The 72,089-nt window shown below is 41.1% G+C and overlaps 1 protein-coding gene and 3 pseudogenes across 1 annotated transcript; 2 read left to right on the forward strand and 2 right to left on the reverse strand.

The window, feature by feature from the left end:
- The first annotated feature begins 757 nt into the window (after positions 1-757).
- Positions 758-35,700, forward strand: ubl3a (ubiquitin-like 3a). Its single transcript, XM_085364548.1, has 5 exons — positions 758-1,490; positions 26,820-26,928; positions 29,754-29,840; positions 32,142-32,219; positions 33,874-35,700. Exons 1-5 carry the CDS (start codon positions 1,464-1,466, stop codon positions 33,924-33,926), a joined length of 354 nt encoding a protein of 117 aa, XP_085220674.1. The 5' UTR covers positions 758-1,463; the 3' UTR covers positions 33,927-35,700.
- A 10,858-nt stretch (positions 35,701-46,558) lies between these two features.
- LOC146624308 (zinc finger BED domain-containing protein 4-like) lies at positions 46,559-47,618 on the forward strand (annotated as a pseudogene).
- A 9,517-nt stretch (positions 47,619-57,135) lies between these two features.
- LOC146624309 (olfactory receptor 1500-like) lies at positions 57,136-65,914 on the reverse strand (annotated as a pseudogene).
- Positions 65,915-71,904: 5,990 nt separating this feature from the next.
- Positions 71,905-72,089, reverse strand: part of LOC146624310 (uncharacterized) — a 4,080-nt pseudogene continuing 3,895 nt past the window's right edge.

Here is a 72,089-nt window from a genome sequence, read left to right on the forward strand (position 1 = left end):
AAACTGTTTTTTCCCACAGTCCAAAGACATGCATGGGTCAGGTAAATTGGCCACAGGTGAGTGTGACTGTGTCTTTGCGTTGGCCCAGCAATAGACTGGTCAAAGAAATCAGATGAATAGAATAACTACGAATGATAACATGAGGCCACTTGTGCCCTACAAGTAAGATAATTTTTCATTTGGGATTTTCAGGTCACGGTGCACTGTCACAGCTCATTAAGGATAATGAAATATTTGATGAATGTTTAATAGGCTGTTGTATAGATGTTCTTCAATAAAATAGCTGTGCAGCTTACATGAGTAGTTTTCCTGAGTAATCAGACAAATTACCAGTGAACAACTAAAACAATAGTATAATATACTATAATAATAGAAAATAGGATTAGTAGTGATGGATAGATAAGATACTTTTATTTATTTTTTTATTATTGTTCATGAATTAATGTGTTTTATATTTATTAATATTATTACTTACTTTAGTGGGAGGAGACAACCACATAATGTTTGAGAATCATAATTTAAGTGGGAAGTTCTATGATATGAAAAAAAAATGAAATGATAGCTAGATAAATAGATAGATAGACAGATAGAAACCCCAGCATGCTAGACTAATGTCATGATTTGTACATTATTTTTTTCCCCAATTTTTTCAAAGAAAAACTTTCACACAAAAAGCCTTTAAGCGGTTACATTCTTTTATTTTGAAAACCCACACCGGAAGTTCTGAATCGTTGGCTAGCTTTACTCTGACTCGAGGCAGCGGAATGACAGCTGAACGGGTCCTAAAGGTGCAGCAGTGCAGTCTGAAACGCTAACAGCGGTCATACCCGCGTTTTAAAGAGCAGGACCGGCTCATATCACCGTTTCGCCTTTTCACGCCGACCGGCGGACGTGTCCGAGTTTATCAGAGGACGGCAGACGTTAACCTTGCGGATGTTTTTTTGTTCTTTTTCCACCCCGAGAGAACAAGGTCCGCGTCCGGATGTGCCAGCAGTATTGGTTTTTTCGCATGTCGCAGGCACCTCTGTTTTTTCTGAATCGGGATATTGTTGATGTTTGAGGGTCAAAGGAGGCCCTCGGGTCGACAGTTTGCCCCTCTAATCTTAAGTATATTTCCCCAAATCAGTGATTTGTGAGGGAGAGACATTAACGAAATGATTGTGCAATAGAGAGGAAGAGGCATTTTCACACGTCTCGGCTACCTCAGTGTTGTGACTGTGGGAAAAAAAAAGAAAGACAGACAGAGATAGAAAGAGCGAGTCGCCGGGAATAAAAAAAAAAAAAATTCCTGCTTTTAAAACACCACAAGGACGCGTTTGTCAGAGCTGCGGGGAGCTTTTTTTACAAGTGCGAGAAAAAGGAAGAAAAAAAAGAGAAGGAATATTGGCATCTGCCCTGCGAGGGAGATTGTGAGTGTGTGTATGTGCGTTTGAACACCTCCGAGTACCGGGAGAAGCTTCACGATGACGGGCAGCACCCCAGCAGACATGGTAAGAGAAATGCCTGTCAGCTCCTCCGCTGTTTTAACATTCACACCCATTCATTTCCTCAGGCTTTGGACTTGAAAGCAGACGCGTCTGAGTGTGTCCTGCCCACGACCGCTACTTCTGCTTTTATTAATTCAGCTGTATGTGTGACCCTTTATGGCTGATCAAATTTGGGTCTCCAGAGGTTCTCTGGAAATAAAATGTGGAAGTTTAACTTTTTTCTTTTCTTCTTGCTGACTGTTTAAAAGTACATGTTGTAAAAAGTTTTAGGCTGCCATTGACTAAGTGTGAAGCTCCTTTAGCAAGCTCTGGAAGCTTTATACTCCATTTACAATCCATCATCAAGTGTACCTTCATTTTTATGCATCATATTATCTTGCTGTGGTGAGGCAGTTGCATCCAGAGAGAACTTAAAAAGTTAGGAAATGTGAAGAAAGAAGTTGATTGTGGAGGTTAACAGGCAGTTTTGATCATGACACAAAGCTTAACATTAACCTGGGTCCAGCTTTTGGAAGAAATCAGAACCTCAGACCTGAATTGAACATATTTAGATTGCAAACTGCTGGACCGATCATTTGCTCCACTTGAGCTCTGGTCGGCACCCTTTCGTAAATCCTGAGGCTAAAGAAAAGTTGAGTTAATTGCACATCAAATCAAATCAAATTCAAATTTTATTTGTCACGTACACAGTCATACACAGTACGATATGTAGTGAAATGCTTGGACAACTGCTCGCGACCTAAAGAAAACAAAAAAAGGAAAAGGCTATGAATAAGATAGGAAATAAATATGAAAAATTAAAAAGGGTAAATTTAACTAGGAAGGAATAAAATATAAATTAAGGTTAAAAATGAAATAACTGTACAACACAAATTAGAATGAAGGGTAAATTTAACTGGGAAGAATAAGGTAAAATATATAAATTAAAGTTGAAAATAAAATAACTGTACAACAAAATACACAATACACAATATAGAACTATATAAGAATGTATGAAGAAATCTAAATATAAATAAATATATACACAATAACAGCAGCTGTACAAGTATTAACTGGAAATGAAGAATATAGTGACCAGTGTTGTGCAAAAACAAAGTCCAGAAAGTCCAGTGTGTGTGTAAGAACCATATGTGTGGGTCAGTACTGTGTGGTGGTGTGATTGAGAGACCGTATCGCCTGCGGGAAGAAGCTCCTCCTCAGTCTCTCTGTGTTGGTCTTCAGGGAGCGGAATCGCTTTCCTGACCTCAACAGAGAGAACAGTCTGTTGTTGGGATGGCTGAGGTCCTTCACCATCTTCCTGGCCTTAGTCCAGCACCGCCTGCTGTAGATTGAGTGCAGGTCAGGGAGCTCGGAGCGGATGGTGCGCTCAGCTGACCGCACAACCCTCTGTAGAGCTCGTCTGTCCTGCATGGTGCTGTTCCCGAACCAGGTTAAGATGTTTCCCGCCAGGATGCTCTCTATGGTGCACGAGTAAAAGTTCCTGAGCACCTTGGAGGGCAGTTGGAAGTCTCTCAAGCGTCTGAGGTGGTAGAGACGCTGACGGGCCTTTTTCACCACGGTGTTGATGTGACAGGACCATGACAGGTCCTGCGTGATGTGAACTCCGAGGTATTTGAAGCTGTCCACTCTCTCCACTGGGCACTCGTTGATGACGGGGGTCTGGTAGTTCCTCTCCTGCTTAGTGCTGAAGTCCACTATCAGCTCCTTTGTCTTACTGACGTTTAGAAGGAGGTTGTTCCTCTGGCACCAGTTCTCCAGATTCCTAATCTCCTTCACGTAGGCCGTCTCGTTGTTATGCATTACTCAAGAAAGTTACAAGGGTTTAGAAATTCATCTTCACGCTGCAGAGGGAGCCGTGGAAGACAATGGCATCCTGGAAAACGTTAGATGAAGTTTAAAAAGATCAGTACATTTTAAAACACACACAAACGCATGAAAAAAGAAGGCAGTGCATGCACAAACATTTGTAAAACATGAGCAGAAACTGCAATAACCAGCAGCACGATCCTGTGGGAACACATACTTTTAATTATGTTGCTGTGATTTATCGTATTGCGATTACTCTGCATTTCCCAGTTTGATGATACTTCCCGCTCAGATCTGTTCCTCATGCCTTTATCAGATTGGAGCCATCGCAGAAAGCCTGAAAGCACCCTGGAGTTTATAAAATCAGCGTCATACAGCGACATGTCACACCTACTGATGTAGACCTTAAAACAAAGGCAGTAAAAAGTGGTCATCAGCAGGCAACTCTTTCAGTCACTATGACATCTTAACTTGTTTTACACTAGCTTACTGGCTGTCATGTGTATTATGAGCTCTCCTCATAAGGATTTACGTCAGCTTCCTGTCTCCCCACTGTCAAAAATTAAAAGCATCACAAAGTGCATTTAGCTGGGTTTGGGTCTTTGACGTAATGCTTCCCTTCCCGTGGGCATGACAGTTTTATGGCTGTTATCTTTGCTGCCAGCGTGTGGTGGCACTAAGAATACTTACAGGTCTATGTATAGAAAGGATAAACCGTGTAATATGGCCCCTCCGGGAGATCAGCTATCCCAGCTGTGGCCCTGCTCCGGCCTGTCCAAGTTCAGCTGATCCCCTTAGCTGCAGGTCCATAATGTTGTCGGGATATTTGGATAATGCTCTGAGGAAGTAAATGAGACGTCCACTGTGTATATGTGTGTTAGAGCATCTCAAAGTGTAGCTAATGGCGAGATATTCTCACAGATTACAGACATAATTATGAGCCGGATCTTTCATCTTTTGACCTGTGAAGTACTGGAAGCTGAATACTAAAATATTATGTCACCTTGGCTGTGGGTGTGGATATTATTATTTTAATTTTTTTATGGTAGCACAAGAGCATCGTTCAGCCAGTGAACTTTGGTTTTGAGCCACAAGCCTCCTGCTAAATTGTCTTCAAGCAACTCAGTGAATCCCTGCCAGCTGGTTTATGGCTCTGCCTGATTTGTTCTCTGAGAATTTCCCCCGTTGGGGAAGTATCACATTATTATTACATCATTTATCGGCAGTGCTGGCCATAAAGTTCATTTCTTAAGAGGTAGAGTAATAATATTCTTTTCACTTCTCCAAAGTAGTAATCCTTTCCCCCTTTTTTAAATCGTTTTTTTTTATGCCTGCTCCAGGCTTACGCTATTAAAATGCCTGCAGAAGAAACATAAAGGTCAGATTCGCCACATGAGTAAGACACTTCAGGTTTTCTAATCTTCCCTTTTGTGGTGTGGCTCAGTCGATACATCAAACTGACCCCTTGGGTTCCCCACGGAAATTTGGGGGGAAAATCTCAGCTCTCAGCACTTAGCTGATCCTGTGTGGCTGAAATCAGCAGCAGATGCACATTCTCCCCAAGCCCCCCACCTCAATGTTCACTCAGCCTGAGGAAGAAGCAAGTGTATACACACAGCCTCATAAAGGCTGTATAGAGTGGGAGTGAGAGTAGGAGGAGAGGAGATTGCTGGTGCCAAACACTGAGGGTGAATGAATCTGACAGAAAGAATAGGAGAAGCAATAGTCATGCCTCTCGAGAATGGAGGATGGGATTTTTTTTCCATCTTCGAATGGGAGAAGAAGAAGAAGAAGAGGAGGAGGAGCAGGAGCAGGAGGAGGGGAGGATGGGTAGATAGAAAGACTGCGAAGCATGGGAAGAGGGGCAAATTGCCTCGCTCCGGGCAGATCTTAGAAGTGCTGACAGGGTTGAAATAGTCCCCATGGCAACAGTGAGACGCTTGAATCTGAGTCTGGGTGTGTGTCTGCGTGAAAGTATGTAGAAGGATAGGTCTTTGTGCACTGCAGGTATGTGTTGTGGCAACAAGACGAGACGAGAGACGGAGAGAGTAGCGGGAAGAGGAGAAGATAGCAGCGCCCTTTTTCAGATAAGCCCAGCTGAATGAATACACCACAGATGAGAGTGAAAGGCCCACAGAGCAGAGTGAATTTCAGCCATCGCTGCTTTCGATATGTCCCAGCTTAACAGGCAAGACGGGGAGCTTCAGCTTACATAGACTTGTAACAGACCATGAAACAGCAGCATTTGTATGCTAATGCTTGTTTTAAACCATTAACAACAGCAAGTTTTGGTTTAACCTGTTTGCAGACCTCTTAATCATATCGACACATCTCAGATTTTTGTCAGTGATACAGAGGAGTTTTGGTGACTGGGTCAGTAAAGGGTGCTTCCACAAGTCAGCGAATTAGCCATTTAGCTAGCTGCTATTTTAAAGCAAAAATGCAGCTTTTTGAAATCATCCACTTGGTCCTTAAGAACTTGCGGACATTTTCCAGCTATTTTATCAAATAAGCAGTCATTTAGGAATTAGCTGTTTGATCGACACAGTTTTGTATCAACTGCTCCTGCAAATTTTAAATGAATTTAACTGTTTGGTCCTTCTTCCCGGTTGGACGAGGTTACTACTACAGGAACACATGCGATCCTGCTATGAGATGATATGAAGAAATAAAGACTGTGATCACACATACTCACTCACACACAACGAGTGTAGTATTCAGACACCCCGTCATTTGTGGACTGGCGAGAACATGTTAATTTGTGTTGGAGGAGGTGATCGCAGCTCTGACTCAAAACAAACCATGTAGTACAGTACAGTTCTAACTCTCGGGAGTTGGACTGAGGTGGCAGTAGGCTAAGCAGCATTTTCCGGTTCCTCCTGAGTCTTCCCCTGGGTTTCCTCCCAGCTGGGCGTTCCCAGAAAGCATTCTGAGGAAGCCGCCCTCCCGGGAGGCATTCTTATTAAATGCCAAACCACCCAAACTGGCTCGTTTTGGCGTGGAGGACCTAGCTTCATTACAACTTAATCATTGAAACAAACAAACAAAAAAAACAACAACATCAGTGTGAGCTCCTAGTCAATAATTACTTTTATTAAGTCAATGAAGTCTTCTGTCTTTTGCCTGGAAATGCTGCTGATGTGGTTTGATGGAGACATTGAAGTTGGTACAGCAGTGTGTGGATGTCATTGAGCAAATCTCAACTTAAAACAGACTTTGACTATATTTAAAGCAAAAGAAATGCTGTATATCAGATTTGTTTAGTGGTATTAGGACTGGATAAATCTACTCTGTGTGTGGTTTCGAAAACAGCGCAGTGACTTGTTTGGGTACACACACACACACACACACACGCACGCACACACACAAAAGAAGTCAAAGGTCAGGGTCAGAGGCCACTGTGTGTCGGTGGCAGATGAGGAATGAAAGAAACAATGGGTGGGGAATCCTTGCTGCAGAAAACAACACTACCGGTTCTGATGTTCTGATTCCAGCTAGAGCTTAGCTCAGCACGTATGCCACAGTGACAGATCCGCAGGCGTTGTCAGCTTCAGGCTGGAGATGCTAACAAGGCTTTGATTGACACTTTCAGAGGGAGCGAGAACATGACTGAAGCCTGACAGCGCCAGTTGGAGAAAGCATGTCGTTGGATATGTGTGTGCTACCAATGCCATGTACTGCCGGTCTTGAGTCACAGATCAGGATTACGTCATCTTGCCCCCGTGCAGCAGTTGACATATTGACTCTGGCATCGTCACATGCAGGCCTCGCAGAGCCATGGAAAGTTCTAATGGTAGTTCTGAAGGTGCAGGAGCTGTGTGCCTGATTCCTATTAATTTCAAGCCAGTCAGGAGATTCGAATAGATACAGCAGCTAAAATATATATATAAATATTTTAACAAACATAAATGAACCAAATACATTTAGCCGATATTTTGATTGATGGGATTGGAAAAGAAAAAGAGTTGTCAAGTTTTTTATGATCTGTTTGTGGACTGTGTGGCTGTATTTATAGTTAATTTGTGAGGGGATGCTTTGTCGCTGCAAAATGGACTGTATCGCTCTTCAAAGCTGTATTTACAGTTAATGATATTAGAAAAGCTCTTGTCAATGTATATCCCCAGCAGTCCTCTGTATAGAGGTAATTTTATTGCATTGATGCATGTCAACAACACCAACAGGAAGTCCAACTGAGAAGCTGTCATCTATCGATTGGTTATGTAACTGTTTTTTGCTTACGTTTGTCTGCATGTTCTTCATTGTGGCCTGTGTCTGGGCATGTGCATCCTGTGAATGTGCTGCAAATATGTAGTGCTACGTACTTGTTAGTTCTCCCTGATCTCTTTCTCCCAGCTTGTCTGTTTCCTTTGACGTGTTGTTCTATTAAGCAGTGTTGTCCTTGTTAATGTAAAAAATAGGAATTTTTAGAACCTCATGAACATAACCTTTTAAGAAGCTGCAAGTTTTCTTCTATACATGTATGGTATCGTGCTTGGAGAGTTAGTGTAGTGCTGTAAGTGAACACCGTGTTTACATTCAGCTCAACCATAGACTGTACGTAAATGATGCACTGATGGACTTGCATGCAGTATGCAGTATAAAAGATGGATGTGGCATCGATAACATGATCACTGACTTCTAACTCTGCATTTTGAAATCTAACCTTTAGTGCTTTGGGGGACGCCTTGTTCTTTTTTGTTTTTTTTGGGGGGGGGGTTGACGCCGGACGTTGTCTTATGGGTGGAGTGATAAAGGTGACAAGCTTTGGTTAGCAAGCTGCATTGATAAACTGTAACTGTCCAGTGCAGATATGCACATATCAGCTAATTAGTGGTAAGGGACAGACTAATAAATACTGAATATCAGTCACCAAAATTAAAGCACAAACGTATAGGCTGGTCTGTAGTAGAAAACAAGGAAGAAAATTAGACGGATAATACTTTAAAAATGCTCCAACAGCACACACACAGAGTGAACAGGTCCAGTTTAGTTACTGGAAGGATGTGGATGAAGCCTAGCAGACACTAATCCGGTGCCATTATTGGGATACCTGTCAAAACAATTTAGCCATGCCCTGAATTTATCCAGGGAGTTGACTTGTCCATAGACTGTCCATAAAGGTTCAAACTGTTTTTGGACCAGGCCATAACCATGCTTTCTAATGCTGTTAAGTTATTCATTTTGGGGATTGGGTGTCTTTTGGAGCCAGCCTCAAGTGACACCTAGAGGACCTGCAGTTGTTGGACATTGCCCACCCATCCTTTTCCATGCCATCCTTTATAAACTGTTATTCTCCCTGTGGGAAAATAATTGACAAACTGAACATAAAAAAGGACTGGCCTTTGGAAAGAATGCAGACTTTTCTGACCTGGAAGCTGGGGGCCATCTTTTATATACAGTTGATGATTAACCTGCTTTTTTGTTTCTTTTTTCTTGGCTGCTCCAAACCAAAGTAAAACATTATGGTTGAAGAATGAGTAACATATGGAGCAGCTGTGGAGGAATAAAAAAAACTCCACTTATAAAAAAGCAATCTCATTGATATTTAAGTTCCCCAAAGCAAAAACAGTAAACATCAATAATGATGATCAATTTGTTTTCTGCAGAATTTAGGTTTCCCTTCAGCCTCTGTGCTGTTACAGGTGCTTTTAAACATTAACTCCACAATCAAATACTGTGGAGTATAAATAAAGTGTTACTTCCTCGTTTGGATCCTTATAATAAAGTTAAAGTTTTTTTTTCCTATTTTTGAATTCAGGATTGGCACAGATTTTATTAAAAGAGGGAATAGTTGTTTAAGTCACCCCAAGGAATTACAAGGAAAAAGACAGATTGTGCTTGTGTTGGGATAAGCACGTATTACGTTAGAAAACCCTCCCCTTTTCAGCAGTTGGTGTTGGCAGGTATGGCTTTGCACAGGCTGAGGAATGCGTTGAACTGCTTCATCATTTTGGGGGCGAGTGGGGGCTGGTAATTCAAGATGAAACTGGTCTACTCGTCTGATTCTGATCCTCTTAATAGTCTTAATAGTAGACAGGCAGCTGTTGCATGCAGTTACTAACTAACACTGAAACTAAAACAGAACATTTTTAAATGACAAAAGCTAAAGTGAATTTAAACGGCTATAACTACACTCAGTTGAAAATACAAAACTGTTTAAAATTCAGGTTGTAGTTGTAAATGTTTGTGTCCTTGGAGCAATAATAGTGATGTGACAACTGTGATTTCTTGGCATTGAGCTCTTCCAAAACAGAAATGTTCTTAGTAGTAGATGCTGGACACAAAACACCTCAGGACAAAAGTAACCCGAGGACACTCTTAGGCTTTTGTGCCAAATGGTTCAGTCCAAGCATGACTTAAATAAGGGGGTATGAATGTAAGTCGTACACAAGCGCTCGCACACTCAACAAATGAATCCCCGTGCGCTTGCAGCTGCTTTTAATGTCGATGTGCATGTTTATTTTTTGACAAATGTGAGCATGTGCATATTTGCATGAAGGAAGCAGCGAACGCACAACCTCTTCTTGCTGTTAAATGTGACGTATTTGCTGTTGGTGTTGCCGGTGGAGTAACACCCACACCAGCTCACCTTTGCTCCAGATCCCAGGACAAACTGGACTGGCTTCAAAAAGCCGCTGTTTGCATGTAATGATGCTGTTCCTGTGCTGCTGGCACTGTATCATTTAACGCCTTATGTCACTGGCTAGCCATACAAAAAGACACTGTGAGTCTATAATCACGCAAATGTCACCAATACATTCAATTATGTTTCCTGTAAATTGTAAATCTCCCAACTTGACGTAGCTAAAGGCCCATCCCATGATGGCGCAAATATATCTCTGGCAGAAAAACACCCAAATGCACAATCCCAACACTGTTCTTCATCTGTTTTAAATCGCCATAAACCCAGAAATATAATCAAAGACAGGACCACAATGTATTTTAAGTTAACGTCTAAGAAAACAGCAGCTTAACTGTAAAAGAGAGATAAGGAGAAGCTGAGCTGCCACCTAATACTAAAGGAATTAAATTCATGCTTCAGCCGGCTGAATTAAGAAGATGAAAAGAGGAAGAGACACACGAGTTGAGAAAGGGCCACAGAGTTAGACGTGAAAAGGAAGATGAGCAGTCTAACAAAAGCTCATTATAATGTCCTTTACATAGAAAGTCTTGTTTTCCAAAAGGAGACCGAGTGAAAACCTTTTGTTCATTTATATCGTTTTCTCAACCACCCGAGGCACTTGTGCAAAGGGGGTATGATAGCGTCATTAAATATGCTGCTCATTGTCATTTTTTTCCCCAACCGGCAATGTGAACTAATGTGAATCATTAATGCAAACTGGACGCTTTTGTATTTTTCCATCCCCCCCCCGCTGATGAAAATTCTGCACAAACATGTTCATTCTAAATGAGTAATGCATTTATTTCAGGTTTACACCAGGCATTAACTACATTTGCAGACTTTTGGGTCCTCTTATAATGTCATGCTTTATATTTAATGTCATTCAAACGACATTACACGATGAGGACTTTACTTAAAACTGTGACACTGTTGTTTTTTCGGTGTATAATTTAAGTAAATCTAAAAAAAGGCTTACAAATGCAGAAAAATACCTTGTGTTTCTTTAGAAGTATTATGTCGAGTATAAAAAAAGGAGCGTGTGTGCTGGTTGTGTGTAGGAGAAAAGGGGGATGGGGTGGGGGTGTTTAACTAGCTCAATAAAAGCGGTCTTTCAGCTACGCTGGAAACAATTTCCAGCTGAGGGGACATTTATATTAAAGCTTCGCTGTGCCAGGACAGGCTCTATGTATATGTGTGTGTCTGCGCTGTTCATGTTATGGAACAACACAATGACTGGATCAGAGACTGCCATGCTCTGCCACTTTATCAGTAATAACAGGTTACTAATAAACTCGTTAATCTGCTGTTTATCTTACCCTATACTCGCATGCATGTTATCGTATGGTAATTCTATGGAGAACATTGTATTGATCTTCCTTCTATTTGAGCCAGCGAAGGTCTCAATCTGTGCACTTGTCGTGTCGTTGTGCTGCCCTGATTGATGCTGCAAATTTCATTGCACTGGCTCGGCTTTGTGTGATGACAATAAATTGAATTGAATAGAACCGGGCATGAATCAAATAGCCCTCTTTCTCATACATTTCTGGACAGGCTGCCGTTTCTACATCAGTGCTTAAATCTGTCCTGATATTCAGACACCCTGTGCCAGAGCACTCAGACAGACAGCACGTACCGAGAGAATTAGAGGGTCAGCGTTGAAACTCTTTGGGCCCCAAACAGGGGAGGTGTGAGCCATGGAGCAGTCATCCAAAGGTTAAGCCTCATTGACTGGATGTTCCAAAAGGATCCGCTGACCTCAGGTCATCAAACACATGTCTTTGAAACTAGACTTGTACTCCGTTGTGGTTGTCAGTCATAGATTTTCCTCTCTGTGTTTTCAAAATGTAAAAAGTCTGACACAGCTTCTTGTTCTTTTTTTTAAATCAACCCAGCCTAGTGTCATTCAGAAGCAGCTTGGGGAGGGCAGTTTAGCCACATCATGATTATGAGGATGAAGATGATTTTATGTGGTATGACCAAGATCCAAGATATGAGTCACGATTCACCCAACAGATTTAGGTCTCATGATTAGCTGTGAGTTTAGATGTGGACTTCAGCATCATCATCTTTTACTGCAGCTGTAGTGGCTGTTTGGCAGTCACCTAGTTCACGGTGTCGTAGAGGTGCTGGTTAGAGTGGTCCTCCAGGTTGTAGGGTATCCCCTGTAGAGCAGACCCATCCCATCACCAGCTTCTGAAAAACACCGAGATCTGGCACAACAGTGACATGGTCAGTCTGCTGGTAGGTAGAGAACAGGGTTAGATAGTTACATATAGCACAGTTAATGATAAGGTAATGGCTTTCTCTGAAAAGGAGATGATATCATGTTTATTGTCTGCAATCATCAGATGATGAGCACCATGCCATGCTTTGACTTGTCTTAATTGTATCATAGCTAGAAGAGGCAACAGCTGATAATTGTTTCTGTAAGCGTTTCTGCTGCTGTGATTGTTTGATAATTGATTCATTTATTAAACAGTCACTTTGTTATGTTATTTGAAAATCCTAAGCTCAGAAGAGTTTCAGAACATGATATTTGTGTGATTATAAACACAGGAAAGAAAAAATTGAGCGGCTGTAGCTAGAAGAAAATATTTGGCCAGAATCAAATCCAACTTTATTTCCGTTTTGCCACTTTGAGAACGGTCACACCAGCATTCCGGCTTTTTTTTTTTTGCCTCAGCCGCTGAAAATCCCCTCCGTGCAACTTCAGTTTGCTGTGTGAGTCCTCGCACCGAGCCTACTAAGAAACTCCTGTGTGTTTGTGTACGGGATGTGTTCTTAATACTGAAGTAATGTCAAGCTTATGCCGAACAGGATGTAACAGAAAATTGGCAGGGTGTGTTTTTGGCTCGTTTTGGGTTGTAATGATGTCAAATTAAAGAGTAACATAATCAGAGTCTTTCTCCTGTCTTTCTGGTTTTAATATATTCACATAGACACAGGTGGTGGAAATGGGCAATGAGGAATCAAGAGGCAGAGGTCATAGAGTTAAAAAGGGAGAGTGCGTGTGTGTTTGTGTGCATGCATGCAGGTTGATATGGGGAATAGAGAGAGGGTATGTTTGGCCTTCATGGTGTCTTGCACAAATTTGTCATTGCATGTTAGATGCTATGGAGCGCTCGATGAAGATCTCTAATGATCCTGGCAGGGCTTTTGTGTGTGCACACTTGTGTGTCTGTGTGTGTTCTTATCTAAACTAGCTAGCAGCAATGAAGCATTAGACCTTGAACTGACGTGACTGAAGGCTTTTGAACTGTTTTTCTCAGTTTCTGGTAATAAGGAACAACCGTTTATGTCGGGGGGAAATGGCAGAACTTTGACTTACATAGAAGACATCAGATATCAACCATGATTTAGGCTAATTACACATCTCTGTGAAGTGGCTCCCGTGTGCCAGATATACAGTTACAGAACCAGTCAGTGGGCCCTAAATTAGTGTTTGAGGCTAGTGGCATTTGGAAGCTCAGATGCTTGTGTGTGTCTGTATATATAAAGCTGGCACATTTCAGCTAAGTTTAGCTGGCTTTCATTTAGCACAGACTCCTCAGTCAGCTGATGTTGGTACAGTGGAGTTTAAAGCTCAGACGAACCATTAAGGCTGAGAGGCACAGTAATCCTGTTTAATTTTTAATCTAAAGGTCACAACATTGTATAAAAAGCACCCTTGTTTGTGAAAGCGTGCTGTGCTTCGTTCTGAAATGGTTAACCAAACTTCTGCATCTTCAGCCACTTCTGTCATCTCAGGTGGTTATGTGTGACGCAGATTCCTTTATTGTGACACGTGTGTGCCATCATCTCAATTCTGCTTACATTACAGAAGCAGCACAACATCCCTTAACCTCACTCGGGCGTCTGTATCGTATTGGAACAATATGAAACCTCATGAATCCCCTCCCCCCTCTGTCGCTATCCTGTGCCTTCCTGTTGTTGCTTGTGTAACTGCTTGCCTCCACTGTCTCCCCACAGAGGCTTCCTTTTTCCTGTTGTGTACAAACGAGCATAATCGGAGGCTAAAAGCCTTAACCAGAACAATGAAAAAATAAATAAACAATGATGAAAACTGCCGGTGCATGTCTTATATTCTGCAGACACAAAGACGTGCTAAATTTATGTTTGTTTTGATCAGATAACTAATACATTTTTTATTATCACTTAATTGAAGTTGTAGGAGATTTCTGTTGAGGTTTTTGGAAGTTTGGAACGTTTAGGCTATTGTGTGGGTGATGCAAGTAAATGCATCATGTTAATGGGCGGGAAGGGGGGGGACTTTTAGTCTTTATTATGACAGGGCATTTGAGAGTGGCGAGGAAAGCTGGGAGACAGAGCCGGGGAAGAGACGCCTCTGCAATAGCCTTATGGCCTCTGGGCCCCCCTTCTCAACCCGGTGAGCTATTGTAACATCCGATGCAGTGTTATTTAACACAACAACACCACGGCCCTTCTCAAGAAATGAAACAAGACATAAATGTAGATATTTCCCCAAACAGCAAATGAGCATCATGGAGATAACATTCATCGCAGAGCCATTGATTTGTTGTAAGGCCATTTCATTAGATTGCATTATGTTATATAGGATTGTATGGTATGGTGAAATCTCTAATGTGCCTAATCTTGCACTCCTCTGTCTGTTGTCTCGCTTTATGAGGCTTAGTGCTAGTTGCATTGTTAATATTGTGATTGCCTAATAGTCTGTTTTTAATTGCAAACAGCCGGATGACCTCAAGTTCAATTTTGCTTTAGGCTCATTTTAATAATTCTTTGGTTTCTTACTGCATAATCTTGTGTCAGAATTTAATAACTTTCTTTAATTCTCATTCTCAAATAGGCTCAGATAATGTACTGTGTGTGTGTGTGTGTGTGTGTGTGTGTGTGTGTGTGTGTGTGTGTGTGTGTCATAGCCCTGGTTTCTGTCCAGTACCATCTGGTGAATTCCTGCACAGAGGGCATTTTAGCTTGCCAGCTATGTCTCTGTGTGTGCCTCCCTCTCTTCCCCTCCAACACACAGACCCACACACATACACAGACATACACACAGACACATCCACACAGACACACAGTTTCTCCTCTACACACACTCGGCATCACGTGAGTCGTGACTACAGGGCAGTGCTTGTTTCTGAAGGAGAAAAGAAAATGCAGTGTCGTGGATATAACTGCTGTCTCTGGGCCGTTTCTACTCTCGACTCTGTTGTCCCCCCCCTCACATGTTATATCAGTTGGTCTTTAACACTCCCGCTAAGCCTTTACTTTATTATTATTATTACTGCTGTTTTGTTTTTTGTAATTCTGTACCTTAAAATCTTTATACTTCTGTTCATGGTGTTTATTACAAACACTAACCTTGAATTTTTTTTTTCTGTCAGCATTAATTGGTGAACAAGTTGATCGTTTTTGTTGTTGTTGTTGCTTTTTTTTTTTGAGCCTCTTCAGCAACGGTTTCCAAGAAAAAGACAATAAGGCAGTACACTGTAACTTTTAGAGGAATTCACTTGACATTCAGAGGATAGGAAACTGTGCGTATACCTGTTAAGAGGGTTAAGGTTGTGGTTTCTTTGGGTAAGATAAGACTGAAGTTAGAGGTGGTTAGTTGTTCCAAAAGCCCACATTTCAAGAAAGAAATAAGTTGTGCAAATTGAATGCAGTTCATGTAGGAGAGAAAAAAGATGCATGTTTTTATAGATATAGATTTCCTAGAAATGCAATCCTTTATACAAGGAGAGTAACAGAGACAGTATTTAAAAAAACCCAATAAGAGCAAGATTTATGAAGAGAGGTTTCTGAGGTTTCGTGATGAAGCATGCATTGCACCTACCGTATAGCCTTTTTCTGGAGGAAAGTTATAAATAGCTCTCAGTTTCTTTTTGCTTTCATGCAGAAGCACTTCAGAAATAGGTGATGTGTATTAACCCAACACGCGGGAGCGAGTCGTACACGTGGGCAAACAAATGTCTTGGTGAACTCTTTATCAGTTCCGGACGCATCATTTTCAACTTCTTTCTCAGCCACGCAAAGCATAATTTCATCACAGCTTTGCGCAACCAGTGATATATATATTTTTATCACTTTATCAAACATTGTACCTTGTAATCTCTTTTTTTTTCTGTCACACTTTGCCTCAAATTTACCCACAAAGTGAGAAATGGATAGTCGAGAGGTTCACAGGTGGATCAGAGAAGAATCGATTGAAGCGTACAAGAGTAATTTGACATCTCTGCCCACATTTTTAAAACCGGAGCGTCGCCAGCTCCCACAGCAGTCATTTTGAATGCGCACACAAATGTTTGTATGTTCATGTGTGTGCATATGCTTTAGTGGTGGATACATGAAAGTCCTTTTTATCTCATTGTTCACCATCATGCTTCCTCTTCTTACTGCCTCTATTTCACCTTTGTTGATCCTGCTTTGGGCCTCTCTGTCTTTGCTGTGACACTGTCTCATTTCCTCAGTACTATAAGTGTCAGGGGTTCCTATGTATGCTGTGGCTTCTGACTTGTCATTGTCATCACTGCATCGGACCTGCATATTGGTAATGTTGTGGGATACAGGACTCTGCAAACCTCTTTTTCTCTCTTGTAGCTTTAAAATTTCTTCCAGTTGACAACTTGTTTGTGTTTTTTGTCTTTTTTTCCTACATTTCTTTCTAAAAGTATTTAGTGGAGTTTTGTTTTCCCTGTTGAGATGATGACAGTGGAGCCTCCCCTGGATGAAGGGTGAGGATAGGGCTGTTACAGAGCCCTAAACTGTTACAGATGCTCACAGACACTGGGAAGTGACACTGAAAATACTGTTCGGATATTTCTGTGAAACAGTCATCGTTTTTCTCTCATTAATGTTTCTGCGTACCGCCCTTCACAGTCTCCTCCGTTCTTCTGTTTATTAAATGCGTAAAAATTTTCCACGCAATTTTTTAACCCCGAGGTGTGTTGCGCACTTTTAATTAAAACACTTTTATTATTGTTTTTAAAAAAATCAACATGGTGTATTTCATTGTGGAAAGAGCATGAAGTGACCTTTGACCTGCATATAACAGCCATCCTGTACCCTCAGCCTCACTACAGTAGAAACCATGTTGTCTTTATAATCAGTTGATACAGCTGGTTATGAAGCTATAAACAGGGAAATTTTGAACCCTGGCTGATAAATCAGGTGCATGGTCCTGTCTGTCAGCTCTTACACCATCACCATAACATTTTCTGACTCTTATATCATTGTTGGATAAAGATCTCTTTGACCTCTCTGCTTCACATTCAGCATACAGTAGCCTGTTAGAGTGTGGGCTATCTGCAGGTAACTCACTGCCTTTCGGTTATAGCGTTGTGCACATTTGTCATGCTAATTCATTTGTTCCTGATGTGTTGAACAGCCATTTTTAAAGTGTGAAGTCCTTAACAGTCACACGGGACGCAGGAGAAAGCCGCAAGAAGTAAACCTTTGTGTGACAGCTCCGAACACACAGAGAAAGCATAGAAGGAATGTGTGAACAAAGGCACCTACCTGGTGCCTATAAGAGAGAGAGGAATGTAGCCGTGTGTGTGTGTGTGTGTGTGTGTGTGTGTGTGTGTGTGTGTGTGTGTGTGTGTGTGTGTGTGTGTGTGTGTGTGTGTGTGTGTGTGTGTGTGTGTGTGTGTGTGTGTGTCGAGCAAAGCAGGTTTTCAGAGAAGAAGGCTGGGAGGAGTATGATGACAGCATGAAAAGAAGGCCCTGCCTGTTTCTGGAGAGAAGAGAAGCAGCTGATGGATTAAAGGCTGTCAGGTACAGCACAGGAAACGGCTGATCTTGCTTGTGACAGGAAGGAGAGGGACAGAGAAAAAAAAGAAAGAGGAGCAGAGCAGATTCTGGCTATGATGAGGACGTCGTCATGTCAAAGGATGGGTCTTTTTGAATGACACTACAAAGGGACAAGGGCTTGGAGAGAGATGCGAGGCATGATGGGGCAACTGTGTAATCAGACATGTGACTGGTAGTAGTGGGAGCTGCCGAAAAAGCGAGTTTTCATCTCTCTTGGATTGGATTACCCTTGGATTCAAAACCTGGAGGTGTAGTGAAGCTCCATAGATGCAAATCCAAACCACAAGGTCAGCGCTAAAGTCAGGGAAGAAAGGCCTTCAGTGTTATACAATGATCATGGAATAACCTTTATGAATTTTTAGCCTTTGCAGATGATCTCTAAGCAGAGGGTGTCTTTACTTTGCCCAATCAAACTGCTGTAGAAAGTTTGAGGATGCTGCGAAGGAAAGAAAGCACACTATTACAATGCTATTAGTACTGTAATGCAGCCATTAGCTGCCTATACTACAGGAAGTTAGGAAGCAGCCTAAGAAAGGGCATCTGATAAAGGTCTGTGGTGCTTTTAAAATCGCTCTTACAGTAGATACTCTATTTAATGATTAATGTCCCCTAATAGAGTCCAACAGGAAATAGGGCGGTGTTTTATGGTCACTGAACAAGCTTCTGCCTATATTGAGGCAGGGAGATGTATGATTTTCTAAACACTTAATTATCAGCTTGTTATCATGTTCATTTATGTTAAGATTTGAGAACATATATGATGCTTTTTAAAAATGGCATAGCTGTTCATGGCTCCGGATGTCCTAAAATGCTTTCCTTAAGGGAATTCTTCACATTTAGTGCATGTATGTGTTTGGATTCATAAAGTAACTCTTTAGACTTTGACTGTTAAAGGTCAAGGTCTCTGTGAGACCTCACTTCAATCTCATTCTTTTTAACACAATGTATTTCAGGTATTTCTGTGCATCTGGCACACAGTTTGAGTCAAGGATGAAGAGATTTGATTGTGTTGTTCAGAGGTGAAGGATGATGAAATTTCTTGTCCATATGTTTGGATTCTATATGTTAATTATGGAAAGATGAGGGCAGCACTGGAAGGTCCTGGGTTTGAATCCAGTCAAATGGGTTTTTTCTGTGGGGAGTTTCCATGTTCTCCAGGTGTCTGTGTGGGCACACTCCCACAGTCCAAAACATGCACAGGGTTAAGTTACCTGGTAATTTTAAATTGTCCATAAGTGAAGCGAGTGAGTATGAATGGTTGTCTGTCTCCCTCTGCTAGTCCTGTGATAAGCTGGTGTCTTGTCACTGGGTACAGCCCTTCCCACATTGTCTTGAGGAAAACAAAATGGGTGGGATTATGACAAGATAGCTCCCTTTTCATACCCAAGACACCATAATTTTCAGTGGAAACACCTCTTTTATTACATTCAACAACGTAACTCGGAAACTGAGTTTATTTTTGAAACAAGCAAGGTTGGATACTGATTGGTCCACAATAATCTTTGGGGTACACCTTGAAGTTATGGTGAAAGTACAGATCAGGATTGGGGGTCACATGAGAAACCAGGGCTGTTGTGGAACCGTTCTTTTTTATTTTCCCACATTAAATTTTTCAAAAACACAGAAGACACAAAGCAAAACAAGAACAAGTCAAATGATTTTTTAAATATATTTTTAATATATTTTGCATCTATATCAGAAATCAGAAGAGTGGCTGACGGGACTTTACAGCACAGCTGCACAGCTAACAAAATCTACGACCCATAGTTCCTCTACTGAGATGAGGAACAGCTACATTAAACTGTCAAATGTAACACAGAGGTAAACTGCATCTTGACTGGTCTGTGGAGACATATAACAGGGGAGGGGAAATGCTAGTTGCTGTTTGAAAAACTGTGAGGATAAGAGTCTCTGAAAGGATAAATAACAGAGGATAAATCACAAGTCCCCTGTTCATCAAAAGATGAATTTATTTCACAGCAGCAGTGCTAAACATGTGTTCTTGCAAAATGTAGCTAAAGGAGCAATCGGGACACAAAAGGAAAAAATAACCAAAATTATTCTATTCTAACTAATAACAGCAAAATAAAACTCAGCACCGTCAGGGTCATTATGTAAAAATAAACACCTGTTGCCCTGTTGTTTCCTTCCTGTGGTTGTGCTACAGTGGGAAAAAATAAAAATAAAGCGAGGTCTGAAAATTCCATTTAAAACAGGAAATGCAAGCAAGGCTGAACACTGTCAAGGTTTCTTTCTCTGTTCTTACTGCATTCAGTATTCAAGACCACAAATATGCAAATTACCTAAACAAATGTGAGAAAAGAAACAGAGCAAGCTTCAAGAACCATAAAGCATGAGCTTCGAGTACACTAAAAGGGCGAAAGGTTTAGGACACTGATCTTAAACTGTGAATTCAGGTAGGTAGCACCTGTCCATGCAGCGTGCCTTTGCAAACATTTGTGAAAGAATGGGTCGTTCTAAAGCGCTCCCTGGTACTGTGATACTGTAACAGGATGCAGCTGCTGCAGCATGTTAGTTTGTGAAATTTCTTCTGTCCTAGATATTCAGATATTCGATCAGCTGTAAGTGGTGTTATTGCAAAGAGGAAGCCACAACAACTCGGCTTCAAAGTGGCAGACCACATAAAGTTACAAGGTCGCTGAGCATCTGTAAAAGTCACTGATGGGCTCCTGACTAACTGCAGAGCCCCAAACCTCCTCTGGCATTAACATCAGGACAGAAATTGCGCACCAGGAGCGCCTATTGGTATGGATATGGGCCGAGCAGCTCCTGCAGGTGTAATGTCCATATACTTTTGTCAATACAACGTGAGAAAAGAAACAGAGCAAGCTTCAAGAACCATAGAGAACCAACTCTCCTATGTATTAAATAGGTACAAACTTGACTGCGTTTTGTAGCTCGCGTGCATCCTGGTCAGTATTTTTGTCGTTCGAACACAGAAGAGGAGCACCACAAAACTAAGTGCATGTGCCACATTTAACTTCCAGCTTCGAGTCTGCAAGGACTTCAGTCAGATGGTGTTTTTATTATTTTGTACACTGATTACATGATCACAGAGAGGAGCTCACATATATCCAGAAAAACAGAACAAAATAGCACAGATGACTAACAAGGCCCCTGTTTACCACAAGTGTTGACATAGCAGCCATCATAGCATGGCTGTAGGCACAATCAGCAGTGTTGGAATAAATTTTGACCAGCCAGACTGCTTTGCTGGAGCTTTCTTGTTGCAAGAGCAAAGACGACAATTTCTCTTAACATTAAAAGTTTGGAGGAAGATTAGGTTTCCTCTCAGTCTGGCAACTGCTTGAAAGATTCTCCCTCGGCCCCTTTCTGCCAGTTTGTTTGCATCTTGTTGGCATGATGTAAACATGTAACGATAATGACTTCTTCTTGGCTTAATTTATTTTCAAAGTGTATATTCTTGTCAAATTATCTTTCTTTAACCTTAGCACCACTGTCTTTCGTCTGACCTCTCTCTGTTTCATGGAAACAATACCTATCTAGTGTTTGTTGGAAAGCCATGTCAAAACAAAGCATGACACACCAGCAATTGTAGATATGTGGTCTATAAAGATAGCAAAGTTAATAATAAACATTTCAACTGGGTAAAGGTCCTTCTGCTCTCTTTTCCTACAGTGAACATGCTGATATCCAAATTTATCATCTGCACAGTCATGTCTGTATGAATGTGCATGAGTGTTGCACTGTTTCTTAAAAATATTTCTTAAAAATTATGTTAATCCATATTTCTTCTCTGTCCCTGAGCCTAATTATTTCACCTTTTCACTTAAACACATCATCATTGCTTTGCCAGGGAAACATTTTGTTAAAATGCAGTCAGTTAGTCTATTAAATATCCAGTCACGATTACGCCACAGTTTTTATTGTTTTTATCGCATCACTAGCAAAGAAGTTCATTGACACTGGTTAATGCAAAACACAAAAGACGCCCACATCTCCTGTTGTTTCACATATTGTTTTTATTTTTAATAAAGCCACATTTGTTTATCGCAATTTATCCACCTCCCTTAGTGGGGAGAAGTCATTGCATGTCACCCATTCATTAAAAGATAAAGAAGTAAAGTTGGCCTGGCTATTGGTGCACCTAACAAGCTGGTTCACCAATCTGTTGCCTGGCACACCCTTTGATGAGAGATGAGATAGCCTTTATTTGTCAGTTGCAGGTCTTTTGCCCACAACCGAGGGCAGGATCCTTGAAATTCAGCATAATTTCAAGGATCCTGCTTGAAACTGCTAAACTTCAGTTTGCAACGTTTCAGGTCTGAAAACAAAGATTAGAGGTAGCACATTTTAGGGAGGAAAGAAAGATAAGCTTGCAAAAGCTAACGTTTAATGTGATTAGAGCATTACCCCCCCCGAACGCTGCTAGACGCACACATGCCCACAGAGACTCAAAGATTACAAATCTTTGCTTTTTTGTATCACACATTTATAAGTCAGCCACTGTTACGTAACGACTGCGTTTGTGTGTATGTGTGAACGTAACAGAGGGAACTCGTGCAAGCGATAAAATACCTCTGTGTAGAATATTGAATTATGTCAAACTCAAAATGAGGCTCTCTGACAAATCGAAAGAGTTTGCTTTCCCATGCGCTCGCTTACAGTTTGCACATGCGCGCAGATGAAGCTCGTGGCTTTTAATACACGCATTTAACCAGCACTTCCAATATGCACAGTGATTTTCTAAAAGCGCTATCCCTTTTCAGCGTGTTTTTAATTAAAGAAAATAAAGGCTCCTGCGCATAATTTATACGATAATGGAGACTAACATTGTGGTTCTTTTTTGTGTCTTTGGAAAATTACTGAGAGCTTGCAACGCTGTTTCTTTTTCACACGTCTTTAAGTCATTTTAAAAAAATGCAACAAATGTGTTACAGGTTACCAGAACATGGCCTATTCTGTAGCATTTAATATTTACAGCCAGAGAGCAGTGACAGAAAGAAAAGTGACCTCTCCGCAATTGTCTGTGAAATCACTGACGTAGAATTCATTAGTATTTAAAGTGCTGTGCAGCTACATTTCTCAGGTTTACAGCCGAATTTTCTCCAGATTTAACGGGCAAGTCAAAGCGAGCTGGCTGCTGGATCCAGCTGCCTCGCTTTAAACAGACCACAGCCGGGTTAATCACCCATGTCCTCTCTTAAATTCATTCATGCAGTTATGAATCCGCTCTGACAGCAGCAGCTAACCTTATTGCGCAGACTACATATAAAGCTGCTCTAATATATTCCCACAGGATGGCTTCCCACTCTGTAATTTGTTGACTGCTGCAGAGGGTCTAAAGAGCAGCAATACTCTTTAATGCACTTGTAAACATACACACAGACACATGCGTGCATATGCACACACAACAGTGCCTTGAGAAAGAGTTGAGAGCGGCGCTCAGGGAGGAATAATTATAGATGGCATTGAGTTTCCTGCTCTCCTCCGTGTGCAAACGGTGTTTAGCTAAGAGGGCTTGCTTGCTCACATGTTTACGGCATGGCATTTGTTGGCAGCCGGGTCACATTAGTGTTAGACTTTGTGAATGTCTGGTCTGCAGTGGAGCAGAGAGGCTCGACAGGCAAAAAGCTGTGTCACCAATTTTCCACATAAGTAACCTGTTTCTTTATTGTGTTATTTTCAGAAGCAGCCAGGAATAGGAGCAAGGATGCTTCCGCATTCTGTTACTGGAGCTTGCACACTTTCGCGTCTCCAACGGGAGGGCATGAAAGTGTTTGCAAGCTCTGCAAACACTTGCTAAATGACTTCTTCTTCTTCTCGCAGCTCTACAAGCTCTGCAAGCTAGTGAAATGTTCACAGTGCTAATTTCTGGCATTTCAGAGTGCGTCTGGCAGTGGGTTAGGATGTAGTATTTGTATGCATGAGTAACTAGCAGTCTGCCTGGAGATATGTGTTTGTACTGTGATTACGCATGAATTGTTTTCCTCCCCTTACCTGGAGCAATTGTATTTGTTAGAGAGAATAGACTGTAATTGAATATACTTCCCTGAGCTGGCTGTGCAACCTCATTACCTTGCCCTTTTACGGAAGAGAGAAAGGCGAAGTGAGCCTCTGGGAAAAGGGGGCAGGGAAGGGAAAAATGGCAAGGGAGAGCTGAGATCTCGACTCAGGTGAAATCAGAATTAGAACAGAGAGGGAAAAGGGGAGAAATTCATCTGTAGCAGCATAGCTCAATGTAAGGTCTTACACCACCATGAGCCACCAGAACACAAGGACTGGTACTTTTCATTGATGTCCCTGAAGTGCACACGAGTCTTTTGTAAAGATTTTTTCTTCTAATTTTATGCTCTGATGTTCCAGGTGGCTTGCACATTGTTCACAAGTCCTGCAGGAATTTCAGTTCTGTGGAAATCTGGCAGCTGCACTGGCCATAGCATGAGATTTTTGCATAATTTTGATACGCAAACCATTTCAAACATTCTCAGTTGGAGTGGAAACATCTGCATCTGTCATGCATTTATTTTTTCTAATAATTTGCATTTTCCAGGAAGTACACTGAGAGAAAGAGACTTGTAAGAATAGAGAAAGCAAAGAAAAAGAGACAGAGAAGAGAGGCAAAGGCAGAAATTCACCCTTGTGCTGACATATATAAGAAGAAAGGCTTAGTTTGCCTTGTTTAACCCAGGCTAGCTCAATTCTTCTTGTTATTCCGGCCTTGTACATTTCTCCACTGTACGCTGTACAGAGCCAGAGATTGATGGAGTCAGTGAAAGAGACAGAGTGAGTGAGGTGATGCAGAGACTGCAGCAAGCATGGGAAGATGGTTTGATGTGACACAGCAATGGAAAATGGGCAGGGGTTGGGGGTGGGAGGTTGAAGTGAAGCTATCCTGTAGGTGTTATCAGGTTAAGCCGCTCACCACTGGCTGTCGCCATGGTGACACCATGGTAACTACCAGGTGTTCTACTAGGAAGGAGCAAAACCTCTCGTATGCAAAGGGGATTCCTTTGAATCTCACTTTGTGCTCATTTCTGCTTCTTTTCTGCATTTGCCTGTAACGTTCAGGTGTTTGTGTTTATAACAATCAAACAGATGGAACAGTGTGCATGTTTACCTTCAGGCATCTGCTCAAAAGCTGATGCAAATTCATGCTTTTATGATCTGTGTCATCAAAGTTGTTAAAGGTATATTTTGTGAATCACAGCCGGAAGCAGCAGTGAATTATTTCTAGCGTTTCCCAGTCGTTAAAGGTGTGTTTGTGTGAGTCTGTTTGCCTGGATGCATGTGTTTGTACACAGTGCACCTGCAAATAGATGAAAAAAAACACACACACACAACTGAAGCTTGAAATTATCTTATCTCATTATTAAGTTGATTTAATCTCTTAGAGGCACATTTACCTGTGTTTGTGCTCATTATGTTTATTGTACGTGATGTTTTGTGTATGTCATATATATATATACACATGCTTCTGTATGGCTCGTCCATGCTTAAACCTATAAGCTGATTTGGTTACGTACTTAAAGAGATCTCAGTTTCAATCCTTTGGTGTTAGCTCTGTTACATCACTCCACCCGGCTCCGTGTGTGTGTGTGTGTGTGTGTGTGTGTGTGTGTGTGTGTGTGTGTGGCACTCAGCAGAGTGGGTTTGGTAGGACACGGGGTGTGGTGTAGAAGGCTAACAGATACTTGGCACATGGAAACACACTGACAACAATGACACACGTGCTCGTGCCATGCGCACACAGGGGCCCAGCCACACAAATACAGTAAGCAAAGGCAAGCACACACCACTGAGTTCTGCTCTTAAAGGCACACTGTACCACTGCTAAACACATATCAGGCCTCTCATCTGCATCCTAGTGCTCGGCAGTTTAATTGCTCTGCAAATTAACGGTTCTAAATGTACACCCCCACGTGTGTTCAGTTCACTTGTGTATATTTTCTCGCTGGGAGCTGGTGATCTAAGGTGAGAGAAACAAAATCATGTGGCTGGAAGCAAAACACGTGTGTCCCTCTCATTTATGTGGTTTTTTTTAGATGCACAATCACATTGGTGAATAATGACCTTGTCTCTACGCGGGGCAGAGATCACCACTGAGGGGTTTTTTTTTTTCTCTCTCTGTTAAACTGCAAGTATGTACTTTTTTCAGTACAGAAGAATTCAGTGGATGTATTTTTGTAATGTGTCAGCCGAATTATCCAGTACACATAATGAGAGTTTGTATTCAGTAATAGTGAAGTTAGGTAGTCAAGGTCAAGTTTATTCAGATAGTGCATTTCCAAACAGTCCATGCTGCTTGCAGTGCTTAACAATGTAAAATGCCACTAAAATAAATAAAATGCACCGCAATGATGCAGTAAAATATAGAGTAAAAACAAATAAATAAATAAAATAAGTCAATTAAAACAACTAAAACAACAACAACAATAACTAAGACTGTTAAAACCAAAATGTTTAGGTCAACATGTGCTGTGGTAGTGTTTAAGTTACTAAGGTGCTTCACAATCTGATTTATAAATAGTATCAATCTAAAGTTACTCAGTGATTGCACATTGGAGGGGTTAAATTCTACACACAAATCCAGGAAATTAACCTAAAAAATACATACATGACATGACTGTGGAAACGTAATTAAAAACACAGGTGACTAACTACATAAACTACAGTACAAAACAAACATGGATACAGCATTTCTAATTTCAGGTAAAGGTTTAAGAAAATCTTTAATTTTAGTTGCCTGAAAAATGTCTCGCTCAAACACCTACAGGGACAAAAAAATGAGGAATGGTAAGCGAGAGACAAACTTCCATTCAATTTCAGACTTGGGAACCAAAGACAAAGAAATACAGTTTGAGGGAATTGAGAAAGCTGAAGAGGAAGTTGGAGAGACTGATGGGAGTTCATCCAACGGAAGGATGTTCCTCAGGGTCTTCATATCCTTCTTCTGTTTCCTATTAAATTACTAACTTGAAACCGTGTGCTTCCTGACCCAGCTCTATAATCTGACATATGGGACAGCTGTTTGTTTGAATCTGCATTTTTCTCTGTCTTCATTTTTTGTTTCTCACATTCACTAATGCTGTTTTTTTGTTTTTTGTTTTTTGCTTTTACCTGTGTTGCAGATAAACCTGCGGCTGATTTTGGTCAGTGGAAAGACGAAAGAATTCCTCTTCTCTCCCAACGACTCTGCAGCAGATATCGCCAAACACGTTTATGACAACTGGCCAATGGGTGAGTAGCTCAATTATGTATTGCTATTCACATCAGATACATGTGCATCGATATGCAGAGGTATGAGTCTGCTATAAATGTATGTGCAATATAAATATGAAAGCAATAACAAGTTCCTACGTTATGAATAAAATCATTGTGGTCTAAGGCAGTCGCTTACAGTACAGTGAAAAGGTTTTCACTGTACTAAGCACACCCCAAGATTCAGTAGCTTGTAGAGCCACGTTTAGCAGCAATAACACAAATCATTTTTCTGCTTGACTGTAGTCCCATTCTTCTTTACAGCATTGCTTCAGTACGTTGAGCTTTAAAGGTATTCGTGCACATCTCTCTTTAAGGTTGTCAACATTTTAATTAGTTTGAGGTCTGGACTTTGACTAGGCCATTGCAGCACCTCGATTATTTCCTTTTTCAGCCATTCTGTTACAGATTGGCTGCTGTGCTTGGAATCATCGTCCTGTTGCATGGCCCAATTTCAGCTAAGGTGCAGCTTTCAGACAGATCTAACATTTGACTCTAGAATACTTTTGTATAGAGACGAGTGCATGGTTGACTCAGTGACTCAATGACCTGATACCTGGGTTCTGTGGCTACAGAATAAGCCTACCTCTTAAGCCCTCCACCACTGTGCTTGATAGAGGGTATGGGGTAGTTGTGCTGATATAGTGTTTTTGGTTTTCACCAAACACGGAGCATTCTATTGTAGACAAACATCTCCACTCATTTAGAGGCAGCTTTGCAAAGCTAGTCTGTGCTGCCCTGTTCTTTTTAGTGAGAAGAGGCTTTTTCCTGTTTACCCTTTCAAACAAAACCATACTTGTTCGGCCTTTTTAAACTGTACTATTGTGAACTTTGACATTTAAAATGCTATCTGAGGCCTGTAGAGTATGAGATTTAGCTCTCGGGTTCTGTACAGTTTTTTTTTTTTTTTTGCATGGTCTGACGTTGGGGTGAACCTTCTGGGACATCTCCTCCTGGGAAGATTGTGGCTTTGTGTTAATACACACCTCACCAACAAACTGCCAAGACTTTTGTTTTTATGGACGTGGCAATGCACTCATGATCCATACAGCAGTACAAGGGTACTCCTGGAAGCAGTCAGGGCACACTTGTTTTTTCTCTCTTTCCTCTTTAAGATATAGCTTTTCATATATTTGATTAATTCTTACAGACATCTACAAACTTATTTTTACAGTAACCACATTTTCAAAGCTGATTGACTTTTTTTAAAAGTGAAAAAGCAGGTTAAATATATATTCTTATAATAGTAATCTGTAGCAAAAGAAAAATATCATTGTTTACCTGTCCAGCCTGCAGTTGTACTTTTTCAGTTCACTTTTTTCAGTATTGGAAGTTTTTTTTTCATGTTTGACATTTAAAAACTAAAAAATAACACGTGGAAAATGTACCTGCTCGACACCAAACAGTCAGCAACGAGCTAGCGAAGACGGTGGATGATTGTGGAGCTGCTCTAGCTTGTAATGTGCAAACAAGATTAACGGACAGTTCAAGGTTTAGGTTAACAGCAAAATTAGCATTAGAGTTGACTTTCTTTCTTACCTCATTACAAAGGTGCTTATAACACAGTTGTATTATTTATTTGATTTACATGAGAAAGATCTGGGTTTTCACATCTGCTTTATACATGTCAGATTTTAGCATCAGCTTTGGTTTTACTTACAGTTCTATATTCTTTAACATTTTTGCATTTAATATGTGGTGTTTAATAAATATTATCATTATGCAGGCACAGCTACCGAATCTCTGTAAAAACTCTAATTAAACAATTTAACTGTAAACAAATATTTGTTAATTTGCTTAGAAACTACTTGATCAGACTTATTGCTGTCAGACCAACTGCTAATTGCTTACATGCAGGTCTATATAGCAGTGTGGGGAATGTGCATATCTTTGGTGTAGGGTAATTAGAATGAACTCCTTTCAGCCTGATTATCATTGCATACAGGAATGTGGGATCACAGTGCAGCCGCTTCCTTTCTGTAATACACCCACTTGCCTCGCTGCTGCTGTGCACCAGGGTTAGAATTCATTTGATACTGCCCACCTTACGTCACCTTCAAAACTCTAGCTTTTTCCCACGGTGCCGCTAATGTACTCCAGTTTAAGAGAACTCCACGATGCATGAAAAACTACAAATTACACAGTTGGACTCGAATTCTCCTCGACAACAGAAGTTTTCCGTTCAATCCCGTCAGTGTTGGGAGCACCCTGTGTTCCTCCCAGACAACCCATCTGAACCCTGAGAGACCCGGAGCAGGCTCTCAGTCAGCAACAACACCCTGCGCTTAGCTAGAGACAAACATCTGGTGGCCAGACTCTGTTGCTGCGCAACTCCGCACTCTCGTTTCTCTCTCATTTAATGCGTTCACTTTTGTCCTTAGCTCTTCCCGAGCCACACCTCGTCTTCTTCTTTTGCCTCGGCTCTTTCTCACGTTCTGTAGGGCATCCCGCAAAGCCCAAATATTATACATTCTGCCTTTAAGGATTTAAAATAAAGGCCCTAAATGTCTTAAAATATCTTCAGTGTGGTTGTCTGTGGTTCTTCTTTTTTTTTTTTCTTTACCAGGCAGCAACTGATTTCTTTTCACTACACTGTGTTCAGCATTTTCATCACGCCGACACGACAGCTTTTTATACACAGCTTTAGGATTCTTGTATATTGTGGCTTTTGAAGTACATTAAATTGTACTTGTGAAATGTCAAATTAATACTTCATGGAAAACGAGTAAAATAAGAGGTAAAAATGAACCAGCAGGGCTCCTTTCTCTTTAACTGTCTCCTCCTTTCTCTCTGCTTTCCTACAGACTGGGAGGAAGAGCAGGTCAGCAGTCCTAACATCCTGAGGCTCATCTACCAGGGACGTTTTCTACACGGCAACGTAACACTAGGAGGTGAGAAAACACTGAAGCTACACCACCCAGAGAAAATGGCTCATTCGCTCATAGACATGCACACAAAATCACAGCCGTGCGCTGCTGGAAAGTTCTTTGCTGTTCTCATCCTTTTCCTGAGTCACAGAACAGAGGTACCTCAGTGCTCTGGACAAGCTTGCTTTGACAGGGAAAGAGGGAGGAGAGAGGAAATAGAGGAAAAAGAGGGGAAAGAGGCTGGTCAGGAAAGAGGGAAGACTGGCGTTTAAAGGAGACCTCAAGTGGTACAAAGGAGAGAGAGAAAGGAAGCGAGAGTGAAAGGCAGAAAAGGACGTCTTCTGTTGTGGAAGGCCAGTTCACTCTCTCTGGCTTTTAGGCTTTTTATCTGCCTAACCCAATTTAGACTTGACTGGTGCTTTGTGGTTAACGGTGTTACAGCGCACCCTAACCCTTCTATCTGCCATCCATCTGATAATTCCCTTATCTTTTAGCATGTTTGCACATTAACACAGAATCCTTGTTGAGTACAGACACACACATTTTAAAGCACACACACAAGTTGCCAACTATTACATGTTAACAGCAGTGTGTAGTTTTAAAAGTTATAACTATATATGAACTTATGCGAAGCGGTGAGAGATCCTGCAAATTTTCCTTCTTATTTTGTGTATTCACGACATTTCTGGGCTCCAGCCTTTAGGCAGTGGTTGTTTAACCCCATGCCAATTACAGCTGTGTGTGTAGTCTGAGGACTTTGTAAAAACCTATTGAAATAGACTGTGCCCAGCTCCAACAACGAGGTAGCAAAACTCTTATTTAAACAGAAGCAGGGTTGCACTGAACAACCTGTTATGTTATGCACCTATGGCAGTCTGTTGTGAGCGCTACCTTTTCAACTTGCTACTGCTGACGAGCACTTCTGACACACCTACCAAAGGCGAGGGCATACCACAGCGTCTCATGGAAACATTTAGATGAACCTGGAGGCACCATTTCAGACTGAATGTGCTCCTTTTCCATCTCTCTCCTCTGGTGTCTGTGTCATGGATTTTAAAAAGAGCAGCAGGTCTGTGTGTTTGTGTGGCCAAGGGCGAGGCTGTGCTACACACACACGCATGCAGGGCCGAGTGGCGTCAGTAGACAGGATGAAGCGTGCATTTATGCTGCATTCATACAAAATCCGGTGGTGCCTCACCTTCCTGCAGGGTTGTTCCAAGGCGTGTGGGTGGGTTGTGTTTTTTTTGTTTTTTAGGTTCGTTAGAGTGCTGTGAGACAATAATAAAATAATATTTTACAATCTTATTGGCTGCTTTTTCCTTGCTGATGTTGCTGATTTACTTTCAAGCGCACTGATCGACCTCTGATTTTACTCCTTTTGGCTTCTTGACCCAGGCTGCAGGCACCAAGTTGGATTATATTATCTCTTTAAGGGGTATCCAGCAGCTCATCTATTGGTTTTGGTCTATTCGGTATTACAAAGTTGTTGTTTTTTTATTGATATTTCACCTGCCTTCCTCATAGCCATTGCTTTCCATTATTTTTCATACTAACATGAATGCCTACCAATAAAGGGACAGGCAAAAAACAAAACAAAAAAAAAACCAAAAAAAAAACAATAAAGCTCAACTGATATGTTGGCAGGGCAGATATATTGGCTTATAGTAGCTAATATATCAGTATTGGTAAATTAAAATTTAAAAACTAAAGAAGAAATGGGGAAAAACACCCTTCAAACATGTTACATAGCATGTCTACCAGAGGGTGCTCTGCAACCTCCACATTTGTGTTTTCTCACTTTTGTCTGCTAACTAATCCCGTTGAACTTGAATCCACTGTATACATGTGCATGTACATACTACACTCTACACGTGTGTCAGATATTTTGTGCATTTCTTTTTTAATTAATCCTTTTTAGTGTTAAGTATCGTTTAATTTGCACCTTTATTACTGGTAATTATGTTGCAATATTATCTGCAAATAACAATAAAACTTGGAACCGGGTCGTCTTATTCAAGAGCAAGAAACTAGCCGCTCCTTGAGCCGCTTGTGAACAGTGTTTTAAATGATTCAGTTACATATGGATTCAGATTGCCAACAATTTCAAGTGATTATTATTCTGCAATCCCACTTTAATCGCATAATTTGACAATTTAATTTTCTCTATGTGTAGCTCAGCATTATCCAATCTATAATTTACACTCAGTTTCAGAAAGCTGTTAAAAAGTCATGTTATACTTCTGCTGAGTGACACTGTGCAGGCAAATATAATGTAGCGCACTGAATAACCTTTTCATCCTCTCCCTCCTTCTCTCCCTCTCTCAGCTCTCAAACTGCCCTTGGGGAAGACCACAGTGATGCATTTAGTTGCCAGAGAGACTTTGCCTGAGCCAAATTCCCAAGGTAACCAGCTCCCCGTCTCCCCTTTTTCCTTTCAGGAGGCTTTTCACACGCTGAACAACGTTAAATGTTCCGCTCCCAGCCATTATTTATTTCTGCACATGGCTTCTGTTTTAGGAGCAGCCACTAGTGCAAATAATTGGCTCCTTGAAGTGTATCCCCAAGATACAACACACTGTGTAGAGTATAGCTAATATAAATCATGCCAGAAGATTTGCTTCATTTTTTTATGACTATGACAAGCGAATAGAGTTCAAATGGACATCAAGTTCTCATACTGGGTATCTGTGAGCCCATGTGAGGAAGAATGAATCTGAATGAACTTTTGTTATGTGGAGAAACAGTTACAAAGTTAGATTTGAAGTACTCTTTATGTGAATTGTACAAAAGACCTGAGTCGCCCCTCTTTTTTTAATTTCTGGTCTTGTATGTTTTTTTTATAGTGCTCTTGAGCAGCAGTTCTCTAGGCTTTTTAAAGTTTGGTTGCTTTTTCAGTCCAGTCCTTGTACCTGACCATTTTCAGAGAAATGTTTTTTATGTTTATCAAGCCTTAAAGAATGAGCCAGCGTTTCTTTAGTTGAATCTATGAAAAATCTCAAAGACAACACAGTCTGAGAGACATAAAATAGCATGTTTGCACCAACAAGTTGATTCCCAAAGAGCTGTTAGGCAGATGTTTTTAAGGAAGTGAAACAGGGAGAAAAGGCTGAGATATGCCAAACTGCACAAGATCTTGACTGAAAACCAATGGCAATGGAGTGATGAATACAAATGTGACATTTTGTAGTTCAAATTGGTATTAATATGTACGTTGGAGGTCAGGAGAGAGGTACAACAGTGACTATCTCCAAGCATCTGTAGAATTAGATGACTGTGGAGGCTGTGTCATGGTTTGGGGCTATATTTCAGACAGTGGTGTTGGAGATCTTAGAAAAGTGCCATCAGATTTTGATCCACTATGAAGTACCAACTGGAAAGCATCTGACTTACTACATTTAATACATTTTCAGCATGGCAATGATCCCAAACACACTGCCAAAGCAGGAAAAGCATTAAAACACAAAGTCAGGAGCACTATCACTCATGAATTGGCCTCCCCAACCTTATTAAAGCAGTGTTGGATCATCCTGCCTAAGAAAGTTAAGCCTGTGGTCATACCAAATCTCGATTTTCAAGATTTTTATGCTGCATTTCCACATTTCAGTAAATTGCAGCACCAATTTCCCATTTTAACAAAATGTAAAGAAATGAGAGATGGGTTAAGACTTTTACACAACACTGTAAGTGTAGATTTCAAGAGTCTACATTTAAAAAAAAAAAAAAAAATGAGGCAATGTTGCTTCAGGTACCACTAGGAAATGTAACAAACTCAAAGAGTTTGAGCAACAGATCCAGTCTCATGAAATCCCAAAATGCTGCTCAGCTGTAGGAGATGGAGATTTAGACCTTCTTTTGAACATTTATGAGCTACATATGTTATATGGTTGTAGTATATCAAAAGTATTTCCATGCAGTGTTGCTGTATCTGAACTTGGCCTACCAGTATGTTTCTAAATCTGTCCTTTTGAGGTGATGTCTGACTATTGAGCTGAGTAACTCTGTGACAGTGCTGTGTGGGTGTTTGCTTAATCATGACGTTTGTGTGCTGTGTGTCCAGGTCAGAGGAACAGAGAGAAGACCGGGGAGAGTAACTGCTGTGTCATTCTGTAAATACACACCTCCACCGCCACCCCCTTTCATCCTTTGCATCTGTTCTCGCCCTCCATGTCCTGGACCTAATGAGCTTGTACCTTGTCCTGTAGCCTGTCTACACTGCGAATACTCATAGAGACATTTAACGAAACAAACAAACTCGCACTTTCTCTGTTTTTCCCCTTCTCCCTCATACACATGCATAGAAGGACAGCAGGCTCAGGCTGATCCAGGACAGACTTGGAGAGCAGTAAATTGATTAAAGATAGAGTTGATTCCTTTGTTGTACTTGATTTGCTGTCATAACTGAAAATGAGAAGGAACTGGATTTGCATGTTTTTTTTCTTTCTTTCTTAATGAAATCCTTTTGAAGCCTTCTGCCATACACATGCATGCACACACACATTTGCAGTAAACACACACACACACCTTGTCGAGCCATCCTCAGGCGGTCTCTTACAAGTCACCTTTCTAACTGGCTCTTTACTCTGGCCGGTTGTCATTGTAATGCAGTGCCCAAATTTGTGCGTGTGGCCTTGTTTTCTCATACAGACCGCTGAGAATTTTAACCACTAACAGCTCATCAGCATACCAACAAACGCGCACGCTCCGACTTCCTGTCCTCACATCGAGCCGCGCGTGCTTGCGTGATACCCCTTAGTGCGGCAGACAAAGCGCAGACGTGCCTGATCAGAGAACTCAAAACATGACACGCACACACACACACATAATAACACACACGTTTGTGCCCTCTTTACTGCCCTCCTCTGCATGTGCCCTTAAAGGTCGCAAGAGAGAAACGATTCCCTTTTTTTATGTCGAGAGCGACACATCCCACTCCTTTGAGCCCGCTGTATTTTAGCCAAACGAAGCCTAACAAGCAAACAAATAGAAAACAACCATTTTTTTAAGGTCTTGTTTTTCGATATTTGTTTGTTCATGATTTTTTTTTTTTTGGTGACTGTGTTTTGACAGTCCACTCATATTATCGACCGACTAGTGTTGTGATTAATGAAACATCATGCCAATTTTCTTTCCGTGACACGCCGTCGCTGTCTCACTGTGCCCCCCCTCCCTTTATTTTTATAGCAGTATTGTGAAGGATCTCTCAGACAGTTGCTTTGTAAGCACGGACATTAACTCAGAAGGAAAAGGGTCCTTATTTGTCTTAATTTGCCTCTTAAATCTGCATTAATAAGTCCAGTTTGCACAACTAAAGCATGTGCTCCTTCATTAGATTAAAACAAATGTATAAAAAGCTTTGTTTTATTTTATATTTTTCCAGTGGAAGTAATGTTCCAAACTAAGGTAACATGTGTAGAATATATTTAATATGAATCTTATATAGAAAATGACGACTTTAGATCTTGGTGATATACATTATATTGGTGTTTAGTCTATGATTGTGTATACGGTTAGCTTCTAGCCAGTTCACAGTCACTCTCTGACAATGTCTTGTGCTTAACAGCAGCAAATCCTCCCTAATCATTTATGGACTGATGGATTTTTGTTTTCTTTCTTTTGTTCTTTCTCTTTTATTATTCATTTCTTTTTCATTTGTTTATAAAGTAATATAATCCTGTTTCTTTGTGGGGTTTTGTTGTTTTTGCTTTAAAGAATCGCTTTGTAACAGCACTAGGTCTTAAAAAAATATTGTTTATATTGATCAGGGTTCAAATCTGTACAGAGATACACGTTTTCAAACCAATTGTAAATAGCACTAATGCTCTCCCCTCCCCCCCTGCAAACTTCAAAATGGAATACATCTGTAAACTAAATAAAAGTTATTGAAGTGCGCTACCTCGTTGTCATGATTTATTGCACGTGAACTGTAATGTTTTAAGCGCCACTGACTAATCATTCTAACAGCATCTTAGCTCACAGTCTGTGGGACTTTAACCAGAGGGCTGAACAAGACACCGGACTCCAATCTTCATCTTAACAACTTCAGCAAATTATTCTAAAAAGAGTTTTTCTTGTTACAGTGACTCTGGTATGTTGAATTTCACCTTGAAACTATCACTCACAGGTTAGTGTTGTAAATAGAGGTGGGCTTAAATTTAGATTCTTCAACTTCTTGGAACAAGTAAAACACATTTAGTCTCTTTTGAGCATCAATATCACAATAATTTAACAAAACTGTAAAATTTGGGATGATGGTGCTGTTAACAGAGAAGCTGCAGAGTATCCAGGTCCTGTGGCTATAAACACAAGCCCAAATCATGACTGCTCCACCACCATGCTGAAAGTTCGTACGAGGTGTTTGTGCTGATATGCTGTTTGATTTTCATTGAAGAACATTGCTCCAAAAGTCTTTTGGTTTGTCCAGATGCAGCTTTGCAAACCTAAACCATCTTGCTGTGTTTTTTGTTTTTTGAGAGAAAAGCATTTCTACTGGCCAAAAAAAACAAGCCCCGTAGTATTTTTCTAATTGTACTGCCATGAAATTTAGTGTTTAACGTGCTAACTGAATCCTTTAGACACAGCTGAATGCTCCAGATCTGCAAACTGTCCAAACCTCTGTTTTTATAGGTGTGCTCACACTTGCTGATGATCAATTAAACAAGTCCATTTAATTAGAAGCAGCTGGCTGCTACTTATCCTTATGGAAGCAGTAGGAGTGTACTTCAGATGACTCCATAGAGCGCTATGAAAACTTTTTCACATGACTGTATGATGTAGAATAGTAGAAACCAGTAGCGGGAGCCTGAATGATTTTATCTGTTTTCTGAGTCATATCAAGATATCACTTTAGACCTCCTGAAGCTGAAAGCTCCTTATTTTCATGTCTCTGTAGAAAAGATGAATGTGTACCAAGATTACACATCATCACAATCTGGTGGTGGAATCAGACAGGCGGTACAAACTAACAAGGAAGCAACACTATCACAGTACACATTGGGGGAAAAAAAAGTAAGTGAGTATGTGGGAAACATCTTGCGGTATGCTGTGATGCACAGAATTTGCACGGCTTCATTAAATATACAAAAACACATCAGGTGGGAGGTTAATCCACCAATTTTAGCAGTGGTAGAGATGTTTTAAGTGTTTAAGGCTGTGCTACACAAATAAGAAAAAAACTCAATAGATTTTACTTAAATTTGTAAAAACACTCTTGTAATAACAAAGCTGATTATTCAAAATGATGCAAAAAGTCTAATAATATAATAGCAGTGCCGCTGACACTAGAATTTTATTGTTTTACTGAAAGTTGTTGTTTCAGTAAATGATCCAAAGACGTTTTCAACTGATGTGTAAGATTGCTGCATAAGTTATTGATGCACTCTATAAAGCAATATTTTCAAATTCAACATTATTGTCAAGTCTGCAATTTGTTCAGGACGCACGCACAGGATCGAAATGTTGTTTCCTCCTTTACTTGTTTTAGTTAAATGAACTTAAATGCTTAAATGAAGTATCAGCTATAAATATGAATAATAACATATTTATAGTTGATACACGCAGTAATGATGCGCAATTATTGCTGCGTTTAAAAATCTCAGGTGTTTAAAAATGTGAGGGGTACTGCAGTTTTTTGTGTACAAAATATTAAGTATTATTAAGTATTGCAGTACATCTTATGACACTTCAAAAATGAGTATGGGTACACTGAAAGAAAAACACTACAGATGCAACAACTAAGCATGTCTGTGTGCAGGAGTATGCTTCCTGTGAGGTGACAGTCAACAGTTTCTCACTGGATAAAAACCCCTGATTAATGTTTGTGTTGTTTCTCGTGTTCAACACGTCAAGTAAGTCAGAATGTTTACTCAAAGTTACCGATACAGTCGTACACAGCGAGAAAGAATAAACTCTGATTTGTAAAACAAAAAAAACAAAAACGTGATGGCATTGAGTCACTTGTTGAGTTTGCTCAACATCGAGTAGACCAAAGTGCAGCAGGAGGAGCAGCACAGAGAACAACCCAGCCTGCTGCCCTGGGAGAGTTTTGCAAACGTGTTAAACGTCATGTACTCGTCTACTAACGACACACTGAGCAAACAAAATATGTTACATGTGTTATTTGCTCAGTGGTTAAAGAAATAAAAGATATGTGTCTGAGAATATCACTAGGTGTAAAGCAGTGCAGTGTAAGAGAAGCATAAAGAGCTATTCAAACTGAAGATGCTGACTGTTTCTGTGTTACCAGTGGAGTCCTGTGTAGTTTTTGTCCCTCCTCTCCTCCCTGCAGCCATGCTGTGTCACAGTAACGCGGGCCACATTTAACATGAATACAGCTATTCTTTCTCGAAGAGACTGGGTACAGACAGAGCGGGCTGTGGTTACAGTAGTGAAAAGCACCACTCTCTGTGTGTTTGTGTGTGCGTGTGAGGCATTAACCATGCCAGCATCACTTCTGCTTTGCTTCCAAACAATACACCAACAGTATTTATACAAATCAGTGTTCCCAAGGAAATCTGAGTCTCCGTAAGAACTCCTTATAATTTGCAGTATGAGCTAAATATCTGTGATCTATACAAATCCACATTTAAGTGTTGAGCTTGGCTGTAAACATTAATAAAACATATCTCTCATGCTTACTTCAGACCACAACAACAGGGTTAAAACCCTGGTGCAGTGATATCTTCTCATGAAGCTTCTCTCAGCATTCCTTTATTGTGCTTACATCGATTATAAGGGAAAAAATAAAATTATGGAAAAAGATCTTTCAAACAGAGTTGCAAGGCAGGAGTTGCCTGAATTCAGCGGGTGAATTCTGTTTGCAGTAAAGATTGAGGATGATGCCATCTTCTGGCAGAATACTTCTATGACAGCTCATCGTTCCACACTATAAATGCACATGTCGTCTGATAGCTTTGAGTATTTATTTATTGTGTGTGTGTGTGTGTGTGTGTGTGTGTGTGTGTGTGTGTGTGTGTGTGTGTGTGTGTGTGTGTGTTTATATATATAAATAACTATAGGTTGGTGGATGAGTTTTAAGATCAGCTCTGATGAACATGCTGTACGGTACACTTTGGTAACTTCTTTTTTTTCTCACTACCATTTGCTTTAAATTTATACACTCACCTTATGTTGTTTAACAATAAAACTCAACTGCATCTATACCGTCTTTGGAGGGCCTCGAGTGCCAGAATGAATGAATTTAATACATAATTAAATAATTAATTAATTAAGTGGGTCACAAATTAAGTAAAATTGAATTAATTCATGAATTAAATATAGAAATAATTAATTAAATGTCAAATCATTTAAAACATTTAAGAAATTATTTATTTATTTACAATTGCAAGAAATAATGACATATTTGATTCATTATTTATATAATGAATGCATTAATTATTGACACATTTAATTAATAGATAATTTGTCACGGCTGGGGCAGCAGTCGTGTGGAATTATTTAAGGACCCAAAACGCAGGCACTTCAGAAGTGAGGAGGCTTTATTGAAGGAGGTGGAACTAATGCACAAGGCCAGGGAGGCAAGAAACAGAACAGAGTAACCTAAACTGGGAAAACTAAAAAGCAAACCTGAAATGATAACCGGACGGGGAGAGGGACGGCAAGGGACAGAGAGACGCAGGGAAACCACTCAGGGTGACGGAGGACATGAACGCAGACGAACCGGCAACAGGCAGGAGAACACACAGGGCTTAAATGCACACAGCAGTGATCAGAGGATGGGAGACAGGAGGGGAACACACCTGGAACAAACCACAGCTGACGAGACAGGGGAAACGTAAACTGAACACACCCACATGAGACAAGGACCTTCAGAATAAAACAGGAAACTAACAGACACAGAGGACCTGACAAGACCCTGAACTTAACAGACTTACAAGCAGACACCGTGGACAGACACAGGCAGGCATAAAACAAAACCCAAACACATAGCAAACCTAAACAAAAGACATAACAGAATAAACAAGAACATAGGATGATATAAAGAAACACAAAACACTGAGTCGTCAGACTAAGGACCATGACATAATTATTTATTTTATTCATTCATTTTGGCATTCAAAGCCCTCCATACCCATATATCACAAAGGTAAAATTCATGCAATAAAGAGAAAGCTATTTTCAGTTACTCCCTTCCCTCACAAGAGGTCGCCACAGTAACATTCATGTCATGCATTTTTCATGTTAATGTTTCAATGTGTTTCAATGGAAGTGAACAATCAATAATAATGTTGCTTTTGATGTTTGATTTGGTTATTGCTGGACATACTTCATAGACATGTTGCTCTTTTAGCTCAAATATTAATCTATTTATCTGACTCATTTGGAAACACTGGAAAAGAGATTGGTGGCTATACAATATTTAGGGTTATTATCAGGTAAGAAGAAATTTGGAAGAATAATGTAAAGCAGAAAGGAAAGTTGTCGACGACAGATGGCACTTCTGTGGCAGCTAAAGATCTTCTTTCTGCTCAGAGGGGAAAAGACTTTTATAGTTAAAAGTTCATGAATAATATAAAAGGCGTGAATGCAAAGAGCCTGTAATATTCTAATATACAAGCTGTAAATATCAAAGACCACCTTAGGTTAGGTGAAACTCAGCTCTCCAAAGGTCATGGTTACGATTGTGGTCAAAAGTTTACATCCACTCACCATGGAGCTGAATGTCATGGTAATTGTATATTTTTTATATTTTGTATATTTATATATTTTATTTATTGTTTACTCTATTTAATTTGTAAAATATGTGTACACACACACACACACACACACACACACACACACACACACACAACTCTGTTGCTTGTGAAGCTCGCACACAAGAATTTCACTCACATGTGCTGTACCAATGTACCTGCACATGTGATGTGACAATAAAAGTGATTTGATTTGATTTGATTTGTGGTGTTTTATTATTTCTTTGAACAGTTATTTTTCCAGGGTGGAATGATTAAAAATGATTTTGGATTTCCGCTAATCTACGCAGGCCTAAAAGTACACAAACAGACTGAAAATTATACATGCACCCTCACTAATATTTGATGTCCTTCAACAACTTTTGCATCGTCCTGTCTTGGTCAATATGAGCAGCTGGGAGTGTCCTGTGTGGATCCCTGCCTCCTCTACTTGTCTCGGGTCGAGCCTGCCATTCTCTCACCTGGGCAGCTCACCTGGACTTAATTTGTGGCAATCAGCGGAGGGTATTTATGGCCAGTTTCACCATTATTTCACTGCAAGTTCATCAACCCACCTAGGTTGGTAACAGGCTCACACTCTTAGCTCGAGAGCCAAGTTCTTATTTGCTTACCTTATCTCCTTTGCTCCTAGCTCCATTGGCTCGCTACGTCACGACAACACCACTAAAACTCACCTCTTGGATTCTCATCACAACCCTCATAGTATTTCAGTCACACTCCAGGAAGTAATTACCAATCACACTAACCTGCCTGCCCTCCTGCCACCACCACTCACGCAGATCCTTAAAAACTCAGGTCAGAACATCTAACGCTCCTCTGCCAGTCACTCAGACCTCCCCCTCCAAGCCTTAGCCTTCACCTGCTAAAGTGAGCCACTCCATCTCAGTATCCACTGTACCTCTGGCCCAATCCATGCACCCACTAACTCTTTCTCTTACTCTTCAGTGTGCCCCCTGAGCACCACTCCACCAGTCACCCATTATGTAACATACCTCAAGCCACCATGCTAGTATTCCCTTACTAGTATCATATTAGGTATCAAGCCAAGGTTCTAGGTTTTGTTTTGCCTTTTCAATCCAATGTCATTGTAAATAAAAGCTTCTTTTTAGTTAAATTGTTATGCTTCCGCACCTCAATCCTGCACTTGAGTCCAGTTCTTGTACAGGCCTCTGCCCCCCTCTCACACAACCTGTCACGGTTCTGGGTCCGTTGGACCCAGTATTTTGAGTTTATTATGTTTTGGTTTATTTTTGCATTATGGATTGTTTTCTGATGTTCTGGTGCTTTGTTTATTATTATCATTATAGATCTGTTTCTGTTATTCTTGGTGAGGGATCAGTTCTTAGGTTTTGGGTTCTCATGTGTATTACAGTTTCTGTTCAGTGTCATGTCTGCATCTGGTTTAGTAATTCTTGTTTCCTGTTTTATTGTGGAAGTCTTTGTCTTATGTTAGTGTGTGCAGCTTAGCTCCCCCGTCTCGTTAGCCCTGATCTCCCCCAGCTGTGTCTCCCTTCTGTTGCCCATTCCCTCATTACTACCCTGTGTATTTAAGCCCTGTGTTTTCCCATGCTCGGTGTTGCGTCGTACCCTCAGATCCTGCCTGTGTGTTCCAGTTAGTGTTTTCATGTTTTGGTTTCTGTTTTGTTGGTGGCAGCAATAAAGCTGTGGTTTTCAGTTATATTTCCGTCTGAGAGTCCTGCACTTGGATCCACATCTCCACCTGCCCGCACACAGAGCCCTGACACAACCAGACACTTTGGTAGCTTCTGGCATGATTCTAACTGGATATCTGACGACTTTTGTCACGGTCCTGAGTCTGTTGACTTAGTGATTTTGATTCTGAATACTATTATTTTATGTTTCAGATTAATTCTTAAGATTGTCTTGTTCTTAGGGTTTGGTTTCTGTTTTGTGTTCTGACCGCCTTCTGTTCTGTGTCTATGTTCCCTCCCTGTTGCCATGTCTGATGTCTCTGTGTTAAGTTTACGTGTCTTGAGTTTAGTCTGCATTGCTTTCTGTGTCTCGTTAGCTCTTGGGACACAGCTCTCTTTTTGTTCTTACTTTATGGCTTTAACAAATATCAAGATATATATATCGTATATCGCCACCCAGCTAAAGAATATCGAGATAAGAATTTTGGGTCATATTGCCCAGTCCTAGCTACAAGCATACTCTGATGGGCAACATTAAATGGCAAACCGTCATACCTACTTAAATTTGTGCTAGAATTACTCTGTGACAGCAGAAATGTGCATAAACTATTTACGGTAAGACGTTTTGCCAAAGTAGGGCGGCTCATTCAGTGAATTTTGATCAGAGCGTGGTGAAACTTGGTGTTTGGAGTCAGTAATAGCTCTGGAAGATAACCAGCCTTTTTAGCCGATTACATGAAGTTTGAAGAATTTTTTGTTCAGTTTTGTTTGTTTAGCGGTCTTGTGCGCATTTAAACGCTGCACGGTCATACTCTCGCACACTCCATATTACCCATTGTTGATCCACAAACATCTGTTACTGCTCACACATCATTGTCATCAGACACTTTCACAAACGAAATCACGGTTTAGTAACGCAGTAACGCAGCCTTCTTACAGGAGAGTAACAGTAATGTAATTGCTTTTTTGCAATAGTAATCCCTTACTTTACTTGTTACTTAGAAAAAGTAATTGGATTACAGTAACACGTTACTTTTAACATGTGATGAGGCCTAGAGGAAAATGGAGATGGAATAAGAAAAGTAACTAGAGAAGATGGAGTTAGACAATTCATATGTGGGCCCTGACCTTCTGAGATTTAGGTTATCATAGGTATTAATCCGAATACGTGAATTATCCTTCTGCATAAAAATAGAGTTTGGGTTAGCACTGGGCTTGTCAAGACACATACTAACACGTATAATACCTTAAGATTATGGACACAGTTGATATTATACTATAGATGTTATTATGATGGACACTGTGTTGATGTAAATCTTCGAGTTAAACATGTTTTTCATATATCAAAGTATCTGTATTAAGAGAAAATCAACGAAATAAAAAACTGGAAAACAAAACAAATGTTTAAAACATATCCTGGCATTTTTTCCCCCAATATTTTAACAGCCAGAGATAATTAGATCACATTTCTAGATCAAATAAATCCACTATTGTGGCTCTGAGGTTTGTTGCCAGTTGTTTCTATTTCCCTGTCTCCACCATCCTCTGTCGTCTTGTCAGTGTCCTGACAATCAATCTCCAAAATGCATCTAGAGCATAGGTGTCAAACTGTGGCCCGCGGGCCAAATTTGGCCCGCAGCCTACTTACACTCAACAAAAATATAAACGCAACACCTTTGTTACTGCTCCCATTCCCCATGGGATGGACGTAGAGACCTAAAATTCATTCCAGATACACAATATAACCATCCCTCCCAAACAGTGGTCACAAATCAGTCCAAATGTGTGGTAGTGGGCACATCTGCCATATTGAGATAATCCATCCCACCTCACAGGATGCTGATCTGACATCACGAGTAGTGCACAGGTGTACCTCAGACTGCCCACAACAAAAGGCCACCCTGGAATGTGCAGTTTTGTCTCACAGCAAAATGCCACAGATGCCACAAGCAATGAGGGAGCGTGCAATTGGCATGCTGACAGCAGGAATGTCAACCAGATCTGTCGCCCGTGCATTGAATGTTCATTTCTCAACCATAAGCCGTCTCCACAGGCGTTTCAGGGAATATGGCAGCACATCCAACCGGCCTCACAACCGCAGACCTCGTGTAACCACACCAGCCCAGGACCTCCACATCCAGCAGGTTCACCTCCAAGATCGTCTGAGACCAGCCACCCAGACAGCTGCTGGAACAATTGGTTTGCACAACCAAACAATTTCTGCACAAACTGTCAGAAACCGTCTCAGGGACGCTCAACTGCATGCCCGTCGTCCTCATCGGGGTCTTGACCTGACTCCAGCTCGTCGCCGTAACAGACTTGTGTGGGCAAATGCTCACATTCGATGGCGTCTGGCACGTTGGAGAGGTGTGCGCTTCACGGATGAATCATGGTTCACATTGTTCAGGGCAGATGGCAGCTGAGAATGTCTCAGTTCTTGCATGGCCAGCATACTCACCGGACATGTCACCCATTGAGCATGTTCGGGATGTGCTTGACCGGCGTATACGACAGCGTGTACCAGTTCCCACGAATATCCAACAACCTCACACAGCCATTGAAGTGGAGTGGACCAACATTCCACAGGCCACAATTGACAATCTGATAGACTCCATGCGACGATGTGTTGCACTGCATGAGGCAAATGGTGGTCACACCAGATACTGACCGGTTCTGGATCCCCAGACCCCCAATAGCGCAAAAAAACTGCACATTCCAGGGTGGCCTTTTGTTGTGGGCAGTCTGAGGTACACCTGTGCACTACTCATGATGTCAGATCAGCATCCTGATGTGGCACACCTGTGAGGTGGGATGGATTATCTCAATATGGCAGATGTGCCCACTACCACACATTTGGACTGATTTGTGACCACTGTTTGGGAGGGATGGTTATATTGTGTATCTGGAATGAATTTTAGGTCTCTACGTCCATCCCATGGGGAATGGGAGCAGTAACAAAGGTGTTGCGTTTATATTTTTGTTGAGTGTACATTTGGCCCGCGAAGCCATACCAAATTACTATCAGAGCTGGCCTACTGGTATTATACTAGAGATGGACCGATCCGATATTCAGTATCGGTATCGGTCCGATATTGACGTAAATTACTGGATCGGATATCAGAGAGAAATTTAAAATTTTTATCCGATCCAGTGAATATCACAAAAGCACCTCAAAAACTCGCTAACATGGTATAACCATGCATAACCTTAGCACGTCAGAGCAGTATGCGTCACGTGATCGAGCGGTTATCGTGTGGGAGAGCTCAGAGCCATCATGTCAGCAGTGTGGACTTATTTCAAACTAAAAGACGAAAAAAGCAAGACTGCCGAATGCAATTTATGCGATGCAAGTGTTTCGCGAGGTGGTAGCAGTGTGGGGAATTTTAACACCACAAACATGATTAAACACTTACAGAAACACCACGCAAAGGAGTACGCGGAATTTAGCCTGGCCTCCAAAGCTAAGCAGAAAAGTGTACCATATCAACAAACGCTTTTGGAAAATATTCAGAGACGTGAGAAATTCCCTCCGGAAAGCAATAGAGCGAAGCTGATAACGGAGAAAATAGTTGAATTTGTTGTGCTTGATGACCAGCCCCTTTCCGTTGTGGAAAATGATGGTTTTCGACGCTTAATTGAGCATTTAGAGCCTCGCTACATGCTGCCAAACCGGCATTTCATCTCGGAGGAAGCTATCCCAGGCAAGTACAAACAGGTGCGCAAGTTCATCTCCGAAAGTTTGGAAATAATTCCCACGTTAAGCATGACGACTGATATCTGGAGCTCGGACGTTTGTCCGTTGTCCCTGCTAAGCCTGACTGTACACTGGATAGACTCGAGTTTTACAATGCAAAAAGCAGTGTTGCAGGCCAAAGAGTTTCGTGGTTCACACACAGGAGAGTCCATCGCTGCAGCTATGGAGGAAATGTTAAATGTGTGGAAAATTCCGAAGAATAAAGTCCACGTTGTTTTGCGAGACAATGCCAGCAATATAAAAAAGGCAATGGACCGGCTAGGTGTTGCAAGTTTGGGATGCTTCGCGCACAGTTTGCAACTTGTGGTGAATGAGGGACTGCTTGCACAACGTGGTGTATGTGATGCTGTGACAGTGGGCAGAAAAATAGTGGGTCACTTCAAACACTCACCACAGGCATATTCGCGTTTGGAGGACATTCAAATGGAGCTGAACATGTCACCCAAACGTCTGATACAAGATGTGCGAACAAGATGGAATAGCACATATTATATGATCAAGACCCTCACAGAACAGAAGCGAGCCTTGTGTGCATATTCTGCAGAGTATGATCTGCCTGCCACACTTAGTGCACAGCAGTGGGGGTTACTGGAAAAGGTCCTGACAGCTCTAGCTCCCTTTGAGGAGTTAACAAAGGAGGTAAGCGCATCATCCTCATCTGCATCTGATGTCATCCCTATTGTCTGCGTCCTTAAGCGCGTGCTCTCCCAAGAAAATGAGGCCGACGATGGAATAAAGAAAATGAAAGGCACTCTTCTCGAAGCGGTTAACAGACGCTTCAGAGACGTGGAATCCGAGCCACTATACACAGTTGCAACACTGCTGGATCCAAGATATAAAGACAGGTATGTAAGGCTTCACTCATGTTATTTTAACAGATCAACTTGTTTTGTGTGTGTGTGTGTGTGCGTGTGTGTGTGTGTGTGTGTGTGTAAGTGCATTAGAGAGAGTGTGTCAGAAAATGGTGAGGACATTCTAGATTACTTGTGATAGACTTGTCATTCAGTCAGGACACCACCATTGCGCATTATAACATGTATTGTCTGATTCAGAGTAGTACAGCAAAGTATGTTGAGGTCTTTATAATGGGCATGGAATAAATAGCAAGAATGAGGAATGATAGTTTAATCACACTGCTGAATGATACTAATGATAAATTTAATGATTGTTTAATATTCAAGTTTGGACTTTTTTCATTTCAGGTACTTCACGAGTGTAGAAACCTCAAAACAAGCTAAAGATGCTTTGATGGCAGAGGTGAGGAAGATGGAGTTTTTGAGAACTACATTAAACTCCTCAGAGCCAGCAGAGGGGACATCAGCAGTCTTGGAGCCAGCAAAGAAGACTTGAAAGTGTTTTTGATGAAATCCTGAAGGAAAACACTCAAGATCCTGTTCCTCAGTTAGCCACGACAAGTGCACGCATTGAAGTGCAAACTTACCTTAGTGAGCCGACCATTCAATGCTCAGATAATCCACTGCTGTACTGGCAAATCAACAAACTTAGATTTCCCACTCTGGTTTCTACAGCAGCTAAATTTCTCTGTGCACCTACCACAAGTATTGAGAGTGAGAGACTCTTCAGTACAGCCTCCATTATCATTAATGAAAGGAGAAGCAGGCTGACAGCTGAGAAGGTTGAAATGTTGATCTTTCTGAAGAAGAACCTACCTCTCATGTTAAAGTGAAAAAAAAAGTTACAACTGCATTATTACAAGAATGTTGTTTGCTCTGCTAAAATTGCACCTTTTTTCAGTACCAAAGGGGTTTTGAAATTTGCATAAAGTTGCACTTTTATTTACTTGAATTTTACTTCAAATACTTCGACATTTAAAGTTCAGCATAATGTTGCACTTTTATTTTGATGAATGTTACTTTAAATACTTCGACATTTAAAGTTCTGCATTATGTTACGCACTTTCAGGATGGATATTTTGATAGTGGTGACAGCTAAACAGTGCTAAAGTTTAAATAAAGAGATATGCATTGTTGAAGTGAGCAATATTTTGGGTGCAGTCTTTTTCTTGCATGCAAGTATAAGAGAATAGCTTTAGTGTTTTGTCTTTTTAAATTTGACTTTGAACTTATACAAAAACAGTTTAAAAAATAGATATATCGGATTTATATCGGTATCGGCAGATATCCAAATTTATGATATCGGTATCGGTATCGGACATAAAAAAGTGGAATCGTGCCATCCCTATATTATACAGCTAATATATATATTGTTTAGTACTAAGCTTTGCTTGTTCCATATTCAGTTTTTCAGCAAAACGTGTTTGAGTCCATAAGAAAAGATTCATTCTTATATCTGGAGGAATAAATATATTTCAATAAATATTAACGTTAGCCCGCGACTTTGTTCCAGTTTTGAATTTTGCATGCACACTGTACTGTACACAAGAAGTCAATGTGGGCCCTGTTCATTTTTTAAATAAATAATTAAGCTCAACAATCTGCAGTGGTCATTAGAGCAGGGTGATATGGCCAAAAATATTTCTCACAATATATATTTGAAAATTTGCGATAACATTATAGCTGACGATATAACTAATGCCAGACAAAATACAACTCCACAACTTTACTAGCGCAAAAAACCCATCCATTTATTTTCACTTAAACAAGCAGCTGTTTTTCATGTGCATTAAAGCTATATAAAATATTAAAAGTGCAAATGCAATTTCTTGCTGAAAGTTTAACCAAAAGGCATTTCCAGTAGAAATGGGCTGACATATCCTGAGCATAACCATGTATAATATCCACTGAAGTTAAAAAGAGGTATGCGTATGTTTTGGACCATAAGGTGCACGGGATTATAAGGCACATTATCTGACTGCTTTGTTTAGCTTAAATCAAAGTTTATTCAACTCATTCTTCTTGCTTCCTCCACGTCTGTACCATTGATTCATTAATGCTGTATTCTGTCACAGCTGCTCTATTCTCATGTTGTTGCAGTATATTAATGACTAACTTCGTACTATGAATGGATTATCTCAGTTGTTCTTCTGACTGAAGTTTGGTCCGTTTACAGCACCCTGCCATGCAATTGCATTTGTCTCTAACCATCAGGAACCCTCACACTAACTTTTATCGAGTGGAAAAGTGTTAGCGTTCATCCTGCAGCTTCACTGTTTATGTCATGCTAACATAGCTGTTTCGCTAGCGTTCAAGTTGGTCATCATTATATACCACCTAGCCCAACTTCAGTAACCCTACAAACGTCACTGCTGTTTAGTTTCCTGTCTTCATTTATGTTGGAAGTGATAGCAGAGCTGTACGTTTGAATTTTTTCAGAAATCTCTCCGTCAGAACATGGTATATCATGCTTAGGTAACTAGCGAAACTAGCGAGCTAACTTCCTACTAACTTCTAACTCCGTTAAATGTAATGAATTCTGTTTTCACGGATGCGTGGATGTTAAACTTACGTGTTACACCTGGTAAAGCAGGTCATTTTATTAAAGTTGAAAGAATTTAGACAGTTTTGGGGCGATCGTGGCTAAAGAGTTGGCAGTTCGTCTTGCAATCGGTTTGAGCCCTGGCTCCGACAGTCTTGGTCATTCTGTCCTTGGGCAAGATACTTCACCCGTTGCCTACTGGTGGTGGTCAGAGGGCCCGGTGGCGCCAGTGTCCGGCAGCCTCGCCTCTGTCAGTGCGCCCCAGGGCGGCTGTGGCTACAATGTAGCTTGCCATCACCAGTGTGTGAATGTGTGTGTGAATCGGTGGATGACTGAATGTGTAAAGTGCTTTGGGGTCTTTAGGGACTAAGTAAAGCAGTATACAAATACAGGCCATTTACCAGTTACCATTTTCAGACCTTTCAGACCGTTTTGGACCCAGATTACTCCCAGATTTACGAGCACCTTAGTCCGACAAATACGGCAATAACGACGGCCCGCTTGCATCTTCCACAAAAAAATGTGCTTTGGTGGGTATCTGACAGACAAACACCAAAGCAGTTCCACATCATTGAAGTTGCACCATTTTTACAAACCAATTCTGGTTCATCCGTTTCACTCAACAATCCCCTTTCCCCCTTCTCATTCTCCATTGCCGCCTTGCTTTTTTGGCCATGTGCGTATGAAAACAAAAGCACTGCGCATGCGCGTTTTACCCATATTCTATCGTAATATTTTATTTTCTTATCGTTGCCAAACATTGTACCGGTATTACCATGAACGTTATAATATGGACCAGCCCTAGTGGTCATAAACTGAGCAATTACACCACATTTCATAAATATGCTTATAAGTCTGCACAATTCAATTTAATTTTCAACATACTGTAGTCTACAATTACTTTCATGGTTTAAAAGAGTTCAGCTATCAGCCTTAAATGTTCATCAGTTTCTTCATTTTTATTTAAGAATTTATGATTTCTATGGTATTTAAAACAAAAACTTTACATTGTGATATTATTTTTGTCTCAGTTTTCTAACACACTCTGTCCTCATCCCTCCCACTACCCTCAGGGCAACCTTTATTTTCCTTTTTTCTTTACTTCATCATCTTTAACACATCTTCCATTTCTTGTATGCCACACAGACAGGCCCTCTACAAAAATCAAGCACACAAGTCTGTTATGAGTGTAGGCTTCTTTCAGCTGTTTTTCAACATGTTTGGTTCAAGGGACAATTACAGCACCAGCAGCCTGAACCATTTTCTTTCCATTGGAGGTCAAACCAGGTCATCATCATACCATAATTGCAAATTATGCAATGATCCTGATAAGTGTGAAAGTTGAATTAAATGTCCTTATGCACATGTGTTTATAAAACATCTCAATTTCTCAGTGTCTCAATTTCTGCTCTGACATGTGGATTGTAGGGTCAGAATTTTTTTTAAACAACATAAAAGCATGAATCTATTCTGCCTTGTATCAATGGTTCAGGCTGCTAGTGCTGTAATTGTGCCGGGATATTTTCTTGTCACACTTTGGGGCCCTTCGTACCACCCAAAGCTCACAAAGCTCAAATCATCTCAAACTGTTTTCTTGAACATACCAAAGAGTCATGTTCAAGAAACCAGATTTCACCAGATGACAGTCCAATAAGCATCTCTGGCAAGTGCGCAGGACATGCACACCTGACAAATCTGCAGCAACTGCAAATGATGTGTCCAAAATCTGCGAAGATTGTTTACAGCACCTTGTTTAATGAAGAAGAATGAAGTTAGGCCTAAAGGCAAAATTGTGGCAGTTATAAAGGTTATTTATTTATCAAGACAGCCTGCTACATGTAAAAGAAGCCATATAAGCCCTTCTTTCATACTGTTCTTTGCCCCTTGTGATTTTCGTTGTTTTTTCCTATCAGCCTACCTTCTGACATGTCTGCCCAATGTGATGTTTGTGTAAAGTTGGTCAGAAGGTTCCTTTGTAAGTGCGCATGCGCCATTAGCGTGCTGCCTGCTGTAACCCTAATTTCCCTCGGGATTAATAAAGTATTTCTGATTCTGATTCTGATTCTGAAAATGTAATTTACCATCAATTATTTGGGGCAGTTGACTATATTTCAAATGGGGCCTATACCAAGGCCTATCACAATACGTAAAGGTCAGTGGAGTCAAGTGTCACACCTTTTATCTTGATTTAATGTGTAACCATATAAAACTCTGATGTATTGCACATTTTGGCGTAATTGGAAAGTCTGAATTTTATTCCCATTTTGTTACAGCAGGGCCCCCGCCAGCCCATGGTCTTTGGACCCAAAATGAAGAAGTGGATTGATCATTGTGACCCTTACAAAGCATTGAGTCAGTGAGTATAATATTATGTGAGTTATATGAGATCAACTGAAGGGAATTCATGTGTTTTGATTTAATGTGAGGATTGGCTTCAAAATTAAGACACTACATGAGGCCACATAATGAACATTACCAAGACTGTGTGTTTTGCTGCAGGCCTTGTAGACCCTGTGCAGAGAAGCACGGGCTTTCATCTAAAAGTCACTAATTCTATTATTTAAAAGAATTTAAATGAAAATTCTCTTTTAAGAAAGAACACTACCTGCTATATTCTGCCTTTTTTTCTGTTCCAGAGCAAAAATCCACAAAAATAATAAATAAGATATAAGCTCAAAAACCAAAATGTCATAGTCAGATGTGTAAGAAAGACCCCTGTGATGGAAGCATCTGAATGCACCTTTAAAATGACTAGAAAAAACAAAAAGTTCTTGAACAATTATAAGTTGAGCCATCTGTGTGATAAATATTTGTGTTTTTCTCTGAAGCCTCTCAGGATCAATTAGTCAGTTTGGTCATAACAAGTTTAGCAGACAACAGTGTTGTCCTCCAAGGAACAGCCTATTAGGAGTAGAAAAACAGATCAGGCCTCTTGTGGGGGGAAAATGAGAAGATACAGTGGCACTGTGGTGGGATTCCTCTGGGATCAGCCTGAAGAGTAGTTCACAGACCTCTTTGTAAGGATGGAAAGTAAGATCATGCTAATTCTGTAAACCTGTAATCTTTTAGGGCCTTTTCACTTATTATTCAGGCAACTCAGGCCTAGGGACTGTATTATACCAAGTGATTTGGTGAACAAACTCACTGAAAGAGTCAATCACAGATCAATAATTAGGCCCAAAATTCATCAGACAAATACACACAGTTTTGTCTCTACGTCACCACAGTTGATTAAATAAATCAATATGTGACTGGTAGGGGTGCAACAATACATGTATCTGTATTGAACCGTTCAATACAGTGCTTTGGGTTCGGTACGCATATGTATTGAACAATATAAAATTTTTAATTTATTTGATCAACTTTTCTTCTGATGATGCCGTCTGTGTTGAGGGATCAGTGGATCTGCGTTTGATTACTCCGCCTAGGCTGCATTGTCGAGCGCAGATCCACTGAGCGCCGCCCATATGCATTCACTCAAGTTAGCATGGCAACTGCCTCAACGCTACCCAAAATTGAACCTCATCCACCGTCATTCAGATCTGGCATTTGGAACCGTTTTGGTTTTCATGTTAAGTAAGACTCTACTTCAGCACGTCGTGGACAAAAGTACAACAGTATGTCGAATGTGCCACGCAATGCTCAATTACATTGGTCGGAACACAACGAATATGACTGCACATTTACGCTGACATCACGCTAATGCAAAGACAAGTGGAAGCAGACAAAAACAACAATAAACACGCATGCTACAAACTTTACCCAAGTTATTTAGACAGCCGTTAGCACATGATTCTAAGAGGGCAAGAGATAGCCAGGGCAATTGTTACTTTTATTGCTGTCGACAAAATAGCTTTTATTTTGGAAAGAGCAGTTTCTCTGTAATAAACTCTTTTTCCACAGATGAGTGATTTCTCCATCAGATAATTTTTATTTTTTATTTTGTTGTTTCAGCAACATTTAATTTAGAAACTATACTTTTGAGTTAAAAGAAATAATTTATAATTTGAATAACTTAAAAAAGGCATGAACATTTTTTTTGTATCAAAAAAATATCGAACCGTGACACCAAAGTATCGTAACAAACCAAACCGTGAATTTTGTACATCGTTGCACTCCTAGTGACTGGAGCTCATTCATTCAGGTTAAATCTAAGCAGGAGTACATAAAAATGCCTCCAATACCTGAAAAGTTAATGTAACACTTCATACAACCTCTTAAATGAAAACTTAAACTCTCCATTTGAATCATATCTTGACTGTTTTAATATCTATTATGGTGATGCGTAGAGGCAAAACTCCAAACACTGTCCAACATATTGTGAAACTAAGTGTAAGTTACAACCACAGTGCTGTTTCAGTTTTCTTGGAAATCATTTTGATTACAGCACAACGCTACAGAATGTAGATCAGTTTCCTGTAGGCCTAAAGCAGTCTGTTATTTCTCTCTGAGGGATTATCTGAACATCTCTAATATACCCAGGGAACTAATTTCTTTTGTTTGGCAACAATAGCTTATTAATATGTCCCTTTGGATAATATTCAGTGTAATAGTTTGAATTTAGAGCCCCTGGAGATTTAATAGTCTCTGGAGTATTTTCTTTTTCTTTTTGGCATTGCTGTATAAGAACTGTACTGTATGTGAATGTTTTTTCTACCCTGGTGCTTTTCTTTCTTTCTTTGGTAATTGATCTAATCAGTCGCAATAGTCAGAATGAAAAAATAAACAAAAAACAAAGTTAACAAAGTTGTAACCTGTGTTTTCTGTGTTTTCATCTAATCAAATTTTAGTGTTAGATGACATTACTTAAACCAGCAAACCATTAGTTTTATGTTTTGTATTCTGGCACAAAATGGAAGTTCTGGTGCCTCAGATGAATCAGGAAATCCACACTGACTAGCCTCAAGTAACATAAGTTTGGGAGTATTTTACCCTTTTAAAATAAAAAAAACTAAAAAAAATTATTTATATTTGCCTCTAAAAGTCCCTCTGACTGAGATACCCTCAGCCCCTGAACTACCCACCCAAACTACTTTAACTAGCCTTAGCACTCAGGACATGGAAGTGGTATGATATGTTCAGGATAAGAGATCAGCAATCATGAAATCACTGCCTAATAACCATTTAGGAAAATTGAGTCACAGTTCCTGAAATATCCCTCAGATCTCTGAGAAAGGATCAGGATTAGTTCCTTTGTCTTTCCCTGTTTTTCATTGGTAATAAATAAAGATTCTTAGACTTTATTCTTGACTTGACTGCAAACAGCTTCACAATTTCCAGATTATATACATCAGTATATAATCCTAAAATATGAAAAATGCTAAATATTGCCCATCAGTTTCCTGTAAAGCAAGGCGTGGGGATGCACAGTGTCAACGCAATATGCGGTTAGCTCGTTAACGTGTTGACGACGTGCAGCCCCACGCACAGGGCGATCCGTGGTAACTCGCTAACAGAGATTTGCCGCATTAATGCGGTTAAGGTGTTAACGTCATTTTAACGAGATTAACACTGACAGCTCTAATTTTGTCATGTTGCTCTTAGAGAAAGCCAACAATTCTCTAAATGTAGATTTCTAGTTTAATCTGTTGACCATACGGCAAATTAGCAGACAGATTAAGGTTAAATGCTATTGCGGCAGTAGGTAGAAAAGACTAAAACTGTTGTTTAAACATCAATTTAATGAAATACTAATAATAATCTGTCAGATTCGCCAATGTCTCAATAAGAGAATTGTGATAAATCTGTCAACTCACACAGCATTTTTGCCAGCTCTCCTTACTGGCTTGAAGTAAGCTAAACTTTATTAATATAGTAGGTTTTTTCAATCTTACTGACTAAAGGGCTTAAAGAGCTCATGCATTTTAATAATGCTTTTAATACTAAACTCCCGTGCAGTGCAAACAGGTAAACACACACACATACACGCATCACAGCTTTTAATCAGCATTGTATGCATTTAACATAAACATATACTATGGGGAAAATGTATGAACTTTTTTTGTAAAATAAGCCACTTTCCTGCCAGTAAACTTACTATCCAATCACCATAATTCCGATTGGTTAAGTGCTCCTAACACTACACTTTCATGTAATTGTATTGAGGAAACTGTGTGTTCACCACCTCCGTTTGTCCTTCTGAGTATAAAATATCATTATCAACACTTTTCAAGTCAGAAGTTAATTTAATTGAAGTAACCTGTGAATTTGCCTCATCTGTCTGTGTGGAATATGACATCCTCTGGCTGTAAATCCAATGTCATGAAAAATGTTTACCACCCTGTGTATATTAGCCCTGTGTTTTCCTGTGCTCATTGTCGCGTCATACCCTCAGATCCTGCCTGTGTGTTCCTGTTTGGTTTCATGGTTTGGTTTCTGTTTTTGTTTCATGCCAGCAATAAAAGCTGTGGTTTTCAGTTACATTTTGTCTCGGAGTCCTGCATTTGGTTCCACATTTCCACCTGCCCGCACACAGAGCCCTGACAGTGTGTATAGATAGACCAGTCATTTGTGCGTTGAATCATATATCGTTTGATCTTTGCTTCATGTATATATTAGTAAAAAGTGCAAAAGAAAAGTCCATATAGGAAGCAGATGTGTTGGTGCAAAAGATTACAGTGCATCCAGAAAGTATTTGTACGGCTCACTTGGTCCACATTTTATCATGTTATAATCTTGTTGCAAACCATCCATTCATCTTTCATGGATATCACCACTTCCAGCACATCTGCGGGGACAGTCTTTCCCAAGGTAGCCGAGAGATGTAATCTCTCCAGCAAGTCCTCGGTCTGCCCTGGGGCCTTCTCGCAGTAGGAGATTCCCAGAAGACATTATCAAGGTTTTCTCTCTCTCTCTCTCTCTCTCTCAGGAAGACCACAGCCACCCTTCAAAGCAGATTAATTTCTGCCATTTGTAGCCATGACCTCATTCTTTTGGTCATTATCTAGAGCTTGTGACCGCAGGCAAGGGTAAGAATGCAGACTGACTGGTAAATCAACAACTTCTGCTTACTTCTCGTGAGGCCTGGTATCAAGATGAGTTCAGGCCTGAGTTAACATATTTAACTATTCCATCCTCGCTCCTTTGTGAGAACCATCTCACACCAGCCCAGAGAGCAGATGTTGCTGGATTGCAACCGTAGTTTGCAGATGTGTTCTCCCTCTGCCCGGTTACACCACACTCATAGAGTTCTATTTGGATCGCCCTTTCATTCTGTAGACTGATTCCTTGAGCAAAGGGCTGACAGTTGTTTCGACCCAGCAAGGGGATCGAACAACCTGTGGTTTACATCAGCCGAAAACTGTCATCCAGGTCATGGTAGTCTAAAGAGCTTGGAGAGAAAAGCGTCTGGACTTCTTTAAGGTGTCACAGATAAATACAACAAAATAAAATGATACAACCAAGACAAAATTTGTGGTACTTTGTAAATATAATAATAAACGTGAAATTCACTGTGTAATTGTGTAACTTTATTAGCAGCATCCTCCTGAACTGCGCCAACAACATTGAGAGAAACGTCCACCTCTCTGCCCCTTAATGCTATCTGGTTGCTATGGTAAGGTGTAAATATTCCTTTCAAAATAAGACACACAACTACAACACGGGGAAAGAACCAGGAAAACTGGGTTAACGATAAAAAACCCGAAAACCATAAATTTCACACCCGAGCTTCAACTTTCGTGGCCCGGGGGTTGGGGACTGCTCCTTTAAATGGCACATATTGTAATACCCAGAAATTCAAAATTTGATGTGTAGAGTGGTACTGAAGGATATTGGAATACTTTATCATTTCGAATCCTAAATCCTTATCAGTATTTTTCTGCAATTCTAAACTGCGCTCTAGTTTGTAACAACTTCTTTAATGACTCTTTGATCTCCTGTGTCTGAAGAACATAGATAATCGGGTTTAACATGGGAGGCAATACAGTGCTAATAGAAAGGTTTATGATTCTAGCATTTGGATGTATTATACTCCCAAAGATATACACAAATGTAAATGTAACTCCGAAATGACAACACAGGCACGGCTTCTTCAAGACGGGCGCTTGGCTGCATTTATTGAACGCCGTGAAAACTACAAACATAAAACACAAAGACTTTAAGCGCTTCAGTCTATCAAAATTAACACTTGTGCTTTAACAACGAAAATTACCTCGTGGCCGCCTGCCACTTCGGAGGTCCTAGAAGAATAGCTTTACAGTCTTGTGCATTCTAAATTAAAACATAAAATAATTAGAACACCATACATTACAAATTTTCACAATATCACAATACAGTTATGGCAATGACAAATACCTTGTACCGCTGGTAGACTAACCAGGCCTTTGCAGAGAGCTCGCTGAACTCCTTAGCGTGATTATTAAATGTGGGCTCACAGCCTATACTATCACGCCCAAACCTCGCGATAATAGCGGTGTAACAAAACTTGTTCTTTGTGACAAGATAAACACACCCTTACAATATTGGCCACAGAAACGTACAAGCAAGAACATTTTAACTGCTGGAACCATCTATTAAACTTCTTTATACATAAGCCATTTCTGTGACACTTACACTCCCACCAAAATCACTCATTGTTTGCAATGTGATTTTCTAATGAGTGTCAACCTTAGAGTCTGGTTCACCTTGCATGTCAGTAGCCAGTAAAGTCACTACCTTGTGAACAGGTCTTTCCAGATATATCAGCCTTGTCCGTGGTTTCCCCCTGTCAAAAGTAGTTTCACTGGTCTTGAGCTTCACCTTTCGAACCTTGCCATCTGAGCTCTCTATAGCCTCTACTATTAGAGCAAGTTTCCATTTACATCTTGGAGCATTATCATCCTGCAGTATCACAATGTCATTTACTCGCAGGTTTCGTGAGACGTTCTGCCACTTCTGTCGCCGCTGGAGATTTAACAGATACTCTCGCCTCCACCTTTGCCAAAACTCATTTGCCAGAAATTGCACTCTTTTCCATCTTTTGTTCAAGTACAAATCCTCTCTGCAAAACTCTCCTGGAGGTGGAAGAATAACCGAAGATTTCATTGTTAATATGTGATTGGGAGTTAGTGGCTCTGGTCCCAAGGGATCATTGAGATACTCAACACTTAAAGGTCTGCTGTTAATGATGGCCTTTGTCTCGTAAAGCAGTGTTCTTAGACTAGCTGTATCGAGTCTGTTTGAGAACTTGTCCAGCATCGCTGTCAGTACACTTCGTACTGTTCGAATTTGACGTTCCCAGACGCCCCCCATGTGGCTAGCTGCCGGAACGTTCACCACAAATTCACAACCCATAGCTCTTTGTGGTTCTTGATCCATATCCTTCATTAGCTCCAAAAGTTCTCTTTTGGCACCCATGAAGTTTGTCCCTTGGTCGCATCTTAATTGCCGGACAGGACCTCTTATGGCTATCAGAACTCGAAGAGCGTTCATGAAGGCATCTGTCGATAAGTCATCTAGTGTTTCGATGTGCACCGCTCGTGAACATAAACACGTGAACAATAGTCCATACCTTTTGACTTCCTTTCTTCCTTCCTTTACCATGAATGGCCCGAAACAGTCGACGCCACAATACGTGAAAGGTGGTGCTGTTTCTGTTCTCACTTCTGGCAAATCTGACATCTGTTGGACATTTGTAGCCTTTCTGTATCTTCTACACTTAACACAATGGTAAATGTGTGAAGAAACAACACTCCCACATCCTAAAATCCATATGCCATTTGCCCGCAGTTCATTTATTGTCATCCCTCTTCCCTGGTGATGTACACGATCATGGTAGTGTTTGACGAGTAGGGCTGACACATGGGACTCCTTGGGGAGAATTGCAGGGTGTTTTACATCATAGTGTAAAGCTGATTGAGATAATCTTCCTCCTACCCTGAGAACATCCGATTTGTCCAAAAAGGCATGTAACTGCTTTAGTCTGCTGCGCTTGTGCAGAGAATTTTCTCCTTGAGATTTGATCTTCTGTATTTCCTCAGTAAAGACGTCTCTTTGCACTAGCTTGATGATGAATAATTCTGTGTCTTTTCTTTCTTCAAGATCTGTCACTTTGTTTGTTCTTCGTTGAACACCCTTGTACTCTTTGATGAATCGCCTGAGCCTGGCAATGGCCTTGATAGCTCTCGACCAACTGGAGAACTTCTTTAAACGCTCTAGCACTGGGTTTGCTTCCTTCGAATATACAGTGTGCGTATAGCCTTTACGGACTTCAGGATCCATTTCTTCAACCTCTCCCACCATTTCCTCTTTGACTGGAAGATCTTGTTTCCAAAGAAAATCGGGACCTTTCAACCAGTTTGAATCTTTCAGCTGAGTAGCATTTAAACCTCTTGAGGCCTGATCAGCTGGATTCTCCTCTGAGCTGACATGCTGCCATTTCCCAGGACTTGTGCTTTGTCTTATTCGTTGAATTCGATTGGCGACAAATGTGTGAAATCTTTTAGCATCATTATTTATGTATGCTAATACGACTTGTGAATCTGTCCAATAATATTCCTGTAGATTTTGGATGTCTAGTTCTCGTTTGATCACATCTGCGATGCGAACTGAAGTCACGGCCGATGACAGTTCGAGCCTTGGGATGGTTGTTTGCTTAATGGGCGTTACTCTTGCCTTGCCCATGACGAGCGCACAACTGACCTGTCCTTCTCTACCCTTTGCTCTGAGATATGAACATGCGCCATAACCACTGAGGCTCGCATCCGAGAAACTGTGCAGTTCGTACTGCACAATGTCCACATCTTGCGAGTAGCTTCGTGGGATCTTCAGAGCTGCCAACTTGGGCAGGTCTCTCAACCATGCTTCCCATTGTGGTAGAATGTGATCTGGGAGATCCTCGTCCCAATTAACTTTGTCCTTGCACAACGTTTGGAGTATTTGCTTTCCAATTAATATGAATGGGGCAACGAACCCAAGGGGGTCAAAGACTGAAGCAACAATCGAGAGCACCCCTCTCCTTGTCAATGGGTTGTCTTTAACTTGGACTCTGAATTGGAATTCATCTGCCTCTATGCACCATTGCACTCCAAGTGCACGTTCAATGTGGAGTTCTCCAAGAGCCATGTCCTGGTCTTTGGCTTTAGCTCGTTCCTCTTGGGGAATAGCTGCAAGCACTTCTTTATCGTTTGACACAAACTTATGCAGATGTAGTTTGCCTATTTTACAAAGTGCCCTTGACTCGTTTACCAACTGTATGGCTTCGACTGTTGATGTCACACTAGCGAGTCCGTCATCAACGTAAAAACCTCTTTGGATGAACTCAATAGTCTCTTCACTGAATCTGTTTCTACCTTGAGAAGCAATATGTTTGAGTCCGAAATTGCAGCATCCGGGAGATGAAGCTGCTCCGAAAAGATGCACTCTCATCCTGTACACTGAAGGCTCAGAGTCTAAATCGCCTTTGTCCCACCAAAGAAATCTTAAATAGTCTTGATGCTCCTTGATGACGTGGAATTGGTGGAACATCCTCTCCACGTCACACATGATGGCGATGGGGCCCTTTCTGAATCGACATAACACTCCAATCAGTGCGTTGGTAAGATCTGGTCCAGTCAGAAGGTGATCGTTAAGAGATGTCCCCTGGAAACGGGCCGAACAATCAAAAACCACACGTATCTTCTCAGGTTTGTGGGGGTGGTATACCCCATGGTGTGGTATATACCATGCTGCCTCCTTATCCAGTTCTTGCTCTGGGACCTTCTCTGCGTCCCCACGGGCTATGATGTCGTCCATGAACTTGACGTAATCCTCATAGTATTTCTTATCTCTTCTGAGCCGACGTTCCAACGAAGACAGTCTATGCTCAGCGCATTGTTTGTTGTTTGGAAGATTTGGGTCGTCGGTTTTGAATGGCAATGGGAGTTCATAGTGACCGTTTTCCCTTTGCCTTATGCCTTTAGTCACCTTTGACATGAACAAAATGTCTTCCTGAGAGACTGGATTGTCATCTGTTGCATGCTCAGAGAAATCAGATCCCAAAGCCTTTATTACATCAGCTGGACCCACTTCCTTCACTTGAGTTCTGCATACAAAATGCACTTCTTGCCTGAGTTCAACTGCTTGTTGTACTGCAGGAGTAACTTCTCGAACAATGATTCTGTGGCTTATGCCAATATCATCATTGTGATTTTGAACTTGAGACGTACAACCAACTATGCTCCAGCCGAGATCAGTTAGCTGTGCGTAAGGCTGATTCTCCTCACCTGCAATGACTTCCCGTGGAAGAAGGGCTTGCTGACAGTTATAGCCGAGAAGCAGACCAACTTCGCATTCAAGCATTGGAGGTAACCTATCTGCCAGCCTTTCGAGGTGAGGCCAATTCAAAGCAGTTTCAGACGTCGGGATGTGTGATCTGTTCACAGGGATGAATTCTCTTGTATAGACCGGCGGCAATGTAATTCTCTTTTCCTGCTTGTAGCCTCTAACTTGAAGATTTACCAGTTTCTCACATGGTATGACTGTTGACTTGGCGGACATGGTCGATAGTCTTAGATGAGCCTTACTCTTATCTGTGTCGAGATCCTGGGCTACTTCATCCAAGATAAAGGATGTATCGCTCTGAGAATCGAGGAGGGCATATACTAGAACTTCTCTGTCTGGGTGATTTTTTGATGAAACCCAGACAGGTAGAATGGAGGATGTCAGTGTGCTCGAAGCTACTTGAGTTACTCTATTAGAGATTGCAGTTGCTGGTTCATCTCCTTCGTCCTTGTCTTGAGAGTTATCATTCGGTGCAGGCATTATCCTTTTACGTTCCACAAACTTGTCATCATGCAGACACGTGGGATGCTTCTTCTGGCATTTCTCACACGTATTCCTTTTATCACACTTCTTAGAATGATGTCCCCCCTTTAAACATCCAAAACACAGCCTTTCTGCTTGTGCAAACTTGATACGATCCTGGACTGATTTTTCCATGAATTTGAAGCATTTATCCAGAATGTGACCATTTCTTTTGCAGTAAAGGCAGGTCATGGGATTTATGTGACTTGAGTTGGTTATGTGACTTGAAGTTGTCGTTAATGTTTTAGCTTGAACGACTTGGCTGCGTGAGTGTTTGGGTTTACTGATTTCCAAACCCTTGAGTGCTTGCATTGAAGCTATGGGGTCACATGCTAGGTCTGCTTCAGTGGATACAAAGTCCGTAAACATGTGAAATGATGGATATTCTCCATTAAGGGTTTTTCTTATTTTCATCGCTGCGCGATTCCATCTTGTTGTCAACCAGTCAGGAAGTTTCAGCAAGAGCTTCTGAATTTCCATACAGTCATTGAGAACCTCTAATGTCTTTATGTGTGACATCGCAGCTTCACAACTTCTGAGGAAGTCAGCAAACTCTCTCAACTCACTTCCATCCTTGGAGCTTATTTTAGGCCAACTGTGAAGTTTGTCTCTGAAGCATTTTCCTATAGTGAACAGATCTCCAAAGCGCCTTTCCAGCACTTCCCAAGCTGCATCATACGCTTCATCTGTGCCCACTAGGAGAAATCCTTCAACCACTCTCTTTGCGGGTCCACCAAGGTACTTCCTGAGATAATAGAGTCTTTCGTTCTTTGGAATGTTTTTCCTTTCAATCAAGGTCTCAAATGACAACTGCCAGTCCTTAAACTTTAAAGGGTCACCAGTAAATAGTGCAGGTTCCGGAGTTGGAAGACGATTAGCACTTATTGCATCTGCTAGTATGCCGACTAGATCCAAGTTTGGCTGTGGATGAGTTGCTGAAGCGGCAGCTTGTGTTGCTTTAGGGATAAATGGCGGACTTGATGCGTTTACTGCTTGGCCTGTGGTGCCCTTAGAATAGAATTCAACTTTATTGTCATTGCACATGCACAGGTACAGGGCAACGAAATGCAGTTAGGTTGCACACCAGGGTTTTGTTGGGCTTGGTTTATGACTGTGGGAGTATGTGGAACAAATACAGGGCTTGTGGCATTATGGGCTTGGGTTGTATTTGGAGCTTGAGAGGGAACTTGTGGTGGAGCAGGGATTGCTGAGGTTTTGCTCTCAGTTTTGATACTGCGCACTAAACTACACCTTTCAGAAATACTTTCAGCTTCTGCATAAACCTTTACTTTAGCTCTTGCAGCATTAAATTTTTTAACCTCTTCCAAGCGTTCAATCTTTCTGCGCTGCTCCTCCATTGTTTGTTGCCTTTCCAAGTTTTCAAGTTCCAACCTTTTTAGTTCAGCTGCTTCCCTTTCTTGATCCTCCATTACTGCTAATATTTCCTGACACGCAGCTGCCTCAGCCTCTGCTTCTATTCTTTTAATTGTTTGTGAGTATGACTGGCTTGAACCACTTTTAGACCTTCGTGATTTTGACCTTGATTTAGTACTTTCAGATCCTAAGCATGATCCCACATCTGGCCATGGCTCTTCATCACCATCTGCAAGGTCTCCTTGTAAGTGTTTTTCAGCTCTTCTGACAATGAACGAGGAAAGTGATGTACATGCATCCACTTTGCGTCTTTCATCTGCATCAGGAGTTTGTATTTGCCGTATTTGTTCATAAATGGTTTGGACATCCTTGCAGGCAACATTTACATTGTTGATGAGCTCATTCACTTCACTCTCAGAAACCTCATTTCTTAATATTACTTTGCTCAATCTTGCTTCATATCTCCATTTTTCAAAAACAACAGCATATCTGTGTTGGAGGCCTTTGAGTTTCTTCTCTTGAAGCTCTTTACCCTTTTCTGTTAGTGTTCTTACTCTTTCACTTTTACGAACAGTCTGTAGTTCTGTAATTTGTTCATCATCATTTTCTTCCACTTCGGTAAGTGGTACAGCATGGTGCTCTTCGAGATCTTTGTCAACCATCTCGGGAGTCTAGTTAAATGTCATTGAGCGCACTGTGTTCAGATTTCAAATACTGTATACTTTAAGTGCACCTTTTCTTAAAGGACCTTGTAAACTTCACTCAAACTTTGACCTTAAGCAAGCACACAGAACTATTCATCAAACTACTAAGCATCACCTTGAAGTACAGTAGAAATAAATAAGCTTTGACAAATGTGTTATAGATACTTATTGTGGCTCTTTAAACTTGACTTAAACCACTATTATTCTACCTTTAACACTGTCCTTTATTAATTTCCACCTTACTCCAGTTGTACAACGTTGTTGCCGCTGTGCTTGGCTGCTTGAGAACGGTGAGCTTATGCAATGGCGCCCTCTTGTGTCGCTCCACTTCACCGTCGCTCTCTGCAGCTGCCGTCTTCGTAATTAGCTTCTCACCGGCACTGGCTAGGGCGAGTTTTCACTGTAACTCCGAAATGACAACACAGGCACGGCTTCTTCAAGATGGGCGCTTGGCTGCATTTATTGAACGCCGTGAAAACTACAAACATAAAACACAAAGACTTTAAGCGCTTCAGTCTATCAAAATTAACACTTGTGCTTTAACAACGAAAATTACCTCGTGGCCGCCTGCCACTTCGGAGGTCCTAGAAGAATAGCTTTACAGTCTTGTGCATTCTAAATTAAAACATAAAATAATTAGAACACCATACATTACAAATTTTCACAATATCACAATACAGTTATGGCAATGACAAATACCTTGTACCGCTGGTAGACTAACCAGGCCTTTGCAGAGAGCTCGCTGAACTCCTTAGCGTGATTATTAAACGTGGGCTCACAGCCTATACTATCACGCCCAAACCTCGCGATAATAGCGGTGTAACAAAACTTGTTCTTTGTGACAAGATAAACACACCCTTACAATATTGGCCACAGAAACGTACAAGCAAGAACATTTTAACTGCTGGAACCATCTATTAAACTTCTTTATACATAAGCCATTTCTGTGACACTTACAGTAAATGGAAGGAAATAAATTGCCACTAATGAAAGGTGACCTGTGCAGGTTTTGAAAGCTTTCACTCTTTCCCTAAATGTAGAAATTTTTGACAAAGAATAGCCAATAAAGCAGTAACTTCCTACGATAAATGCCAGTGGAAACCGAAGAATTATAACTGGTGCCAAACCAGCAATTGCAAGATTGGGGGTAATATCATTGCAGCCAAGACGATACATAGGACCATGATCACAGAAATAGCTCTGAATAACAACAGACTTACAAAAAGAAAGTCTTGTGAGAAGGCCAACTACAATGAGTACAAGAGTTATGGCAAGAAGCCAGAAAAAAAGCGATCAAAGATAAAATGAGCTTGTGGCTCACTCTCATTTGATAGTGCAGCGGGTACATGATAGCCATGACTCTGTCAAAGGACAATACAACCAGATTAAAAGTTTGCATCGCATAAAAAGTAGAGCAGAAAAACATGAAAGTCAAGCAGTCATTGTAGGAAATATAATAATGGTTTAACAGAAAAATGTCAAGAACCTTTGGCATCAAAGCAGAGCTACTTAACAGGTCTGTAAATGCAAGGTTAAAAACAGCAATATATTTTGGACTTCTCAACATGTGATCCAATGTTATTACAATCATCACTAATGTGTTTCCCACCACTGCAAGAATGTAAATAAAACACAGAAAGACAAAATAATATCTAATATTAGGTATGCCAATAAAACCACTTATAATAAAATATGCAGGTCGCACAAAGGTGATGTTGTTCTCAGCAGCTGAGTTAATCAATGCCATGTAAAGAGCTTCTGTTAATCTTCTATAATTCTGTGTGTTTTATCGTTTGTTTAGGGAGCCTCTATTTTGTGAAGGCTATCTACAAATAGAAGCAGAGCAACATTGTGCTCTGATACTTATAGCAGTGCTCTTTTCCCTTGTGTCAGCTGTAAGCAGGCCTGGGTTCACAAATGTTTCTATCAGCCCATTTGAAAAAAATTAAATAAGTCTGCCTCTTCTCTTCTCGATAGCTACATGCCAGTCTCATAATTCATATTTACTGCTACTTGCTAAGGTTTTAGAAAAGGTTGTGGCCAAGCAGCAGCAATAAAGGAATCTTGATCATTTTCAGTCTGGCTTTGCAGACCTCATTTTACAAAAACAACCATTTGCAGAGTCCAGCGACATCTTCTTTTCAAAGTCATGTAGGTAAAAGCTGAACAACATAAGGGCCAGAGTTACTTTCCTGAGGGATTGTAACATTCTGTACTTCACTGAGACAGGGCTGACCCCCATCTGTGCCAGACCATGCCATAAATCTGTTGGACTGATTCTCAGTGTTCTGTACGGACAGAATGGGAGAGTTGAACAAAACCAAAGGTGGAGGGGTGGTTCTCATGGTAAACAGAAATTAGTGCAATGCCAGGAGCATTTCTACTGTCTCCAGTGACTGCTCGCCTCATTTGGAATACTTGACAATTAAGTATCACCCCTTTTACCTGTGTCGTGAGTTCACCTTGGCCACCGCCTATCCCACCCCACGGTGGACACAAGTATGGCTTTGTCTAAACTACATGATATGCTGAGTGCGTTTCAAAACCAAGATCCAGGTACAGCCCTCATTGTGGCAAGAGACTTTAATAAAGCAAACCTCAGAGAAGTTATGCCGAACTTTTACCAACACATTACGTGTCCGATGAGGGGAGAAAGAATTTTGGGCCATTGCTATACGCCATACAAGTAGGGCAACAAAACTGTTTCACATCCAAATCTGACCACAACCCCATTTCCTCATTCCTTAGTATAAACAAAACATACATATTGATGAGTAGTCACGAGGGAGGTGAAATGCTGGTCTGCCCAATCAGAAGCTACGCTACAGAAAGCATTTAAACACGTAGACCAGGACATGTTATCAATGACATTAGCGAGTTTACGGAAGTAGCAGTTAGCTTCATTAGCATTGTAGCAGGGGAGATCATCCTTACTGTAAGAGTCAAGATACTCCCAAACCAGAAACCGTGGTGGACGGATTGATTCGCACTGCAGTGAACACCAGGACAGCCACATACAATGCTGGTCTCGCCACTGGCAATATGAGCGCCTAAAAAGTGGCTTTGTATAGTGGTGAGGGATGCCAAACACAGGTATCGGGAGTGCGTGGAGTCTCACTTCCACCATGGTGACACACAGAGCATGCGGCATAGACTGCGCAACATCGCAGATTACAAAGTCAGGGACACCACGACAATTAATGTCGATTCTGCATTTACCAATGAGCTGAAAGAGTCCTATGCCCGTTTCAAGGTTAGCCAGGTGGCTAGTGCTAACTACAGCCCGACAACAGAGGACGGTGACGTCAGCACCGAGGAACAGGTAATCAGCATAGTGGAGCACGACGTCTGAGCGGCATTGAGGAGAGTGAACACCACAACAGTGGCGGGAACAGACGGCATCACTGGCCATCTGCTGCATTGCTGTGCTGACCAGCTTGTAGGTGTATTCACTTCTATCTTCAATGACTCCCTGGTAAAGTCTGTGGTCCCCACATGCTTGAAAATATCCTCCATTGCTCCGTGCCCAAGAACAACAAGCCAGACTCTAGGACTTAAGAGGCATCTATGTGCATGTGTGTTGGACTTCCTCATTGGCAGATCTCAGGTGGTGAAGGTGGGTAGGTGTGTCTCTGAAAACATCACTACCAACACGGGAGCACTACAGGGGTGCATACCCTCACCACTGGTGTATTCCCTCTATACTTCTGACTGCATGGCCACTCATGGCTCCAATACCATTGTTAAGTTTGCTCCATCAACAATCCTATTTGGATGAGGTGAAGAACCTGGCATCGTAGTGTCGGGACAACCACCTCCAGCTGAACATCTGACCAAGACCAAGGAGCTGGTGGAGGACTTTAGAATGGGTCAGCAGTGAGTCTATCATCAATGGAGCTCCAGTGGAGAGGGTACTGCCCTGAAGTATCTAGGTGTTCACATTGCCTCAGACCTGACATGGTCTGCTTGCATTGAGGTCCAGTCCAAAAAGGCTAGGCAGCACCTGTACCATCTCCGATGGGGATGGGGTCTCTCAAATGATCCTTAGGACTTCCTATTCAGGTGCTGTGGAGCGCATCCTCACACAGAACATACTGGTATGGGAATAGCTGTGTTCATGACCAAAAACTCTTCAGAGAGTGGTCCGTGCGGCAGACCACTGCTGCAGGTCTGTTCTCCCTTTCCTACTGGACAGTTACCACAGGAAATGTTGGTCCAGAGCAGTTCGGATATTAAAGGACTCGTCCCATTCCAGTAACAAACTGTTTCCACTTCTGCAATCAGGCAGAACGTTCCACACTATCAGGACAAAAACGGAGAGATTCAAGAAGCGCTTCTATCCTCAGGCCATCTGAGTCCTAAATCGGAACATGCCCCCACTCCCCTCATAGCATCACCATAAGGGTCTGGAACACAACCTTATTATCATATTCTTTTTTTTTTTTTTTTTTTTGCCTGTCCCATTTGGTTATTTAGCCATCAGAATTGTTGTCTGAAGACCAACAAGGATACCCAATGGATTTACTTTGCCAAATGGATCATCGTGGCATTGCCGTATTGGTCCATTTGGTCGATCTTTGTTTTTATTATTTATTATATTTTATTTTCAGATGTTACAGACGGGACAGACATGAGTGAGGGATAGGAAAGGGAGAAAGAAAGAGGAAGGAAAGGAAAAACAGAAGGGGAGAGGGACAGTGAGAAAGGGGGGGAGAAAAAAAAATCTCCTGGATCACCTGTTGAGAGAAGAATAGAAAACAAGCAAAAAAACAAAAAAAACAAAGCAACATACTAAACACAACACCATCGCATTAATCTAGCTAAGTGTAAACAGCAGTAAATACTAAATATTCAATGTTGTTTGTGCAGCACGCAGGACAGATGTGCTTCGAAGTAGCAGCCAAGAAAGGTGTAATTTAAGTCTACGAGCAGTGAACACCCGTGTGCATACCTGTGTGGATCAGCGCGCTTGTATTCCAAAGGTTTCTCCATGTAACGATCTGCTAGGGAGTGTGGGGGGGGGGGGGCACAGCCCCGTCCTCCAGGGTATGAAGCAGGTATTATTATCATATTCTTGTCATATTTCATAATTCTCACTGTCACATTTCATATTATATCTGATTTATTATTACATCACACACTGCTACACTGATCATACTGCTTCACTGCTTATATTACTCTGGTTATTCTGTTCACATTACTCTGGTCACTCTGTTTACATTACACTATATTACTCTGGTCACTCATTCAATTACTCTGTTAAATTACACCACTTACATTACTTTGGTCATTTTGTTTATTCTACTTGCATTGCTCTGTTAATAGATTGCTGTGGTAATATGGCACAAAGCACTTTAACATTCCATTTGCACAATGTACATTTCTAGTTTTTTAATTAAAAAATTCTGGGTGTTTTAAAAATTTAAATTTACTTATTGTTTATAATGTTTGCACAGTCAAGGAGCAGTTCAGGACACATTTCACTGTGGGTTGTACTTGTATGACAATGCATGTGACAAATGAAGAATCTTGGAATATTGGTAATGCTTCACATTATATCTGTTTTACATTACACATGACATCTCGCTGCAGGAAGGAGCGCTTTCGCAGATCATCCCAACAGCAGTTAGACTCTATAACTCCTCAATCACAATGTCATAAGTCACTGGACATTGTGGAGATCCACAGTCACCATTTCATGCATAATGCACCTACTATGTGTATGGGCGTGTGTGTGTGTATATATATGTGTGTATATATATATGTGTGTGTATATATATATATATATATATATATATATATATATATATGTGTGTGTATGTATTTTGTATTACTTTTCCCTGGAACATTCTCTCACAGTCTGCTCTCTAAAACCTAAAAGAGGAATTATGGATTTGATCCACTGGTCCCTAAATGCAATTGACACCCCTTTCTCAACGAGAAGTTTGGGCTTGGGTGAGCCTGAGTGCTGAAGATATCTACCTATTCTGAACCATGGTAACAGGGTTCTGGCTGATCGGAGCTGGCTTGGCCCTGACTTATGGAAGAATTAAGAAAGCGGAACCGGCTGTTCAACCCCCCACAAGGGTGCCCGCTGGGATTGAAACGATGAAACTCAGAATAAGATCTCTGAGTGCAGACTGGATTACATCTTGGAGGGCGCGCTCGGAATAACATCTCTGAGCGCAAATTGGATTACATCTTGGGGAAGCTCACTGTGGTCATGAGTTTTCAGAATCGGCTCTTTGAGCACAATAATGACAACATCACAGAGCGCAAGTTTGATAACAAATTTGAATTTGAATTTGGGAAGCTCACGGCTCTCCAACGGGAGATTGAGAGACCAGTGTTGGACTGTTAGAACTGCTTTGAAATTCATATGAGCTGTTCGCACTAAAGTAAAAAAGCACCATCACTTCATGCGGATACCCTTTCGGCACCAGCTGCGGTTGCAAGGCTGGAACTGAAAACCCCCCCCACTGATAACGACTGTGTTTAGACTGTTCCTGTCACGGCCGAGGCTGCCTGAAAAGAGAAAGGACTCAAATGCTGGACGCCGAACAGCACGTAACTAGTTTTAGAGACAACGTTTATTTTCTTAGTAAGTGTTCATAAACAGGAAACTGGAATGTGCGTTTAACAAGTGCAAAATGCCACAACTAAACCAAAGGGGTTTTAAGCAGCCTGGGCTAAGTAAGTAATCTGGTGTTGGTCAGTAGAAACAGCAGTTCCAGGGATTGGGCTGGAGGGAGAGTCAAACTGGGTCCGGGGTTAGGGTCAGAGCCACTGTAATTAGAGTACAGATGTTCAGGTATGGTTCAGGAGGAATATGGGCAAGCAGTTCGTTCTGAATTTTCCTTCGCACTGCGTACTTGCCGCGGGTGGTCTGTAGTGGCGTGGAGGGGTGAGTGATCCGAAATTCCTGGCGTTGAGGCAGGGAGGCAGGCAGGTGAGTCGGGTGAACAGCTCGTGGGACTGTCAGGTGGTCCAGCGTCCGGATTGGAGCTCTTCGGCGGAGATTTGTGTCTGGCAACTTGGTGCGTGGCTGTGAGAGAAACACACAATGAGTCAAGGTAGTTTGCAAAGTGTGTGCGACATCACAGTGGTGGCCTGCACTAACTAGGGTTAGCTGAGAATCTGGCGAAGATAGGTTGAGTGCACTGGCCTTATGAGTCCCTGGCTTAATTACCCACAGGTGTGAGCAATCAGCAGAACACTGAGGCCCCTCCCAGGGGTGGAGATGCCGATTCGGAGGGAGACACCCTGGCACATACCCGGACCATGACAGTTCCTTTCTGTTCCATGTAAGGCCACCTGGGTTGGCTGGAAGACTATTTACTTAGCCTAGCAGGGCGAAGGACTCTGTCTCAGCTGAACTCTGGACATGCACACACATACATATACACTGATATGCACACACTCATCCCCCCTCCCTTTCCAAACGCCTTCGATGCTTGTTCTCTCATGGGAACAGGGCGGGTCTAAGCCTGCGCTGGAATGATAGCGCTGGGCAGGATGGCTGCTGTGTTTGCTTCGGATTACTCCTCACCCCCCACCCTACCCTGTGGCTTGTCACGTGTTCCATAATGTTGTGCTGGGGACATTTATGTGCTTTTTTGTGCAGAGGAGTTTTTTTTGTTTCCTGTTCTCATGCTGTCCTCCCAGGAGCCCAGCATGAGTAGAGGTCTCTTTTTTTCCTCTTGTACTTTCCCATTGTTTCTGGTGTGCGACATGGTCTTATCGGCTGGAGTTAAAAAGCAGAGTGGCTTTGGGGACAAAGGTGGCTCTCCTCCTCTCAGTCCTGCAGGAAATGCAGGACTGAAATGCGGGGTGAAGAATGTGAGAGAGGTCGTTTATGATTTTGTCTCCCTGTCTTGTGCAAGAGTTCTGACAGGCAGGCCAATGATTTTAGAGCACACTGA

This window comes from Diplotaxodon limnothrissa, linkage group LG10 (assembly GCF_057381915.1).
Source record: "Diplotaxodon limnothrissa isolate DT_005_m linkage group LG10, D_limnothrissa_male_GT1.1, whole genome shotgun sequence".
Lineage (NCBI taxonomy): Eukaryota > Metazoa > Chordata > Actinopteri > Cichliformes > Cichlidae > Diplotaxodon > Diplotaxodon limnothrissa.

Coding starts and splice junctions, on each gene's coding strand:
- ubl3a (XM_085364548.1), top strand. CDS start 1,464: ATGACGGGCAGCACCCCAGCAGACATG. Junction 29,841..32,141: donor CGGCAACGTAACACTAGGAG/GTGAGAAAACAC, acceptor TCCCTCTCTCAG/CTCTCAAACTGCCCTTGGGG. Junction 32,220..33,873: donor GCCTGAGCCAAATTCCCAAG/GTAACCAGCTCC, acceptor CTGTGTGTCCAG/GTCAGAGGAACAGAGAGAAG.